Source organism: Ostrinia furnacalis, unplaced genomic scaffold, assembly GCF_004193835.3.
Source record: "Ostrinia furnacalis isolate ACB-3 unplaced genomic scaffold, ASM419383v2 OfSCF0827, whole genome shotgun sequence".
NCBI classification, from domain to species: domain Eukaryota; kingdom Metazoa; phylum Arthropoda; class Insecta; order Lepidoptera; family Crambidae; genus Ostrinia; species Ostrinia furnacalis.
The window spans coordinates 100,266-171,888 of record NW_021131066.1 but is presented as its reverse complement, the minus strand read 5'-3'; the positions used below and the strand labels follow the sequence as shown (position 1 = coordinate 171,888).

The window sequence follows — 71,623 nt, the reverse complement described above, 5'->3', positions numbered from 1 at the left end:
AGGCTGATATAGAGTCGCAGTCGTATCATAGTATACTTGGACACATGGCGCAAAATATGTCAGCGGCTATGACTGCTGCATTACTTCATTGTAGTCGTTATTTCAATAATGGAGCTATTCTCAATGACGTATCTGTACGTCTTAATGATGACTTTAGCGCAGTATCTACTAACTCTGAGCATAGACGCTTGTTACTAGAGGAGTATTTAGCTGGTACTAGAACTTTTGAAGAATATAGAACAGCTTTACGCCGTTACGACACAAGTATAGGTAACGACGACGTAGCTAAGAAAGATATTGAGGCAGAGCTTGACTTTAGAGCTAAAATAGCTACAATGGGCAAATCAGCAGTATCTAGCGCTGATAATAGAACTAAACAATAGACGGAGTAACAAACTATGCTACCATTTAAAGTAACAGCAGAGCAATACGCAAGTTTTTCTGATGAGCTTAAAGGTCATTATACGAAACAAGGTGACGGTTATGCGCTTGATACCATCGGTGATCATCCTCAAGTAGCTAGCTTACAGAATCAGATCGGTCAAATGGGCGTAACCAATGCTAATCTTACCCAACGTAATAATGAGCTTACGGGTCAACTTCAAGTAGCTGAACAAAACGCAGAGACTAAATATAAGGCTGATTTAGACGCTGCTACAGCTAAACTTAATGCTATGCAGACTCAAGCGTCTAATGATAAACGTAATGCTGAGATTGAAGCAATTGCGTCTCGTTTTACTAATTCTGAGCTATTCACAGGTACGCTTGAGGGGCGTATTAAAGCAGAAGTGGCTACAGATGGTACAGTTGCTGTAAAGTATTACAACAAAGATGGCGCAGAAGTTACGCGCCAAGTTTTACACGATGAGTTCTTGAAAAACAATAACTACAGTGCTATGCTTAAGAAAGACGGTGCGCCTACTATTAACGGGAAGACCCCAACAGCACCAACGTCGCCAGCAACGCCGACAGGTGAGCAGTCTCCTATTTGGTCAAAGGCATCGGATGGTAAAGTTACAATTGATATGGGTCGCGCTAGTGACGCGGAAGTGGCAGCAGCCATCGCAGCACAACGAGAATCAGCACAAGCATAAAGGTACTTAGTGTATGGAAGATTTAGACTTATTTTTAGATTCGTTTCACACTGCGATGATTGAACAGCTTTGGTATAAAATCAATCTGTTTAATGGCGCTGTGAACGGGGCTATCGTACTAAGCACGCGTCGGCAGCGTAAAATGGCTGGCGGCGTAGAGCAGTGGTCATACTTTAAACGACCTACAGGTCTAGTAACTCAGCGTGACCCTGTAGGTAATCGAGCGCTTGACTTAAAAGCTATTGTAAACGGTATGGCTAACGCTATTCGTATTGCATGGACTACAGAAGCGCTTGACTTCTCTAAAAACGTATGGAATTGGATTGGGCGCGATGCTAACTTAGCTGGCGTTGTGTTTGGTCGAGCTATGGCTGATGAGATGTTACAAGCGTATTTATTACGTGCGTTTACTATCATTAAAGCTACAGTAGGCGCTAATTCTGACTCGTTAATTGATGTAACTGGCGAGACTGACCCTTTAGCCAATAGCGTAAACTTAACTAACATGCTGTACACAGCTGACCGTTTTGGCGATAACTCAAGCGCTATTCGTGCGTGGATTATGCCGAGCGCAGCTAAAACAGAAATGATTGTTGACAATGTTAAAAACACTGGTCAGCTATTCTCGTTCGGTACAGTAAACATTAGTACAGATGCGGAAAATCGTATCTTTATTACGTCTGATGACCCATCGCTACGTGACTACGTTACAGTAGGTGGCTCACCTAAAATGGCTTATTGGTGCTTTGGCTTAGTACCTAACGCTGTTGTCATTGAAGACCTTGACGACTGGGATGAGATTTACGACGCTAAAGGTGGATATGAGAATATCCTACGCACGTATAACGCTAACTGGTCGTCACGTATTGCTGTACTTGGGTACAAGTTCGACGAGACTCAATTAACAGACGCTAATGACGAGTACGGTAAATTCGCGTCAGCGGCGTTGGCAGCGTTAAACGCTCCTGAAAACTGGACTATGTATACTACGTCGCATAAATTTGCTGCTGGTGTAGCTTTACACGCACTGTCTAAGCGTCCAGCTTACGCTCAACCGACTATGTACAACGTTAATAACTAATAAGGAGCTGTACACATGGCTAAAACAATTGTACCGATTGCTTTATTTTTCTATGTAGGTAGTTTGACTCAAGAGCAAGCTACCAAAGTGGAAGAATACTATGCTCGCGGCGGCTACCGCACATATTTCCGACGTGATGTTGCTGGTCAAAAAGACATTGTAGAAAAACATGTTAAAATCGTAGGTGGAGGTGATTTAATCCCACAACGTTACATTGACGCGTATACAAGCGATAATACGCGTATTTTGGATAGCAATACGTTAGCTGAAATTTTAGCTAACTCTGAGCTAGTTCCTCCGACTGAAACACCGTCTAGCGATTTTTCTAGTATGTCAGCTCCTGACGAGGGTAGCGGCTTCGGTACAGAACCAACGCCACCAGCTCCGCCACCAGCGCCATAATGGAGCTAGTATATGACTCGACCACAATACGTTGAACCATCGGCGTTTGTGCAATATGCCGCTTCGTGCGGCATTGTTGTTACTAGCGATGATGCGTCTGTACTTATAGCTAGAGCGCAGAATTATTTAGACGGTGCTTATGTATTTGCTGGCTATAGAGTACAGTATGACAGTGCATTTCCGCGCAGTGATCTTAAACTATTTACTAGCGTAGAGATACCTCCTCCAATTACTGAGGCTACCAAAATTATAGCTTTACTACTAGCGCAAGATGTTCCTATCGAGGCTGGTAATGCCCCTGAACCAAAGATAAGCAAAGAAGTAATAGCGACTGGTCGAATAGAAACATCATACGCGGCTGATTACCAAGCTCCTCAGACTCAAAACGCAAAGTTAATACCGTCTGTGACTAATTTACTGCGCGAGTATTGTCTGCTTGATGCTGACTTGTTTAATGGCGTTAACTTAACTGCAATACGAGGCTAGTATGTCTAAATTTTACGATAGAGCACGAAGTACAGCGTCACGTCTTCTGACTAAGTATGGCACTACATGTACATTATCGCATGAGACTGTAGTTAATGACCCTGACTCATCGTGGAAAAGTACAATTTCAGTAAATGAATACAACGGCTTAAAATGTGCTGTATTTGACGATGACGGTGTTCTATTCGTAAACCATAACATAACTGGGCATACGAGAGTTTTGATGGTAGAGCCTAGAAGTGACTTAACTGACATTAGTGTCGGCGATAAAGTTACCCTATCAAGCGGCGAGGTAGTCAGCGTAAAGAAATACAAGCAAATAAACCCCGATCTTTCAGGAGTCATAATGTGGGCATTACTGATTGTTTAAGCGATGACGTAGGTGTTGTTGGATATTTGTATGATCGTATAGCTGCGTTGGCTGCTACGCATGTTGACAACACAGTGTCTATTATAACTAAACCGCGTAAACTTAACGGGACTGACATGCCTGACAAGTACGTTTATATTGAAATTATAGAAATGCCTGTAGACAAGCATAGCATGAATCCTTGTTCTTTTTCTCAAGGTATAACAGTAGCCGTAGACGTGCTATTGCCGTATAATCAAGATGAGCTATCACGCCGCTTAGTGCGAGTTATCCAAGCCATATTTTATACTCAGCTAGAATATGCTATGATTGTGAGAGCAGCAAGAACAGATGTACTAAATACACCCATAGGCAACCTAAGCGGCTTAGTTGTTGACTTAGACGTAATTCTTCAAAGAGGTATAATATAATGGCTCAACGCATTAACTCAAATATAACGTTCTCAGCTGTAGCGTGGGAGCAAGTACAAGGACTAGCGCCTACTAGCGGCGAGTATCGAATGCTTGATTTAAATACTTATAGCGATGCTGGTGCTACTTATGAAAACACTACTCGCGCTGTAATGACTGGCGATAGACAGCTATTAAAAGGAGCGCAAACGTCAAAGACGGCAGCTTTTGGATATAACGTAGATAATACTATCTTAAATACGTTACCTCAAGTAGCTGCATTTATGTTCAATGCTCCTAAAGAGCAGCCTAGCACGCGGTCTGTAGTTGCTGGTAGTGTGTTTGTGCCGTCACTAGGCAGCACTATCACTTCGTATGATGGTTCGGCTATTGTACTGTCTGCTGGTGGTGCGGTTTTTGCTGCTAACGACTTAGTCATCGTAGAGGATGGCGCTAATAATCGAACTCCTATGAAAGTTACGACTGCTACTGCAACTAACGTAGCTGTTACTAAATTAAACACAGCAGACACTGTATTTCCGCTGGCTAGTACAGCTGATCGACGCGTCACCAAAGTAGGTTTTATTGCTGGTGGAGCAGTTACACTAGCGTCTACTGCGGCTAATGCTACTTTAACTCTGGCTGCTGGCTCTTGGCTTACTCATGGTATTACTGCTGGTCAGTGGCTATTCATTGGCGGTGATGATGCTGCTAGCCGATTTGCGGCGACAGACGCATTCTATGGTCGTGTTTCAGCTGTAAGTGCTACTGTGTTAACATTAGACAATACTACTCGACCTTTACCGTCTAATGATACATGCGCTGCGTTACAAGTATTTTTAGGTACTATGTGTATTAACGGTAAAACTATGGCTACAACTACGCATAGTCGTTATTTAGGCGTTAATGCTGATGGAAAGCACATGCGCGAGGTGATGACTGGATGTATGCCTAACGAAATGGCTATTAATACTAATGAGAAATCATTTGTAACGCAAGATTTTACTTATATGGCTATGGACGCTACTTATCCTCTACTCACTGACATAGAGGAGACAGCCTTTTTAACTAGAATCTTGCCTCAGTTTAACAGCGATGTTATTAACACATCTACAGACGTTGTTCGTCAAAAATTAACTGTACTTAAATTAGCAGCTATGAATACTGCCGAGATTCATAGCTTTGTACAAGAGCTTAATCTTAACGTTAACAACAATTTAACTGAGGATACGGCTCAAGGCTATATGGGTAGCGTCGGGTCTACTGCTGGTGATTTTACCGCTACAGGTACGGCTACATTGTACTTTAATAATACAGCTGCGTTGGATGCTATTCGCTGTAATTGCACAGTATCACTTGATATGATATACGCGCGCAAAAATAGCGGCGTGGTAATGGATATGCCTGAACTGTCTTTAAGCGGTGATGGTATTCAAGTAGAGAAAGGGTCTAGTATTAAGTTATCACTAGATCAAAGCGCGTTTAAAAACCGTTTTGGCTTTACTATGAGCTACACTGTATTTCATTACTTGCCTAATATGGCAATGCCGTCACAAGGTACTTGCTCTTGCTAATCTAACCGTGTACACTTATAAGCGCCAACTAAGGCGCTTATTTTTTCCTAGAGGATTGAAGTATGAATATTTTTGCTAAGTTTAAACGTAATGACGACGCTATTAATAACGGTAAGCTGATGGTGCTAGGCTATGATGCTGACAGTAAGCCTATCGGCGTACTAGTTGCGCGTATTCACGAATCTAATTTACAGTACGAAGCGTATTTAAACAACATCAAAAAAACGCGTCAGACAGAGCTAGACCGCATTCGTAAAGTTGACGAAGAACAATTTCAAAAAGTTATTATGTCACTAACAGAAGAAGCTATTTCAAGCACTTGTATTGTAGGCTTTGTTGGACTTAAAGACGAGAATGGTAACGATCTTGCTTTTACGCGTGAGAACGTTGACCGCATTAAATGCGAACTGCCTGAGCTGTACGACAAAATTTGTGCGTTTGGTTCTGACCCTACAAACTACGTCGGCGAGTTTAACGAAGCTGAATCAGTAAAAAACTAACGGAAGTCATGTCTTTTGAGCTAGCGCATGGAGATGGTACAACATTGGCTAACTTCAAGCGTCAGCTCATAATGGCAGGGCAATCATACGACCATTTACCCGAAAAGCCCACATTGATGATTGGGCTGGATATATTTCTTAGAGACTTTTATAGGTTATGTACGTGTAGACCGTCAAACGGTTTTGGTGTATCGCCTATATCTTGGCTCGACATACGTCAGTATGCTATCATAAACGAGTATGATACGTTCACTACTTATTTTTTACACAAAGTAATTAGCGAGTTAGACCCGATATTTATGAGGCATGTAACTGATGAGCTTAAAGCGAATAAAAAGAAGTAAGACCCTCTCTGACTTAGCAGCCGCGTGCTTAGATGCGGCTGCTACCTTACACACAGACATAAATAGTATTATAAAAGAGTCTGCACTAGCGCTGTCTTTCAGTTTAATCTATAAAACTCCTGTTGACACGTCAACAGCCGCGTCAAACTGGCAAGTAGGCTTAATGCTTCCTGAACTGAACGCACGTACTGCGTATTTTTACGGGGATGAGGGGTCTACGGCTGCTATGAGTCGTGGTGCTGCTTATGCTGCTGCAAGGGCTGCTATTGCGCCTAGAATAGCTGGTACTCGCATATATATTAGTAATAATGTGGATTATATTGTAGAATTAAATAGAGGAAAATCAGCGCAGCAGCCGTCAGCTAATTGGGTCGAGAAGACCGTAGAGATAGCTAGGCTAGATATTAACATTAAACTACGTAGGTTAGCTAATGGCAATTGATATTTTAATACAAGACAAGATAGCAGACTCTATTAAGTCTAAATTATTGTCTATAGGCACAGCTGCGTCTACGGCTGACCGTAAGGTAAATAAGTTAATAGCTTCGCTAGATAAATTAGGCGGCAGAGGCGGTAACTTATCTAATATAGCTAGCGGTGCGTTTGGCGGAGCATCTACAAGAAATACTACAGCAAATAGAGCGCAGTCGTCAAGCAATAAACGATACGAATCAGCTAACGTAACTGCTGCTAGGAACTTAGAAAAACAGCGCAAAGAAATAGCGGCAGTATTTGAGCGTAGTCTACGCGATAGAGAGAACTACGCTAGACGCTCAGTGGCGCAAATATCAAGAGCTACTGCTAATGTAGGTAAATTAGACTATGACAAGATACTTGGTGTTGGTTCAGCGTCAATGTCATCAGCTACTAGACGCGCTCAACAGTCAATGTATGACAACTTGTTCGGAGCGCATAACTTAACAACGTCATCCTATCCAAAAAATGTAGCTAGCATAATTAATGACACACTGGTGAGAGCTACCAGCAGCGGAGCTACACGTAAAGCACAGCAGTCAATGTACGATAGCTTGTTCTCAGCTCAGCCGCAAGCACCTACTAGAAACTTGGCTAGGGAGATAAATCAACGGTTAGGTATAGGTTCAGCTGGCGCTAACTCACAGCCTAGAAGCGCTCAGCAATCTATGTATAATAGCTTGTTTAACGCTCAACGAGCCAGCAGTTCAGTATCACCAGTAAATGCCGCAGCATCTCGCGCAGTCTCTACGTATACCCAGTCACTAAGCGGCGCAGTTCGCGGCACTAATAACCTATCAGGAGCTATGCAGCACCTACAAACGTCAACATCATTTTTACGCTCAGACGGATTGCGCTGGGCTAAAGTAATGTGGGCATTGGGAGGAGCTACGTTAACTGCTGGCGCTATTGTAGCGGCTGCTGACGCATACACTAGACTGCAAAATAGACTTAGTGTTGTAGCTGACACTCAAGGTCAAGTAAATACACTTACCGACGAGATGCTGCGTATATCAGTAACAGCTAGACAGCCTATTGAGGAAGTAGCTAAGTCGTTTGCTCGTTTTGACTTAGCTGTTAAGCAGTTAGGCAAGTCTCAATCAGATACGTTAATAATAACAGAAAATGTATCAAAAGCATTAAAGCTTGGCGGTGCGTCTGCTGGTGAGTCAGCTAGCGCATTACTTCAATTAAGTCAAGCATTTAACAAAGGCAAGCTAGATGGTGACGAGTTCCGTAGCTTAATGGAAAATTCACCTATTTTAGCTGATGCTTTGGCTAAAAAATTAGGCGTTGCTCGCGGAGAACTACTAAAACTAGCTCCGCAAGGAAAGATAACGCTTCAAGTAATGACTGATGCCATAATGGGGGCTACAGACTCTATTAATGCTGCATTTGCAAAACTCAAGCCTACTATAGCTGAATCGTTTACGGTACTACGCTCAAGCGCTATTGTGTTTTTCGGTGAATTAGATAAGCAGCTAGGCGTAACGTCAGCTCTATCTAATGCAATTATGGCACTAGCTAATAACTTAGATGTACTCACTTTCGCAGCGCTAGCCGTAGCACCAGCAATAGCGCTGTTCGTAGGTACTAAGGTACTTGGCGGCTTAGCTACAGTAACTGCATTCGCTGGCAGAGCAGCTATGGCTATTGGAGCTATTCGCAGCCCTATAGCTATTATTACTGCTGGCATAATGAATATGGGAAGATCAGCAGTTCAGTCAGGCGCGTTAATGGCTGCTGCATTTTCAGGAGCAACAACTAGAGCAGTGGCTCTGCAAATGGCTATAGTAGGCGCAGCTGCTGGTACGCTAGCTTTAGGTAATGCTGCTACTAGAGTAGGCGCTGCTATGATGGCTGCGTTCAGTTTCGGTAATATAGTCCTGTTGATAGGCACATTAGTAGCAGCTGCTATCGCATTTGGAGACAAGCTAGAGGTAAGCGCCGAGAAAAGCTTAACACTGCGCGATGTGACTATAGCTGCATTTAAAGAGATCGGCGGTTTTATTGGCGATGTGTTTAATACAGCGTTTGACTATGTATACTCGTTCTTTACAGGAAGCTCGTCTGAGGGCATGACTTTTGCCGAGAGGATAAAAGTAATATTTTTTACAGTACAGACTACGGTAGCTACTGTAATTGACTATATACTTACAGCGTTTAATATTCTATACAACACTGTGCGCTTAATATTCAATGGTATCGGCGAAGTAATAGTTAACTCTATTAAAACCGCTATAAATGATGCCATTTTTGTAATGAATGGGCTAATCGACGCATTTAACTCTGTGGGCAGAGGTGCGAACGCTGCACTAAGCTGGATGGGCTTTACAACTACGTTTGGTGCTGCTGATAAAATTAATTATCTTGAGATAGATTACAGCGGCACTAAGGCTGCGGCTCAGGATATTGCTAATACAGTAGTTAGTACATCAGCGAGAGAAGCAGCAGCAGAGTTCAATGCGCGCGTTATTGATAGAGCAGCTAAGGACAAACAGGAGCGCGATAAGAATCTTCGAGGTACTGGCGAGAACTTAGTCAAGAATAGCGCTGACGGTAAGAAAAAGAAAACTGATGAAGAAAAACGCGCAGACATTATAGCTAAAGTAGTTAGGGCTGAGACCGCAGCTATACGTACAGCTAAGTTACTTGGAGACGAAAAAGAACGTGTAGCGGCTATTACTGACTTAAATAATAAGTTAGCTGAAAAAGGCTACAAGTTGCTAGATGACGCAGAGACTGCCCACATAAGTTCTTTGGTAAAACAGCGCGTAGAAGCTGAGCGTGTCGGCGAAGCTATGAAAACTATCTACGACAACACGTTAACTAAAATACTTCAAGACTATACTGCGGCTGGTGACGCTGCCAATGAGATGCTTGCTAGAGGGTTAATTACTCAAGATCATGCTATCAACCTACAGAAACAAGCCGCTGCTGTATACAAAGCAGCTACTGACCCGTTAGATGAATATACTAAATCATTAGATAAAGCTACAGCTGTGTACGGTAAATTCGGAGTAGAAGCTGCTATAGCTACCGCTATGTATGATAAAGCACAGCAGCTAATAGCAGATGGTAGACCGCCGATGACTCCTGAGCAGTCTAAGCAGCTAGTGCAGCTAGTAACTGAGACTGAAAACTTAACTAAAGCTCAAGAAGCTCTTACAGCTGCTTGGGACGCGTCTAAGGGGGTTACTGCTGATATTAAGCGTAAGTTTGATGCTCTTGAAGAAAGCTATCGCATGGGTTGGGTATCAGCGGCTGCGTATCAGCGTCAATTTGCTAGCTTGGCTGCGCAGATGGGTACTAACCAAGAATTACAGTTCGGTGTAAATGACCCTGTTGAGCCATTGCGTAGAGGATTCTATCAATTAGTTGCTGAGATGCCTACTATCGGTCAGTCAATGGCTGACGCAATACAAAACTCGCTAGGCTCTGCTATTGATAACGTAGCTAACTCTATGGCTGAGTTTGCTATGGACTCAGGCTCGTACATGCAGAAAATAGCTGATGAGACTGGTAAGCCAGTTAATGCTCTTGACGCTATGCGCTACATGTTAAAGGACATAGCTAAGCAGATAGGCACTGAGCTTATTAGCGCTATTATTAAGATGGGAGTGCAATGGGCTATAACACAAGCTATACAGGCTACTGCGAGTAAAGCTGCTATAGCATCAACCACCGCTGCTCAAGTAGCTTCTAACGCCACTATTGCTACTACAGCAGCACCAGCAGCAATGGCTACATCTGTAGCATCATTTGGCGGAGCTGCCGCTGCTGGTATCGTAGGTATGACTGCTGCTATGGTAGCTGTAGCTGGTATTATGGCTCTTGCTGGCGCTGGTAAATTTGCTGACGGTTCAGGTATTATTAAAGGAGCTGGAAGCGGACGCTCAGACGCTATTTTAGCTAAATTATCTAGTGGTGAGATGGTTATGAATGCTCAAGCTGTTAGTGAGAACTATCCAGCTCTATCAGCAATGAATAACGGTAAATCGTTAGGAGGCGGAGCTGTAGTTAATAATACTTCTATTAATATAACATACGCTGGTAACACAAGTTCTGTTACTTCTAAAACAGATGACTTGAATCTAGCTAATGACGTTAAGAGATTAGTAGATGGACGTATTCAGCAGCTTATGAGAGAATCACGCCAGCAAGGTCATGACAACTACGGAGCTTAACTATGCCTGACAATATATCTATATACGAGACACTACACGCTAGAGCAGACGCTGGCGGTAATCAAACATCAGCACCTAGAGCCAGCTCTATGTCGTTCATGGACACGTATTCTCAGACTACTTATGTCGGTGCTGTTAAAGTAGATAAATCTATTACTTATACGCTAACTGGTAGCTACGATGAGGTAGTAGCTGTAGACACTTTTCTGAATAGAAATATAGACTCTCCGTTTTGGTATAGATTTTTTGACGAAGAACCTGAGCGCCTATGGCGTGTAGACGATCAGTGGAACTTTAAGCATGACGCTGGTTTGCGCTGGCAGTTGACTGCTACATTTAAACAAGCTAGTCTGTACAGAGACTCAATCAGCAGTGACGATTTAAATGCGTTCGCTGATAAACTAAATGAAGTAGTTAACATCATATTACCGAGAATACCTATATGACTGATATGAATATTGAAATACAGCAACCCTTGCCAGTTACGCTGTATTACTTTTTCAAACTAACGCACAGCTACTTAGGCGAGGATATAAACTTGCTTATGCACTGTAACGGCATGGTAGAGACACTTGACGCTGTGCGTAATCGTGTCACAGGCACTGACTTGATGACGTTTAACTCTGAAAACTACAAGTTCGTTGGAATAGACGTTACAGGCATTAAGCTTAGTGATGGCGCTAAAGTAAATAGCCCAACACTGACTATAGGCAATAAAATAAACGATGTAGCTAACTATGTGTCTAAAATGTGTGCTCTTTACGGCTCTTTCAGAGGAGCTAAGCTGCAAATATTCATTATGACTGAAAGAGCTTATAAGGCTAATACAGGTCAATACGTAGAGCAAGTATGGTACATAGAGAGACCAACAGCTGAGAACATTCAAAGCGTACAGTTTGAGCTAAGTAGTCCGCTTGACTTTAGAAAACAACAAGTGCCTACTAGAATTATTTCTCCGTTCTGTGCTTGGGCTATGCGCGGTGACTATCGAGAAGAAGAATGTGGGTATACTGGCACTAATTATTTTGATCGTCAAGGTAATCCAGTGACTGACCCAGCTCAGGACGAGTGCGGAGGTAAATGTAGTGACTGCGAATTAAGATTCGGTCAAGGCAGTAGGCTACCTTTTGGCGGTCAATTAGTAACGTATGCTAATGGGAATAACTAAATGATATTAACAGAAGATTTAAAGTCAATACTGTATAGTCAGGCAAGAAAACATAAGCCGTATGAGATGTGCGGCGTATTAATTAAGCTGCATAATAGCTCAGATAATGACTATAAGTACATACCTGTAACTAATGTGCATGACTTTCCGCGCGAAGCATTTATGTTAGACCCTAAACAGCTGTATGAATTAAAGCAGAAGTATACTATAGCGGCTATAGTTCACTCGCACACTGGAAGCGCGCAGCCGTCAGGAGCAGATATATCGCAGTGCAACACGCACAAACTGCCTTACATTATAATTAGCAGCACAGACGGCAGCATCACTATAACTCAACCGTCAACTACTCCGCTGCTGGGAAGAAGTTATGTTCACGGTACTGATGACTGCTATGGCATTGTGCGTGACTTCTATAAGCGAGAATTAGACATAGACTTACCTGACTACGAAAGACAAGATATGTGGTGGGTTAAAGATAATAGCGCTAGCTTATACGTTGATAATTTTGAATCAGCTGGGTTTATTCAAATACCAAAGACTACTATAGCTGACTTGCAGTACGGTGACTTTTTAATCTGCTACTGGGGCGAGACTCTGTACCCTAATCACGGCTTGATATGGCTAGGAGATAAAACGTCATTTAAAAGCGAAGAAACTACTACTTGTGTCGGTGATAGGCTCTATCTGCACCACATGTATGATTCACTTTCTACGCGCACGGTTATGGGTGAGCAGCGCTTCTCTACTGTGTCTCATGTACTTAGACATAAGGAAATGATTAATGCTAATTAAATTAGACGGTGTGCTAGGTCGTATGTTTGGTACTGATTATAACTTAAGTGCTCAGACTCCACTAGAGGCGCTACACGCGCTTAGTTGCACCATAGACGGGTTTAAAGACTTTTTAACCAATAATAGCGTGTGCGTGTGGATAAATGGAGCACCTATGTCTGATCACGCTGAGCTTGGATGTAAGTGTATAAAAGAGACTGAGCTGGTTGTTGCTTTACCTGTTATGGGAGCTGGCGGAGGAGGTTTTTTAGGCGGTGTGTTTGAAGTATTTAAATTCTCTAATCCAATTATCGGCTTCGGATTAGGGCTAGGCACTGACTTGCTTGTTAAACTATTGACACCAAAAATGCCCACAATTCAACAAGATGAGGACGGCAATAAAGCGTCTTACGGCTTCGGCGGAGCTGTTACTACTATCACGCAAGGTAACGTAGTTCCTGTAGCTTACGGTGAGTGCTTACAAGGCGGCTTTGTGTTAACATGGCAAGTAACATCTGATATAACTAGATACTGAGGCGACTATGCAACTAATACACGGTAGAAAAAAGGGCGCTAGTCCGAAACAGCCTTTCCGCGAAAAAACAACAGCAACTACTAAGCAGACGCTAAGTATCTTATACGGTATTACTGAGGGTGAGGCGTTGATGTTTGGTAGCGACCCATCACCTATTGATATAGCGTCTCGTATTTTCCTAGATGGTACTCCTATTATGAGTAAGACAGGAGAGCAGCTGTTAGATGTTGAATTTGACTACAGAACAGGTACACTAGATCAGAGCGTTATCGAGGGAGTACCGTCAGTTACAGTTACCGATTCAGTCAGCGTAGAAGTACACAAAGACTCACCCATAACACGCACATACAGCTTAGAGGGCGTAACTAGGTACGATATTCTAATGAGCGTACCTCAGCTGTTTACTGGCGATATGGAGGGTAACTCAAGAGCTGGCACTGTTCAATTTGCAATAGATGTGGGCATTGACGACGAACCATTAGCAGAGTATGGCGTATTCACGATAACTGAGAAGATAACCAACGGCTATACGCCTATGTATAGTGTGCAAGTTCCTAAAGCTGATAGCCATACGATACGTATTCGTAAGTTGACTGACGACGCTACAAGCGACTTGTCTGCTAATACGCTACTTATACAATCTATTGGTCAGGTTATTGAAGTAAGGCTTGCTTACCCAGCTACTGCTTTGTTATGGCTTAAATTCGACGCAGAGCAATTTAGCAATATACCTAAACTAGAGCTTAGATTTTTTGGTAAATCGGATATATTAATACCAGCTAATTATAATCCATACACTAGAGTTTATGCTACTACAGGAGCTGGCACTACTGGCGGTATTTGGGACGGTACATTCAAGCGTGCTTACACTGACAATCCAGTTTGGATATGGCTAGACATTTTATTATCTAAGCGATATGGCTTAGGCAGTAGAATATCTATAGACATGGTAGACAAATGGGAGCTTTACACAATATCTAAATATTGTGATGAGACTGTGTCTGACGGTAAAGGCGGTGTAGAGCCTAGATTTACATGTAATAATCTATATCTAAATACAGCGCAAGACGCGTTTAAAGTTATGACCGACATATCCACTATTTTTAGAGCGCAAGTTGTGTACACAGGCACTAAATTAAAGCCTAGAGTAGACTTGCCTAGAGACGCGGTACACTCATTCAATTTGTCGTCTATATCTGACTTAAGTTATTCGTCTGTGTCTGCATCTAGTATCTATAATATCGTACACTGTCATTATTTTGATAAAAGCGGTAGATTTGAGCCTAAAATAGTAACGCGCTCTAATGTAGACGACATACGACGTACTCAGCGCTACAATCCTTTAGAGCTTACAGCTATAGGATGTTGTACTCAAAGTCAAGCTGAAAGAGCAGCTGAGTACGTTTTGCAATCAGGCGCTTTGCAGCTAAATATGGTGACGTTTAATACAGGTCTTGAGGGGTTTGTACCTAGCGTTGGTGACGTGTTTTACCTTAATGATAGTTTTAAAACAACAACACTAACTACAGGAAGATTAAGAAGTGTTAGCGGTACTAAGGTAGTTATTGATAGAGTTCCAGCGGTAGACGTTGTAGGCGCTACTATTGTAGTAAACACTGCTGATGGTATAAATACAGCTACTATCGTATCTGTAGAAGATGATACATTAACTGTAGATTCTGTGCTAAATTCTGAGTCAGGCTTAGCTTACGCCATAACTATAGACGGAGCTAATTCACTAGCTGAGTATACTATAATAGAAACTGGCTTCAATGAGAGCAATAACTCTTGGGATATTAGCGGATTGCAATACAGCAGAGCTAAGTATCCTAATGCTGATGCAGCTGCCACAGGAGACAGCGGAGCACCTACAATACCTGTGCCTGATGAAGTGTTAAAACCAGCTATCGTAACAGCTACTTATGCGGTTACTAGTAGTCAAGACATACAGGTAATTACAATAGATGTGGCATGGGCAGCTTCTGTAGGTGCTGTGGGCTACGAAGTAGAGATGATGGAGCAGAACAACGCAAGCTCATGGACGACATTAGGCGTAACTACTGCTTTATCTTATCAGATACAAAATGCGGCTGAGGGTACATACGTATTTAGAGTAAGAGCTATTAACTCTATTGGTAGCTATTCTCGCTATGCTACAGCTAGTCCTTTAACAGTAGTAGGCAGTGTACTACCGCCAGCTGGCGTGCCCACATTAGGTACTACTGCTGGGTTTTTAGCTGTTACAGTTTCTTGGATATTTCCAGCACTCACATCAAGCATTCGCAGTACACTTTTGCAGTACACAGATACGCCATCAGACCCTGATTCTTGGCAATCTACGTATGTGTCGTACCCTACTAGCACCTACACGCTAACAGGGCTAAATTCAGCAGATACATGGTCATTCAGGGCAGCATTAGTCGATACTTTCGGGCTAGTAGGTGATTGGTCTGATATAGTTGAGGGTCAGGCTGATGATAACGTAGACGCTTGGCTACCATCATTAGACGGTAAAATAGGCAGAGTAAGTCTAACGCCAGCACTAGCCGCTGAGATAGATACGTATAAAGTGTTTAGTGGCGTATCAAACGTAGACGACATGCACGCTGGCGATCAGGTAAGAAAGTCATATCTATACTCAACTTCGTCAACAACAATACTTGGTACTAGTGGTTTTGACGGTATTATAGAATGGATAGGCTTAAGCGGAGATAAAGGAATCCAAGTAGCTATAGACAAGACAAGTAAGATTAGGACTAGAATGTTTGTCGGTGGAGTACCTACAACGTCATGGACAGTTATAAGCTAATTAAAAAGCCCCGATAATGGGGCTTCTTTACGCCTTAAGTTTAGCTTACCTTAAGCATGGACGACGTGTAGCTATTTATAACGTTAATAAGAACACCGCCATCAGCTACAATATCATTCAGTACAGTTAAATTACCGTCACTATCAGCAATACTTACATTCTTGCCTTGCATAAAGTTCGGTAACTTAACTTTAAACGCAGACAAATTAGTATGCGCATCAATAACAACAAAATAGTCTTTATTGTCTTTAAACCAAGTTAACGCCGTAAGCTCAGGAACTACGCGAGTATCGTAAAGTGAGCGATAAGCTACAGCGTTGACTACCGTACCAGCAGGCACAACACTACCAGCGAAAATATCACCAGTCATAGAATGTGGGTACATTTTCTTAGTAGGGAAGTTAAAAAATCCTACTTCGCTTGCAGCTTTTCGCGTAGCTGGTACAGTTATACCGCGTGTTAAGCTATGACCTAAAATATGACCTATTTCTTTATTAGCTCCGTTCTTAACGATACTTACCATTCGATCAGGAGGTAGATTAGCGTCAATCCAGTTACCTTTAGTTAGGTTAAGTGTACCTACAGTCGGCGTAGATACATCAGCTACATTTTTAAGATCGTAAGTAACTGAGCTTACAGTCAATGGATTAATTTTAGGCACGTATAGCAGCAAACTCTTACCAGTAAAGTCAAGCGGCAATGCTTGTAGTAGTCCTATCCATCCCCATTTGATAGCTTGCTTTATATATACCAACGTAGTTACTGTTATAGCCCCATTTAGTGTGTATTCGTATGTTACGCCTGTACGCACGTCTGACGCTATACTATCCACGCTTAATAGCTGTTCAGTAGTAGTGCCTACTCTACCTTGCAAGTAAGTTAAAATAGCTGGTACATTCATAATGTCATAAGCGTCAGTTATTTCAAGTGATTCTACTTCATAAGTGCCAGCTGTAGTAAGCTCTTTATAGCCATTAACTATTACTTTTTTAGTATGGTTATTAAGTGCTTTTGTTAGCTGTGTAAGTGTATCACTTGTTATTGATGAAATAGCACCAGTGTTGGTAGCTCCGCTTACATGAGTCAATGACGAGCCAGCAGACAATGCAGTAGTATAGAATACCCATGCAGATGATGTGCCAGTATTGTCAGAAACAAGCCATAACGTGTTAGCGTCAACTATGCGTACAAGTGTGTAGTTTCTAGTGCCATCAGACCACTTAGACCCAACATCTACGTATGTTTTACCGTGCGAACTTTTTACAATTTGGTGTACTACAAACGCGCCGTGATTAGCGCCTATATAAGTATTATTATAGTTTAGCGGAGTAGCGTCGTCAGTCTGATTAGCAACTAAAGTGCCGCTAGCGAACGCTGTTACAGTATTATCTTTTGTAGTAGCTGCTGGTATAGTTTTAGATACCCACAGATTTACTACGTTATTGCTCCATGCTGTAGTAGAATTGTATTGAACTTGTTGTACTAAGTCTGATGTAGCATTGAACTTAGTTCGTATATACAAATCTGTAGCATCCATAACAACTACAAATGTCTCTTTACTGGTGAGTGCTGTTGTGGCTGTTCCTCCGCTTCCGCTTGGTAGCCTTGAATTTTTTAGCACTAAAATACTGCCCGACGAGCTTGGATTATAAGCTTCAAAAGCTGTCTTTACGCTGCCTAACTCTAGCTGCATTGAGTTAACAAGTGCCGTAAAATCACTGCCAGTATGTGTAGCGTAATTCATTCGCATTTGAATAAACGCAATCGTCGAGCCAGCTGGTATAGTAAATGTAACAGTGTGATTAGCGTCAGAATAAACAATACCAGTAGGAGGAGAGCTGTTAACTATCTCACCTGAGCCGCCTACTGAATGGTCTATGCCTAGATATGACCCATTAGCTGCGTAAGTGTATATAATTGGAAAGAACTGAAATGCAGAGCCAGTAGGTATCCAGTAAGTATATTTATTACCAGCAGTTACGGCTTGTTTACCAAAAGCAACACCGTTAGCAAATGCCACAGCTACACCGTCAGCATAGTTTACTGTCATTCCGTCAGTGCAAAGCGCTGGATTATGTTTGTTTTTATTACTCACACTAACCTCATCGAACGCGTCTAATAGTTTAGCTATGTTATTATTTAGCGGCGTAAGGTCTACAGCCGCAGGTAACGGTGCTATAAAATTAGTGCTAGTGCCGTCAGCAATGAAAGGACTACTTACGTACATCTCACGAACGCCGCCTGACGTAGTTAGCATATTAGCTATCAGTCTTACTTTAGTAGCGCTTGCGTGCAGACTAGCTACAGTCATTTTATACGTTTTAGAAGTAACAGCCTCTGTTATTAGAGTCTGCGCGTATGAGGACGCTACAATAGCGTTACTAGCGTCAAGCTGCTGTATGCCAACATAGCCGTTACTACCAGCAGTTAGCCCCTCAATGTGTAACGAGCCAGCAAATTCTCGCGGAAATGATGCTACAGGGAAATCCCAGTAACATACAATAGCGCCGTTGGCAGCTGCACTGCTTACTTTTAGCTGTTTAATACCATTACGTGTTACTACGGTAGACGTTCCAGTAACACCAGTAGGTGCAGTTACAAAGCGTATTTGATCTGTAGTTAGTTTGTTAACATTATACAGACGATTGGCTTCAAGCTGCTCGTCATTAGCTACAGCCTTATCGTATTCACTTAGACCAGTGTCAGTCCATGTAGTGCCGTTCCAGTACCATAGCTTACCTGTGTCTAAAGCTTTCGCTCCTTTTTTAGCTGCTGTAGGTGTACTGGCTAGTAGTGCGGCTGTAGTAAGAAATGGCTCAAAGCCGCCAGCGTCAGCAATGTCGTTAATTAGTTTAGCTAATGTACTGTAAATAGCACCAGTGCGCGTCTCTACTGTTTCTGTAGTTAAGCCTGTGATAAACTTAGCAAACGCTTCCGCGTCTAGCACCAAGTTATCTATAGTTTCTTGCGGTAATTCATAAGTCATCTAAAGTGTCTCCTGTCGTATCGTGCGTTACCAGCCTAAGTGTACCATAATAGCCAATAAACCGATGAATTTCTGCATAATGTGGGCACAAATAAATAGAATCGCGCGCACAATTATTATATGATAATAGCACATAAATTTACACTGAGGGCAGCATGTACAGAACTGACCGACTAGCTTTCGTTTTAGCGTCATTACTCACTGTTTGTACTATGGTTCACGCAGCTTCACCGTTGACACAAGCAAGTATTTACTACTCTAACGAAATCATAACTACAGCATGTGTAGTCACGGCTATACTTGGTGCGTATTTGGCTGCGTACTGGAAACCGCCTACTGACTTAGCTAACTTGCTGACTATGAACTCTAACTTAGACAAATTTCTTCTAGCTATAGCTGGCGGTATTGTTGCGTTTCTATATGCGCTTCATACAAATAATAGACTGACAGTTCTGCATCCTGTATGGGTTCTTTGCGTTGCTGTTATAACGCCTGTGTCTGTTCAGATTGCTTTTCCATCACTAACTAGTGTAATATCACAGTTACTATCTAAATTTTTCGGGAAAAAGGGAGAGTGATGTTATGGCTATCGCGCTTTCATTACTAAGTATCTTATGCAGCGTTATTGGTATTGCAATGCTCCTACTAAGCAATAAGATACTCAATACGTGCTCTTACGTGTCACAGGGATGTATTGTCGGTGCAGTCATTGCGGCTCTTATTGCATTTGATTCTCAGGGCTGGTTTTTCTTGTTACTGTCTGTTGTTCTTTTTATACAATTTGTACGAACGTACAGGCATTATCCACACTCAACACTTGGGGCTTAAAGCCCCATTTTTATTACTTAGCTTCTGACCAGTTTTTACCATAGTCACACTCAAATTTAAGAGGTACGCGTAAATCTAAGCAAGTCTCAGCTGTATGTATGAAGTCTCTGTATGCTTCCTCTACAATAGGAGTGCGCTCAGCTACTGAGAACACTAATTCGTCATGCACAGTCAATCTAGGCACGCCAGTAATATCAAAGATACCGTCAACATAACCTCTATACATAGCCATCTTCATACCATCAGCTGCGCTACCTTGAATCTTATAATTGATAGCTTTGTACAGCTTAGTTTTTTCAATTTGATAGCCCCATTGCCTTAAAGCCATCTCAAACGGCAGTGGAGCAGCGTAACGATCTCCTATAGGCACATAATCATTAAAGTATCCTTTACGCCCTAATATAGTTCTGATAAATCCATTCTCATCAGCTTCGTTAGCCGCCTCAGCCATAGTCGCAGCCACATAAGGAGCACCAGCATGATACGCCTTAAATATACGCTCAGCGTCATTAACGTCAAGACCTAAGTTTCTTGCTAACCTCTTTTTAGTCATACCATACAATAAACCGAAGTTAATATTTTTGATGTACTTACGTGGTATGTCCATGCCCACAATTGCTTTTACGAGTGCAATGGTCATATCGTGGTAGTCAGTTGTTGGGTCATTAATATACCTTGACCTAACATCATCAGCGCCTCTACCTACAGCAAAGTGAGCTAGCATACGGTACTCAATCTGCGAGTAGTCGCCTACGAACATATCCTCATGCCCAGCATCAGGTATAAATAAACTACGTATCATAGGAGCAAGCGCTCCGCGTGATGGTATGTTCTGTAAGTTAGGTGTAGATGAAGAATAGCGTCCAGTACGAGTACCGCCATCGTCAGAGCGCATAGGGTGAAACGCACAGTGAATTTTGCCATTAACAGAGCTACCAAGTAAGTGCCCGTCAATAAATGTAGATACTATCTTTTCGCGCTCTCGAAGCTCGTTTACAGCTTTAAAGAATGGGTGTTCTTGATTGTTTAGCCAATCTTTAATAAATGATGGTGCATTATCTGCTGTGCGCGGATACTTTAGTCCAAGTCTATCACACACAGAAGCAATATCTTTACCGCTATTAACACTACCAACAAAGCCCCATGTATCACACATGTGCTTTTTCATAGTTATAATTTCTGATTCTATACGGTCACGCAGCTGTAACGTAGAATCAACGTCAATAGTAGCGCCAGCTCTGCGCATTTCTACAAGCAGAGGTATTGTGGCGCACTCAAGCATAAATACGTCAGTTAGTTGATTGTCTACAAGTAACTTCCATTGCTTCTCTAGTATACGCAAAGGTAGGATAGAGTCTTGCTCAGCGTAAAATCCAACTAAAGTTACTGGCGCTTGCCATATATGTTGACGTAGCTTAGACTTAGCTGTTTTAGGGAATGTTTGAGTTATCCAGTCATACAGTAAGTCAGTATCTTTGCCCTCATTAAGATATTTTCTACCTAAATACTCTAAGTTAACAAGACCATCATTAGAGAACAAAGCCTCAGCGAACTGTACGTCTAAGTGTACTCCTTTAGGTGTGATGCCAAGCTCAGTCATCCAACCGTAGTCGAACATTAAGTTAGCGCCTACTTTTGGTATATTAGTCTCTAGCACTTCTTTAAGAAAAGAAACAACGTCATCTTTAGGTAGATTGTATTCACGCTGTACATCATGCGCTATAGGTAAATATACACACTCAATACGTCCATCGTGAAATTTAGCAGCCACAGATACGCCAATAACATAGCCTAGACCTCTACCCCAACCAGCGCCATGTTCAAAGTCAGGCTCTCTAGCTTCAACGTCATAAGCGATCTGAGCTGCACTTTTATAGTGCATAGGGTATGAAGTTATGCGCTGCCAGCCAGTGTCAGGTATAGGAGCAGAGAAACCGCGTCTAACGAAAGCGCGGTCAATTGTGGGCATATCAAATAGCTGCATCAGTGTGCCACCTGTACAAATACAAAAGTAACGTTAGGTCTATACGTATAAAAGCCTACTCTGTTGTTTTTGTTAGCATTAGCTATGATGTATTTAGCTTTTTTAAAGCCACCAAGTTTAACTATCTCAGCTTTAAGCACAATATCCAATGCTATGCCGTCAACGCTTACAGCTGTACCTTTATTAACGTCTTTATCAGTACCTACGTGATTAGCCGATATAAACATCACATCGTCAGCAAATTTAGATACGTACTCAATAGCATCTAAATGTTCTTCTGTAAGCTCATAGCGGTCTGCGTAAACATCAGGATTAAACAGCTTTTTAATAGCGTTAGGGTAGTTAACTGCACTGTCATCAGCCGTAGGTATTTGTATAGCTATGCCGTCTTCATAATAGAAAGTTACAGTAGATAAGCTACCGCCTACAGCTACTATTTTATCCTCTTTACTGCTGATTACTTTCAAATCCTTGACACGTAGTATTCTGTCAGGAAAACCAACTCCTGTAGTTATCATACATCCTATCACACCGTTAGTCCAAAACGCAGCACCGTTAGTCATAAGTACGAAGTCTGACGCAGCGTGTTGACCCTCTTTTAAGTCTTTTAGCCCATCACGTAACACGTCTGAGAAAGTATCAGGAACGTCAATAGCTGCTTTAGGGTCAATGTTGCCCACATAAATTGATACTTTTGGTTTAGTCTTTAGTTCAGCTCTGCGCTTTCCCCAAGATACTATTACACTGTTTTGACTCTCAATTACGTTAAATGGAGCATCGCAGTTATTAAGCGCGTTATACAGCTCATCAGCACGCACAGCTACTTGAATATCGAACATAGCTGGCATATAGATAATTCCTACTGGTGTATTACACACTAAGTTACCGCCGTGAGTAACAACATCAGCGTCTTTAGTCATAGCTAAAGCTAACTTAAGCACTTTACAAAGCGCTGCTGCTTCTTCATTTAGTTGTTTTTTCTTAGCCATAGTATTCCTCATCGTTAAATTCTTCTAGTACACCGCCGCAGCAGCATACGTAGTTACCAAAGTTATCTACAGTTACGCCGTCAGTTTCGTCGTATGGAACGTCGCCGCATTCTACACAGCACACGCCTACGTGTTCACTAGCCATGAATACATATAATGAGTCATGCTTACGCTTAGCTGCGCTTTCAGCGTTCCAGTAATGAGCATCTTTAATTACCTCTCCGCATGTGTGGCAATTAGTAGTACCGAAGTCACTAATAATCAAGTCACGCGCAATAAGCGGAGCGTCACAACTACGGCACATAAAAATCCAGTATATACCTGATGACTTTACGTAGTCTATATGTTTAAGCATTATGTACTCTCCAATCAGGTTCGCTATCTTCTGCTGAGCCTACTAAATCTAGCTGAGCGCGCAGTTTAGTTGCTGTAACTATTCTATGTATCTGCTCAGCGTATCTCCACACAAGGTTAGCGTTAGTAGTTTTACCAGCAGCTATTTTTATGAAAGTTTCAGGTACAATAGCGCCTACTTCATAATACACGTCGCCAGTGTCTGTGATAGTAACTTCTATCGTGACGTGTGTATGTCTGCCGCAATAGTCAAGCTCACGAGAAAACAAAGCATAACTATTAATTGAGTTACTTACGCTGACAGTATACCCATAATGGCGCATATACGCTTTTACTTCTGCTAGCTTAAGAGTATAGTCTTCTTTTGTAGCCATTATCTAGTTCTCCTGTACTCATCAGCTACAGAACATATAGCGTCTATGTTCTCTGCGAAGAATTGATGTATATTGCAATGAAGACCATCAGTTATACTGGGCATAGCGCTACGCAGAATAGCTTTAAGCTTTAATCGCTTTTCGTGCGCTTCCGCTTGCTGCTTAGTTTTGTACTGAGTACCGTCCTCAGCTTCGTACCAAGTTATTTCTTTAACCATAATATTACCTTAAGTATTGCTTAATTGCTGTAGGTATACTGTTGCCATAAGACACTAGCAAATCAAATAGCTGCTGCGTATTGACTGTAGCCTGTTGAAACGAGAAGCAATGCTCCTTGTCATTAAGTACACTTATGTCAATAGTAGTGTTGTCTCCAAGTACAGTTATGTAGAAATACACGTCAGTAGCTTTAACTATGTCAAGATCAATAATAGCTGCGTGTACAGCCCATGCGCTGCCTACTGCGTATACAGGCTCTACAATAAGTAAATCTAACCAACTAGCCGTAGATTGATCTATGTAGTCTTGCATAACGTCACCTAAAATGGTAAATAGTCAAATGCTTGGCAGCCCATAGCTATAGCCCAAGCTGGTGCATCCTGATTAACACGCTCACACACTACATTAGTTTTGTCGGCGCTCCATTTAGAATAATAACACGTAGCGCAGTTACGTACAACAAATAGTCTGTTAATACTTTCCTCAAACGCTTGATCTTTTTCAGCGCCGTCAAGCGGTACAGTCAAAATAGCTCTCGTCCGTAAATCCATAGCGTATCACCTCTGGGCTTGTTCGTTTAGGTTTATTCATGTACACGTCAATAACAGCCACTTGCTTAATGTGGGCTTTACCGCTATCCATAAACTCGTCAATACTCTTAGGTATAGGATTACCATTACCTAATGCTTGCCACCACATCTCTGTTTGCTTAGTCAACTTACCGAAACTAAGTCGTTCTTCAAATTTACCATTAGCTCCGCAGCTATAAATTACATGCAGACTAGCTACTGATATACCGCCGTTGTAATAGTCTTTCTTTCTAAAATTTATAGATGTGACGCGTAGTCTACGAATGTCAGGTACGTGCTCTTTTTCAGCCACAAGCTCTTTAGTTGACGCGTGATTTACAATAGACTGCGACATAGGGAACTCGTAGCCGCATTCGTCGCACACTTTAGCTGTAGCGTACACCATAGTACGGCATTCATCATTACCGCATAGCTTAAGCGGAGCATCTTTACTTGATGCTTTTTTCTTTTTACTAGGGGCTACTGGTTTTACAGGGTCGTTGATTGCACCTAAGCGCCAGCCATTGCCAGCAAAATCCAAAACTAGGCAGTTATGTACTCCTGACGCAAACATTGCCGCCTTGCGCCCCTCAAGCGATTCTAGGTCAAATCCAGCAGCGTAAACAGGGCGAGTTCCACGTCCCAGCATTTGTACCCACAGGGATGTGGATGTTGTGGGTCTAACCACAGCAATTAAATCTACCCCGTTATGGTCAAACCCAGTAGTTAAAATATCATTGTTAACAATGCAGCGAATCTTATACGCCTTATAATCAGCTAGTATGCGCTCACGTTCTTTCTTATCTGTTTTATCAGAGATCATAGCCACGCTAACGCCGCGCCTAGCTATCTCTTTTGTCACAAGGTCAGAGTTAGTATTACCAGCCGCAAAAACTAGCCACGATCTGCGATCAAAGCCATACGCGCATATTTCGTCTACAATAGCAGAAATACGCTTTTCATTATTTACTAATTTTTCTACGTCTTCTTGATTGTAGTCATGCGTAGTAGTGCTTATACGCAACCCGCTAACGTCAATAGAGTTGTTAGGTTCTTTAGGTACTAAACGTTTTAAATACGCTTGTTCAAGATACCAGTTAAACTTATCTACTGTAGTGTGGTCTATGATTATAGTCTCCCAAAAAGGAGCTACATCAGTTTTAGTTTTTCGATCATACCATACGTCAGTTAATAAGCCTTGCCCCTCTCTGTAGTCAGTAGCAGTCAAGCCTAAGAACTTAGCCATAGGATTCATTTCTTTGATAGCAGCGCATACTTTTCTATAGTTAGTATTTAGCTTAGGAGATACCCTATGAGCTTCGTCTATCATAACTATATGCCGCTGACCTAATAAGTGCGGATTATTAGCTACTGTATCAATACCAGCGAACAGAATGTCGCTGTCAGTTTCTTTTTTACGTAAACCAGCGTGCCACAGACCTACTTTATAGTCTTTTATCATTGACTGTGCTTTATCGTGGTTTTGTTCTACTAGCTCCTTTGAGTGAGTAAGCATTAGTATCCGCGCTGGTGGATAGTATAGTTTAGTCTGACGCGAAGTATCAGCGATAACTACAGATTTGCCTACTCCTGTGGGTTCTAACACAAGAGCAGAGTTTTCTTTACCGTAGAATAAGAAATTTAATGACGCTTGCACGGCTTCTGTTTGATACTCACGCAGTTTCATATAATGCTAGTCCAGTAGTCACAAAACTCAGCAACGTCTATTTCAGCGTATTTAGCTACGGTTATATACTTCTTTTGACACAGCCACGTACCATCCTCAATAGGTGAATAAAATTTACAGCTTCTACAATTACGGCTAGGTGCTGGTCTGCTACTGTAGCATAAGTCTTTAAAGTCGCACATTTTGCAGCGCCATTTCTCGTCTGTGCGATGCAGCTGTGACAGTGAGCTTGTGTGTATTACATTTCTGCCACGATTGATGTATATATTAGCTGAGATAGTGTCAACAGCTGGAAAATGAAAATCAATGCTATCGTTGTCTTTATTAAGACCTACGTACATGAAGTGCGTAGCTCCCATAGCTGTAGCGTATATATTACCTTGTGTGTAGTGTTGCGCATAGCTTACATTTAAGTCTTTGCTGAATGTTTTACTAAAACTATTTTTATTATGAGTTTTGCATTCTACAGGCATGTACGCGCCGTATGTGCCAACGTAAGTTGCTGGTGTATATAGAACTCCGTCCATACTACCGCCTATGTGCGCTGGTAATCCTGTAGCACGTATTTGCTCGTTAGTATCAGGGTCTACTGTTTGAATAACCATACCTATACTGCGAAGCATGTCGATAAGCCTGTCTTCTTCCTGATGACCGCGCTCAAATATGCGCAATGTTCTGCTTGAGAAATTAGGAGCTTGCACCCATCTAAACGTAAAGAATAGATAACGCTCGCATGAATGACCTAGAATAGATGCACCTAAATGATGTCGAAATGGAAATTCGTCAGCCTGTTTTTCTTTAGCTTTATATGATATTGCGTTTAGAATATCGTCTTTAAGATTGCCAGTCATTTAGTCACCTTTATAGTTGTGAAAGAAAAAGGCTGCGAACAGCCTATCTCTTGAAGTATAGATTAATTACGGTGCTGGCGGTGGAGCGAAGCTTGGGTTAGTTCCAGCAGCAGGAGGAGCAAATCCGCCTTGCGGTGCTTGCGGTTGAGCTACTGGCTGCGGTTGTTGCTGAGGTGCTACAGGCGCTACAGGAGCTGTAGGCGGTTGCGGTTGTTGTTGCTGCTGTGCATACTGCTGCGGCTGTGCGTACTGGTTAGGGTCGTAGTGAGGCTGAGCTACTGGCTGAGGTGCTACAGGCTGTGCTACAGGTTGAGGAGCTACTGGCATGGCTGGCTGAGCGTAACCTTGCTGCGCCATTGGTTGCGGTGCTTGCGGTTGAGCTACTGGCTGCGGTTGTGCCGTAGGCTGTGGAGCTGGCGCAAATCCGCCTTGCTGTTGTGGCTGTTGTTGACCGCCCCAATTACCGCGAACAAGTTCAGTACCGTCAGCATAAAAGCGATCAGTAATTTCATTTTTCCAGTATTCAACATCGGGATTATCTTTGCTCGGTTCTTTAGCAGCGTTAACGAACACCTGTAGGCGACGACCTACTAAAATAGCCGCATCATTGAACGCTGAGCTGATACCCACAGCTGTGCAATATGATGTAAGCTGCTTGACTGCGTATTCGCGTGCTTTAATTGACTGATTCATAATGTTTACGCGGTCAGTTAACACAATACCGTCGAACTCACCGCCAATAATCTTAAGCTCTAAGCATAAATAGTTGCTTGTAGCTTCTGATGAAGTCTTCATATACGCTTTATGAATTACAACAGGGTATTTTCCTGATTTAGTAATAAAGCTAGCAACCCCTAATAGATCGTGCTCTACTGGGTTAAAAGCCATAGGTAATAGTGAGCTAAATTGTTGTGACATTAGTGTCATCCTCTAGTTAGTTGAGTGTACCTTGCGTATAATAGCGCTTAGGTCTGCTGGTTCATACGCGTCTAGTATGTTATTTCTATCGCGTGCGAATATTCCATTATTTACGTCACGCTCTCGCGTCTGCAAATAATTTAATCTAGTTGGAACTATAGTTCCGTCTGCTTGTTGTACATTAACTGTATGCCAAGCTAAATTTAAAGTCATGTCAAAAAAGTGATTAAGATATGAGCTTACAGCTTTACCAGCGAAGTCAGGCTTTTTGCCTACAACATCGCCAAGTGCATTATGCTCATCACCCTCCCATGCAGTTATTAAAACATTCTTGTTTAAGTTTACAAGACGCTCAAACAAAGGTAAAGCAATATCATTCATATCGCCGTAATATTTCATAGCGTGATTGTATGTTTTAGTTCGCTTAAGCTCAGTTATTAACATATAAGTTAAGAATGAGCCTGAGTCTAACACAACACTATCAAACGGTTTTAAATTAGCTTCAACGTCAAGCCATTTAGTTATTTCTTTAGTGTCAGCTATATTAGTTATGCGCTTCACAGTGAAGTCAAACTGTCTTAACGTACTTACGCCTAACTCAGACGCTAATATTAACGGCTTAGGCAATGTACTGATAAGATGTGTTTTACCGCTATCAGGCTTACCATACACCATAAACTTTACGCCAAACTTATTGACAAAGCCTTTAGTAGAGAAAGTCTGCATTAGCGGTCATCCTTTGGAGGCATATATTTAATAGTAAGCGCTACGTCTTCTGATATGTTGCCTGATAGATAGTCACGCACGTACTCAGGTAAATTGTCATAGCCTGATCGACTAAATGTTACCTCAGTCTTAGTCTTAGTGCGCCGAAAGTCTCGCATCATAGCGTCAGTTAAGCCAATATCAGGGTTGTCAACCCATGACATTACGTGCTGTAATCTATCGCCAGCAGAAGATACTTTCATAGTGCGTTGAACAGTAAGCTGTATTTTACTACCGTCAGCTGCATTTATAGTCTGACCACAGTAGTCGTCTTCTTGTATACACATGAAGTCAGCTAAGTCTGTACGAGCCTCACGTTCAGCTTGTTTATACCAGTCAAGATAATATTTCATCTTATGGTGAGCTTCTATCGCTTCTTGTAGCGAAGCTGGCTTAGGTAATAGCCGCTGCTCTTGTGGTTGTTCGTCAATACTCATAGTTGTTTTACTCAAAAACTCCTAAGCTGAATATATTATCATGGTGTGGGCATGTCAACAGTTCAATGAAAAATAATTACATTAAAATGTTGTTGACTTGCGCTTGTTGTTTACTTAATCTGTCAGACAAGTTTGGAGAATTTTAACATGACTCAGCAGAATTTTGAATCTGTACTAGTCACCGTAACGCGTGAATTATTAATAACGCGTCCACGAAATATTGACTACGCCATGATTGAGCAAGAGACAGCGTTATCACGTAGATGGTTAACTTCTTTTGCAACTAAAAGCAGCGAAGACTTTAGCGTAACTAAAGTAGAGAAGCTTTATACTTATTTAGCTGGTAAACCACTTAAGTTGTGAGATAACAATGATCGACGTATCAAAAATACCTCAAGAACTGACTATCTATAAACAGTGGGTGTGCTGGAAATACGTATACGACGCTGATACTAACGAGCCGACTAAAATACCGTTTAATCCTAAGACTGGTAGAGCCGCTAGTAGTACAGACCGTTTCTCATGGGCTACGTTCTCAGAAGCAGTATCAGCACTAGATAGATATGACGGTTTAGGTTTCATACTAACACGCGATGACCCTTACTGCGTAATGGATTTAGACGCTGTTAGCACTGACGAAGATAGAGCTAGACTTGAGCGCTATTACTTTTCGCTAAGCTCCTATACAGAAATAAGCCCATCAGGTACAGGCTCGCATATATGGATTAAAGGCGAAGTACCGCGCGGACGTAACTCACGCCCCTTTGAAATATATTCATTTCACCGCTTTATGACTGTGACAGGTAATGTGCATTTCAACACAGCTATTGAGTACAGGCAAGAAGAAATACTAGCTATATGGAATGAGCTTGGCGAGGGCAAAGCATCAATTCTATCATCGTATGACGGTAATGACCCTGAGCCATGCTCTGACCAAGACGTACTCAATAGAGCTACTAGCGCGAAAAATGGATATAAATTCTCACAACTATGGTTTGGTAAGTTTCAAGAGTGGTACAGTTCACAGTCAGAGGCTGACTTCGCATTAGTTGATATACTAGCTTATTACACACAAAACGCTGAGCAGATAGCTAGGTTGTTTCGCTGGTCTGAGCTAGGTAAACGTGATAAAGCTCAGCGTGACGACTACATGGAGCTTATGGTAAAGAAGTCATTTGACAGATTACCGCCTAAAGCAAATCTTGATATGATAGCGGAGTCAATAGCAGCTATGAATGATAAATTTCAACAGGAAGCGGCTATTTTAAAAGCTGCTCCAATAGAACAAGCAGCGATGGTAATGCCCACACATGAGATATTGCCAGCACAGGAGCTTGACGTTGTTAATACTCAGCCGCGCAGCACTTGGCTCAATGACGCACTGCCTATATTTGAGCAGCCAGTGTTCTTCCCTAAAGGTCTAGTCGGAGACATAGCTCAGTATATCTATGAATCATCGCCTAGACCCATCAAAGAAGTTGCACTAACGTCAGCTATAGGCTTAATGGCTGGTATATGTGGAGGAAGCTACAACATATCAGCGCAAGGATTAAATCAGTACGTACTTGTACTCGCGTCTACTGGTATGGGTAAGGAGAATATGGGCGGCGGTATTAGCCGTTTAATGTCTCAAGTTAAGCTAATAACACCGTCAGCTATGAAATTTATCGGAGCGTCACAAATTCAGTCACCGCAAGCGCTACTAAAGTTCTTAGACACTAAATCTAAGTCAGCTGTGTTTATGCTTGGTGAGTGCGGCTTGTGGCTTAAAGATTTGTCAGACCCTAGATCACCAACTAATATAACAGGACAAAGACGACTACTGCTTGAGCTATACGGTAAGTCAGGGCGTAATGACCAAGTACACCCAATGATCTACGCTGATTCGGATAAAAATACTAATGTGATTCAGTCACCGTCAGTAACATTAGTCGGTGATTCTACGCATGAGCGCTTTTATGGTAATGTAGATGAGTCTCTTATTGCAGAGGGCTTTATTCCACGTTGGTTGATTATTGAATATAACGGGCAAAGACCGCCATTAAATGAAAATCATCACGCCGTAGTACCGTCAATTCAGTTAGTTCAGAACTTAGCTACATTATGTTATAGCGTGCATTCAATGCTAGATACGCACAGTGTCATAGACGTAGCTTTTGCTAACGAAGAAATTAAGCAAGAGGCTAGAGAGTTCAATACTTATTGTGATACGCAATATAATGCCAGCTCAGACGAAGCGTTACGTAATTTATGGACGCGAGCTTACTTAATGACATTAAAATTAGCCGCACTATGCGCTGTGGGCAGAAACTTCGGCTCTCCGATGATTGACTACGATGACTGGAATTTTGCTAAGTTTATGGTATTACGTAATACACTTAAACTATGCCGTAATTTCTCTACAGGCTCGTTAGTAGCTACGCTAAATAATGAAGCATCGCAGCAGCACGCCGCGCTTAAACGCTTGCTTATAGAGTATGTCGCTGGTACTAATAGATCGTCTGATAGCTCGTATGGCGTTACATCAAAAATGCGCAGCATCTTTGTTGTGCCGTATTCTCTGATCAGCAGAAAGCTTACACGAAATAAAGCATTCGCAAAGAGCCATAGAGGTGCATCTAATGCTATTCAGCAAGCGATTAGAGATTTTACCTTGTCAGGGGTGCTTATTGAGCTTACACCGCAGCAGACGCAAGCTGAGTTCAATACGAGTGGTAAACTTTATACCATTGCTGACCCATCGGCATTACTAGCCAAAATAGCAGACGACTAACGCATAGACAAGAAAAAGCCCCAATTACGGGGCTAGTTCTTATAGAGGATTGCAACTTTTCAACTTTCAAGACACAGTAACAACCTAACAACACCAAGAAGCAATGCGTAGCTATGATGTACAGCAACTATAAAACAATAAAACAGTAAGTGTCAATACTTAAGTCAAAAATAATTTTCTCTCAGCTGTACGGCGATTTAATAATCCTTTTTGCTTCTCTCCGCCAGCATTTATCCAGCGCAACATTTCGTCAGCAGCAGCAGCATACTCTTTATTATTTAGCTTAGTTAGCAGCGTGCTAGACTTAAATGCAGTCTCTCCGTTGTTGTATACGAACGACGCTAGTGCGTCAAACTGATTCTGCGTCACAGGTACTTTTATTGCTGTGTCTAGGCAGCGATCAACCCATAAGCAGTCGTTTTTAAGATAAGCTAACGCTTGATCTAGCGTACAAGTATCGCCTTTTCGCACTCTAACGCCATTAGGGTATTTAATAGTACCAATACCTATAGTCCATATACCAGCTACATCCTGATACGCAGTAAGCTTAACTCCCTCCCATTCTTTTATTAAGTTATATCCTACGCTTGATATATCTCTATCTGTAGGCACTATATTCAAGTCATAGCCAATTAACGCAGCGAATACAGGCAAGCCGTTAGTAGCAATTACAGCATCGCCAGCAATAACCTGAGCTTGAGTTAATTTGCCATTAGGTGACATTTGTCTTAGCCAAGCATACGCTTGCGCTATCTGTGCTGGGTCAAATTGAGCAGTCATTTATTTTCTCCAATAAAAAGCCCCAATAAGTATGACCTATCAGGGCGTTTTATTCAATACATTGCTACAAGTCCCATAACTCGAAGCCGATACCATCAGCATCACAGCATAAATAATTAAGCATACAAAGCTCCGTACATTGAGTTGATATTATCAAACATCAGCTGATGATTCTTACGAGTAAACGTAGGACTACGCGCGCACGTAATAGACATACCGCGCAAGTCTGTTTCAGATGTATAGCCAATGTGCTGACTAGGGTTATCACTTGACTTAATAAATAGCTGAATAGTAGCCATAGAGCGCCAAAAACGATTATTAATATCGCTGCTGTCCAGCATAAAAACAATATCGTAAAGACGACGGGCAGCATAACTAGCGGTACGATAAGTAATTGAATTAGTGCCCACATTGAAGAAATCCATTATTTTTAGCGCTATGATGCTTATAGTGTAGCCAGCTAGTATTAGCTGCTTTAAGTCGTTAATAAAACCTTTGTAGTCAACTACGTATTCTGTAAGAGCAGACTCTTTATGCCAAGATGCTTGGGTAACTCCGCTAATTTTTACAGCTTCATCTCCGCTTATGGTATGAACGCCGCTATCATAGAAGCGTCCAGTGCGCACTCCCGTTAACTCATGTTGCAAATATGCTTTACCAAAAATACGATATTTATAGTCATCCATATTTTTAAAGTCAGCAGTAAAAACAGCAGCCATACGCTCAAGCATAGACGTAGCGTTAAATGAGTTTTTGCTCAATTTGCTATCGTCTATGTGCGCTTCATCAGTAATCTTACCGCCTTTAGCGAGTAATGATTCTAAATGTTTGTTAATATCGTCATTAGTCATAGTTTAATCCTCAAACCAAACAATCTGATCGCCATTTTCATAGTCAGAATCTACTAATGCTTTATCTACTGCCTCATTGTATAAGTCAATAAGCATAATAGTTTTACCGTCTTCTACGTATGCTGGCTCATCCGCAGTAAGTTGTTTCTCATCAATATGTAGCTGATCGTTAAAACCGTCAGTATCGACACCATAGTAGTCAATGCGTATTTGTTTTACAGCATCAGCGCATTTAGCAACGTAAATACCCTCAAAGTCAATACCTGACCATGATGTAATCCATAGCTTAAAGCCGTCACGTAATAAGCCCATCATTTACCCCCAGCGTTGCGTGTGTACACTACAAGGCAGAATATAAGAAACAATCCTATAGAGTTTTGAACTATACTACCTACAATAGTGATGCCTTTGTCATTAAGCTCAAAAAGCTTGTCATTAAGCTTAAACTCAACCATCATGCGTACAGTTAAGCATCCTATGTACGCAAGCACAAATACTAAGAATACTGCTATGCGTTTCATCGTCCTGTGCTCCCAAAGCCACCAGCACCGCGCTCAGTGTCATCTAAGCTGGCTACTTCAACAAGCTCAAAGTCAGGCACTGGCATAATTACTAATTGAACAACACGATCACCATTTTCGTACATACGACCAGCTCTATGATCTGCCCAGTTTTTATACAAGTAATACGCTGATCTGCCATTCATTGTAAAGTTAGCTATGATCTCACCGCGATAGTCAGAGTCAATAACGCCTACAGCATTAGCCAGCATGTGTCGCGTGTTAACAATGCTTGATCGTGGAAATAAAAAACCAGCATAGCCTTTTGGAATAGCCACAGCCAAACCTGTTCGGCATTTCATAACACCTTGCTCAGTGTGGGCACTAATAGCGACAAGATCAAATCCAGCAGCACCGTCAGTAGACTTAACTGGGGTAACTGCATTAGGGTCAAGTTTAGTAAATTTTAATTGCATCACGGTGCTCCTACGCATTGATTTAAAAGAAAACAAGAGCTTAGCAAAAATACGAATGCTAGCGCTAAGGCGCAGTATAGCATAGTGTTCTTTACTGTGTAAGGAGCTGACGGCAAATCACTGAAAATAGGAGTTTTGTCATGTATAGAAGACACAAAACTAGCGTCTACGTTTAAGTTATTAGTTAAACTTCTAGTAGCTACACAGGTAAAATAGCGCTCAGTAAACCACTTAGCGGCTGTTAATTTGCCATTATACTTAGCGTAGGCAATACACATAGCGTTGAACACTTGATCATTTACTATAATCTCCCAATACGACCCGTCAACAAAATTAGCCACACGGCGTTTATTTGAATAATGAATATATTCAATAAAGCCGTGACCCATAGTATCTATGTAGCTGTATCGGTTTGGATATTTATTACCAGTAGCTTTAGAAGTGATACTACTGCCGACCTTTACAAACATGTGTTCGTCGCCGTTTAGCATAACAACTGACTTCTTGCCAGCTAAATTATAAAATATATGTGCGGTGTGAGCGTTAGGCTTGTCGCCGTTTAAGCACGCTATAGCCCAGTTAAATAAGCTAGCTTGAGTTGAAGTTGAAGAAAACTTGTTGAATACGTCTTTAAGCATATTCATAGCAACTAAAACAGACTGAGCTTTAATACCTAAATCAATATGAGCTGTGCTTTTAGAACCGTCGTGAAATGTAATTTCGCCATCATCAGCTAGCGTAGCTGTGCGTACAGTGCCGCAATTAGTAGTCATTACTTTAAGTGTTTTCATATAGTCACCAGTTCTTAGCGTAAACAGTAATATATCTGCCATTAACGTAACGATTAACGGTACGTATTAGCTTCTGTTGCAATAATACGCTTAGTATATCGTCAATGTCAATACCTATTGTACTAATAATTAAGCTATGTATCTGCGCTAATGTATAAGTCTCTGTTACCGCTAGTGAATCAGCTACAATATACGCCATCAGTTGCCAGCTATTTTTACTAAACATACACTCACCAGCCCGTATAATGTAACCAGCTTCGTATATTAACTGCATAGTCATAGCTATAGTATCTTGCGACATTTCAGTGAAATAGTTAGGCACAACGCACACAACGTCAGTGTAACTGTATAAAACTTTTTCGTCAGCTTCAACTAAGAATTTTAACGCCGCCCATTTAGCTTGTTTTTCATTTAGCATAATATCTACCTCAATAAGTTAGGAGTGCATATTACACACTCCTATATGCTATTACAAAGATAAATTAGCCTTTACAATACCTTGCTTAATCAGCGTAAAGACAGCAGCGTAAATCCATTCATCATCGCTGTCAGGCAATATAGTTTTTATCTCGTCTATAGTGCTAGCTTTGTACTCGCTAATAGCAATTAAAACATTGTCATAAGTAGCTACATGATACTTAAAGCTAGTACCAATAATGCTTTTCTTAATGTTAACGTATTTAGCTGATACTAAGAGGCTAAGCATAGCATCTACTAATGAGTTAGCGTAGTTATTACCACCAGCCTTACACGCACCAACTAAGTCACCTACTGTCCAACCGTGACTAGCATCGCGAGACTTCATTGCAGAATAAACATTAAACATCACGTCTGCATGATCTGTTGTATATACGCCAAACTGTAGCTTAGTAGCTTTAATGCCCACACTTTTTGATTTGCAGAATGCTATACCTTTGTCCGTGATGATATAGGTATTATAGCCAACTACTCTAGTAATAAAATCAGATTCTAGTAGCTCATTGACAAGATTCTTACTGTCTACTATTTCTATACACGTTACGCTGCCACGCACAGTCTGACTATAAATACGCTGTAGCATAGACTGAGCGTCTGCACTTAATTCTGTATTAACAGGAACGCTGATATTTCTGCCTATAAGCTGATCTATATTGCGTTGTGATGTAAGCACGTTAAGCACGCTATGAGTACGTTTAGGCAAACGGTATAAACAACCACGATACACATACTCAAGCTGACCTTTTTCAACTAGTTCTCTTAGCGTGTCAGTAACAGCAGCGCGCATACCGTAACTTAAACATAAAAATGACATTACTTGATCTACTTCATAACCGCGTGTTTTTCCGTAGTCAGATTCGCGCATAAAATCTAGTATATCGCCAGTTAACTTATCCTTTAGCTCTTTAGAGATAGTAGGATGCACTGGTGATGGTATAACATCAAAGTCATTATTAGCATTAGGCTTAACTGACCAGCTAGTATTAGCGTTATCTACTACAGTCGGTGTCTTAGATGGAATATAGTATTCTAGGCATCCAGTATCTACATTTGATCTAGCTATCACTTCTCCTTTAAGCTCATCTAAGCACTTAGCAACTACGCTAGGAAATATACCTACTCTGCCAGCTATACCAGCAAGAGTCCAGTATTCTCCGCAGTGTTTAAATAGTAAGTCACGAACTAACGTAATATCGCGTGCAAATTCAACAGCACTATACTCAGGCGCTACATAGCTTGTATATTTACGTGTAGTAATATTATAAGTCACGTAGCAATCATTGACAAGCCAAGACAGAGCATGACGAGTAACAGCACCGTAACTACGTTTATCTAACTTTAGGTTACGCAATAAGGCATCAACGCTAAATTCTGCGCCTTTATTATTGTTAAAATAGTCAATAAGTTTTAAATAAATATCAAGTGCTACACCACTGAGTTTATGATGACCTGAATCTTTATTAGCGTATGCAGTATCAGTCATACCTCCTTGCACATCAGAAGTGTCTAACATACTTGGATGCTCTGATATAGCTTGATCATCAATATACTGCTTAGAGTCATACATATCTATGTATTCCCAAGCAATAGCGCTATTATCACTAGGCATAGTTTCGTCTTCATACTGTGCTTTTAACCAACCAGCATGAGTAAGCTCTTTAAGCGCGTGTTCTATATGATCTACATTAGCCATATCACGCGAAACAGTGCGTATATACTCATATACAGTGTCAAAGCTAACATAACCGCCTTTGCTTTTGATATACGCTAAAACATCAGAAGCGTATCGAGCATTGGGCATAGGTCGCTTATCTGTATATGGCACAGGTAAAGATTCGGCTTGCTGTACTGGAACGTCAGGCAAGTCACCGCGTAAGTCATGTATGTATTGGTACACTAGAGCTGAGCTTTTATTAACGCCATCCGCATAGTCACTTTTAGTAATCCACCCTAAGTCGATAAGTTCGTCTAAGTGTTCTTCTACAGCAGACTTAGCATACGGCGGAACTGCTGGCGTATATTTATAGCCAAGAGCATTTAAATGCTCAATAATAGAATCATAAGAAACTATATCGTTAGACTTGATAAACGACAACATATCAAGCATCGCGCCGCCTGTAGGCTCAACACGCGGATATGGGATACCAGCATACTTCCATTTATGAGGCTCTGGCGCGCTAGGTACTACAACTTTTATCCACTTTTGCGCGTATAAAGTGTCAAGCGCTGCTGATACATACTCAGGCTTAACTTGTGGGTCAGTTACCGCCATAGCTAACTTAATTTCTTTGAGAGACAGAGGTTTACCACAATCGCGCAATAACTCTTTGACTTTAGCAACTACAAACGATTGGCTTATACCTTGTACACTCTGCCCACATTGTTCCATTGCGGTTTTAATTTGTTCCGCTAACGCATTAGCTGTAACGCCTAATTCTTTTAACTGTTCTAAGTTCATCTTTAGCTCCTTGAAGCTGATATATGTAATCTGTATATCAGATACTATATTAATGACTATATAACTGTCAACTATTTTGACTATTTTACCCTAAGTAATTGAATCCGCCCTGTAATATAACTTTACATTAATATAATAACAAATAAATCAATAAGTTATATTTAGCTATTTATTTAGCTACGACTATGACTACGCTATAAGCTAAACTATTAATATAACTAATCTATGACTACAGCCAATGCAGACTATGACTAAACTATATAATATGACTATTTTGAACAAAAGTGCTAAGTTGTTGAATAGTATAATAATAATAACAATAATAATTGAAGTGATGACTATGATATTTAGCTATTTTGTAGGTGAAAATGCTGTAAGTGCTTGAATCCTCCCTGAAAATAAGTATCCACAGGTTTATCCATAGGATAACTGTTTGATTGTAATAACAATAATAAAAATAATAAATCAATAATAACTAATAATCATGTGGATAACTCATTAAGTGATTGATTCTAATAATAATAATAAAATAATCAATTTTTTCTAGTATAATATAATTTGCGATACTTTTATGCCTATATAAATAAAGGAGATATTATTATTATTATTATTATTATTTTATTATTTATATTATATTCAATTACTTACATTAACTTTTAGTTTCATTTCCGCTGTGCAAGTCAAAATACCGCTGAGAAAAGGCGGTTTATTTTTATTATTATTATACTATTCAATGATTTACGTAACTTTGACTGGAATAGTCATGTAGTCACAGGTAGAAATAGCTAAAAATTAAAATTAATTAAATCAATTAGTTATAAATATGTATCAAGATATTTCTCGAAAGAATCAAAGACTTACGTAATTTCGCCAATTGGTATAGTCAAGGGGGTAGTAGGTCTCGCCGCTAAGTAGTCACCGCTATAGGTAATGCGCCAAAGTTGATTTTCAGGCGCAAAATCAAGCATAATGTGGGCATTAACGGCGAAAGAGATGTGTTATGGCTATTGATTCAGCTAAATTGGCTGCTTCGGGCAGTGAGATGGGAATACAGCGCGCTATTTTGAATGAGATAACGTTGATGATACGTCCTCATTTTCGTATGGTTGACTTGATTTATCATGTACCTAACGGCGGTTATCGTGGCGATGCTAAATCAGCTGCTATTGCTGGTAATAACTTGAAATTGATGGGAGCTAAGGCTGGTGTGCCTGACTTATGCTTTCCTTATCCTAACTTTGGTTTTGGCGCATTGTACGTAGAGATAAAGCGACCTAAAGACGGCGGACTTGACCCTGATCAAGTTGACTTTATACCTATGTTAGTATTGGCTAACAACTTCATTGCCATAGTCGATGACTGGGCTGTTGGCTATCAGCTATTTTACGATTGGATTTATATGTCTAGTGCGGCTGAGTTTTTAGCTAAATACGGTACTGGTGACAATAAATATATTTATGACCCACAACAGTACATGCGAAAAGCAGTGAAAAAACGCAAGAATTAGCAATTTTTATGTATTTAGGTAGGGTATCACCAGCTTGGTCGCTAAAAACAAAAATAGAGGGCATTTTGGAGCAAATAGAGGATAATTTTAGGGTAACTTAGTAGTTAAAGGGTAATTTTGAAATTAAAGGTAACTTTACCCCTAAAGGGCGCTATTTTCGGATAGTGCCTTTATTTTTGGCTTATTATCTGACTAGTATGTTAATGCAAATAGTATGCCAATTGACTATTATGACATGCGTATACGCACGCGCACACACGTATAAAGTAGTGATAGCGGTATTTTCAGCGTATAAAAATAATTTAAATATTTTTGTTTTGGCGGTTGACGTGACTATACTGACAGCGTATATTTGAGGAATACCGCAACGGCGGATTTATTTAAAAGGAAAACGACATGACTAAATTTGATTTAAATTCAGCTACCCAATTACAAGCACGCGTCGCACACGATGTTAAAGAACTAGAGCTAGTTATTGAGCATTTAAAAACTATTCATCGCGATCATAGAGATGCTTTACTTGGCGGCGCTCACTATAATTTTCTAATAATGGATAACGGCACACTACCGCATGCAGCGGCGCGTATAAATGCACGTGCTTGGCAAGATTGGCTATATTTAAATGGCTTTAATAATCGCTATCATTACGGCGATCATAAGGCGCACACTGCAACAAACTATCTTGTTTACGCTGACTTACATAAAGACCGCCGCCACGATGGTGTAAAGCTTGCAGACATGAAGCCATTTAGTGTGGAATTGGCGCAAACGTTCTTTACTGAATGGCTAGCTGACACGCCTGAGCTATTGCAACGTATGTTACAACATATGAAGCATAATATCGGTAAAAAAGCGACGTTTGCGAAAAAGTTCACGTTTAGCACTGGTTATTACGATAGCGATTGGGATTATAAAGTGGCTAATTTGCATTACGTTATAGCGTTTTTATGCGGTATTGATTTTACGTATAGCGGCTTTTATACAGTGTGGCGTAATACAAATAGAGCTTGTGACNCAATTTTCTATTAAGGATATTTGATTTAAATCCATGGACGATGTTAACAAAAACATGGCCATACCATCGTTTTTGTCCCATTGGCTTGTGTCACCCACCCTGGGTTTCTCCTCATCAATATTCAAGCCTTTAGCCTTCAAGGCACATTTAATTTGGAATTTCCACTGTCTAAAGTCTTTCCCGTTGAATTTTTCGATCCGCATGGAATTTGTGACTTCCATTTTTTTTCGAACGACACTTTTTCTGCTCTTTACTCAATTCGTAGGTATTAACGTACCTGGGCCCATAACCTGTTAAGGTGTGGTTAAAATAAACTCTTGAGTAAGATTTCTCACGTATATTTCAAGTAAAATAAAACGTATTACAAATCAAACAGTCATGGCGAGAACAACCGAACAACGAACCAAAAACAAACCCCTGGCGGTATTCAAACGAACTATTTACCTTTTTAAGAATACCACGCAAAGATATTAAGTATTATAAAATTTACATCTTAACAGTATCTAAGTTATTCATTCATCCACATAGTTATAGATGACCCACGCTGAACTGTCCCACCAAACTCAATGACAGAGGGGCGCTACCATCGTTTAACTATATGGTTTCCAACATGGCAAAAATCGGAACCAGCGGTCCGGTATTGACGGTGGCGCCCCACTGTCAATGTCATGGTATTTTGGAACTATACAAGTTTCTGTGCTTGTCACTCACGCTAGACATGTCTCCCCGCCAGACACGTCTCCCCGCCAGACATGTCTCCCCGCCAGACAAGTCTACCCGCCAGACATGTCTCCACGCCAGACACGTCTCCCCGCCAGACACGTCTCCCCGCCAGACATGTCTCCCCGCCAGACACGTCTCCCCGCCAGACATGTCTCCCCGCCAGACACGTCTCCCCGGCAGACATGTCTCCACGCCAGACACGTCTCCACGCTAGACACGTCTTTTTTTTTTATGTGATAGGAGGCAAACGAGCACATGGATCACCTGATGGTAAGTGATTACCGTCGCCCATACCATCGTCGTGCGTTGCCGGCCTTTAAGATAAAGATACGCTCTCCTCTTGAAAGCTTGCAGGTCGTATCCGTCCGGAAACACCGCAGACAACAGTCCATTCCACAGTTTGGTTATACGGGGCAGGAAGTTTCTAGAGAAACGTACTGTTGTGGATTGCCAACCATCTCCACGCTAGACACGTCTCCACGCCAGACACGTCTCTCCGCCAGACATGTCTCTCCGCCAGACATGTCTCCCCGACACTCACCCGCTCGGCGACGGACACGGCAGAAATGCGTCGCGGCTGCGTGCAGTAGATTCTCGCAGGTTGTTTGTGCTCCTGGCAGTGCTCTAACACCAGTTGCGGCAGCTGCGTCGTTTTGCCGCAGCCGGTGGCACCCGCTACTATTATAACCTAGGAGAAAAAATCAAGGATAAATAAAGAAACTTTCATCATAAAACATCTTAAGGTCTGGTTCAGAAACAATGGTTGCTGGGCAGTTCTCGCATATTTGCATCAACCCGATAACGCTTGGTTACCGCCTCGGCAATGAGAACCACCTAGAAACTGCGCGGTTGTCGCGCGTGTGTTAACCAGGCCTAAGCTTCACCACTGCATCAGGACAATAATTTGGGCCAGTACTAAAAAGAAATAATGCTGAATGAGTATGACTGACATTAAATACATTATTATGGAAGTTGCACCATAATATACAAGCCCTCATTTCCTCTGGTGTAGTGAATGTTGGTGACTGGTGTTGATAGTTCACCATTAGATGACATAAAAGCCTATAAGCCCCAAAATTACATTTAACTAATTTACTCAATGAGGACCAATTTTGCGGCATGATATTCAATTACTTTATATTAATTCAGCATTTCAAGGAACCTGTTTATAATAATGAAGGTAGAAAGTACCAGGAACTATTGAGTACTTACCTGGTTGTGTGTGATGGCATGGAGTAGTTCTTGCCTCTGTTCAAACACGGGCAGTTTCTCCCTGAACTTTATCAGGTCTGGATTGTATGTAGTATTTGGCACCTACAAAAAATATTTTTGTTTCTGTATAGTCAGCAAAAATGCTTAGCTTATGAATAAAAGGAATACATGAATATCAATTACTACTTGAATTGGAAAAAGGGTGAATTGCAGTTGATAGTATTTCTTATATCAGTAGACAAAAACTAGTAAAATGTATTGAAAAAATACTCCACATACATAGATCTTATTCAGCATGCAAGACAACTCCTAAAACTTGTTTCACAAAGACTTTTTGTTATGATGGTTACAAGAAATTAATGTTTTTATGTAAAAAATATATTTTATCAATGTCTTAAAACAATGGAGTAAATTGTCTGGAGGTAACTATACTTCTTTTGATGTAGAATTAAATTTTTCAGTGAAATAATACCATTTGCAACTTAGCTAATTATGAAAGACAATAAAATGTAACACTAAGTCTTTGTTACAAGGTACAAATTAAGTTTTGAGCCCTGCCACCTGTAACAATGTTTAATACAATGACAATAATATTGAATTATGCCTTCCCATACCTGAGCTACTCCATTGTTCAACTGCCCAAGAGTCTTATGAGCTAGCTGTGGGCTACGTTCCTTCTCCGGACAACAGCTCAGGTCATCCTTCTCCTTGCTGGTGATCGGGAAGGCATTGAACAGCTCCGCTATGGTACACCGCATGTTGGAATCCAAGATGAGTTTGGCATCATTCTGGATTATGGTTGAGCCAAGACGCTTGTATATCGTCAGGTAACGGTTGACACCTTAAAATAAAAAGTAATGTTAGAAAGTTAGTATTACTTTTAATTGCACAACTATTTTGCCTACTCTGGATTATGAAGATTGCACAATGCCAAGAAATTTGGTTTGAACTACAAAGATAACGAGATAATTAAAGCATAAAACAAACTTCTGTGCGCAACAGTTATTTAACTGTACATAATGTCAGCAAACGCTCGAGTTATTGTTTGTAAACTAAAAGTCAAAGCCAAGAGATTTACCTTTCCCGCGCGATTTTGACTTCAACCCCAACTTCGCCACTGTCTCATGGATGAAGCCTCTCTCTTGAGCCGACAGAAACGTCGGAAACTTAAGTTCAGTCTCATTTTCATCACTCAAGAACTTATCCAGTTGGATCTTCAGAGCTATACTCACTGACTCGGCTATTGGAAAATGTTTATTGCCTAATTGGCGCCTTCCTTTCTTCGAACTCATGTTGAAGCGTGGTCTAATTTTAGTCTTTTCTAACCAGGAATATTGGTAATCACCATACTCCTTAGATAATTTTATTTACACTAAAATTATCGCCAATCGCCTAAATTCGTTCATCAAAAGGCCAACAAAAAATCACCTCTTCTGCCTCTATCTGTCAAAATCTGACAGTCAGCGTCAAACTGACAGCCCGGATCCGGAAGTAAAACCAATACAGGTAAACAGATTTTTTTTTTAAAACTAAGGCAAACTTAACTCTAAACAAAATAAAAATATAAACTTATATTACTCAAAAATAAAAGTGTGTCCGTGAGGCAAAGAGGCGAGAATGCTGGCTGCATTTCCTCGCTGAATGGCAATACTAAGCCTTCATAAGCCTTTGTGCAAGGAAAGAGCCAGCATTTAGATTTTCCGAAATTTTAATTAATTTAGGGAAAATGGTCCGAAACAGTAATTTAGCATTCGGTCCCCAAGGTCCGAAGGTCTCGACACCAAAAGGCGCAAATATGTAGTCATTAGAAAGTGACTCATATTTGCGCCGTTTGGCTAACTCAGCCGACTCTGCTGCAGCCCCAGCTTTAGCAACTGATTCCCTGAGGTGGGAAGGGGCTAAAGTATCGACACATGTAGCGTCCCAAACTAAAGCCCGTCCCCGTTCCCAGGGAACCAGAGTGAGACCATCAGGTCTCTTGCCATCATCACGGACCAATCCACGTGGTTCTAACGTGGAAGGAACGTTGATGCTGGCAAGGGCTCTCCTGATGGCGTCGTTGAGAGCAGCGTGTCGGGCGAGACGGCCAGCACTTTGCTGGCAACATAGACCGTGGTGACCGAATTGGTCCACCTCTTTGCCACAGGGACACGTGTGGGGTACACAGATTGGTGCACCGAGGCGTAAGCCCACACACACCCGGAAAGACTCGTTGTCAAAAAATGTTCCGAGATTTTTGGAGGGAAGTGCATTTAGCCAGTGACCGGATTCCCTACAAGAAACCGCTAAGAGCCTAGCTTTGTTAGTATCACTGATAGAATTTTGAACAAGGTGGTTAAAAGTCTCTTTCGCTAGTGGAGCGTCCCAGAGTTTTTGATGATGACGTTCCTTTGGGACGTCCTCACTAGGACAGAGACTTTTCCAAGATTCTTCCGCCTCACTAATTTCATCTAAAAATGTGCTGTTAAAAAAAATTTTTTTGACGAGGGGAAGAGTACTGTAAGCGGACGAAAGAAAGGCGGGTAAAGCAACACTAGAAATTTTGCGTATGCCGATACCACCAAGCCGAATAGGGAGTGTGGCTTGTAGCCAGGAATTATCATTGAGTTGCAAATTTAGAATTTTTTCAAGGGAAGATCTAAGGGTCGAATCTATCACGTCCAAATAGTTGTTTTTTTTTCAAACTGGACTTGCACGGAGAAATAGTAAACAACAGAGTATATGTAAATTTAGGGACAAATAGGCAATATTTCAAAATAGTGAAAGCAATATGAGAATTTAGATGTTCCAGCCTGGACGCCATATTTGAAAAATGGTTAATTTTTTTGTCCAAACAAGGTTTAATGCTGTCATCGAGAAGAGGAGCACCAAGAAGGCAAAGTGAGTCAGAATTTAGAATTTTGATGTTGGGGGCCAGACAGTTGAATTTATCCAAAATGTTTTGTCGAATATTTGAAGGAATATTATTGTTAATAAAAATTTCGCATTTGGAAAGGTTAAGGTCTAGTCCAATCTTTTTAAAGTTGGTCATTATCCTAACAAGATCATTATAAACAGAATCTGCTTTGCCTCCTAGGGTACCGTCGTCAAGATACCAAACATTTAATTTCGAATTTAGATTGGAGATGATTGGGTGGATACCTAAACTAAAAAGTGCTGGACCTAAAGGATCGCCTTGCTGAACACCAACGGCTGACTCAATACAATGATCGGTATAAAGTAATTTAGATGGGGAGTTGTAACACTGGTAAACGAAAGGATAAATCTGAGGAATGTGGAAACGAACCTCGTTCAGCAAGGCGGATCTGTCCAGCGAGTTGAAAGCATTCTTCACGTCTAAATCTGTTTATTGTAAATACAGGTAAAAAAAACGGCGAGTGAAAAAAAAAAGTTTAAGGTCGACGCATACCTTTGAATTCGGATATCAACTCGCATTATTCGTTCAGTATTCTCCCTCTTTCAACGCAAAGGGTAGTCAACGTTAAGCCGGGTCTTTAGCGCGTGTTTTACTCTACACGAGTGTAGAGCAAAACTTAACAAGCGCTGGAGACCCGGTATGAGCTTTACGCCTAATAGTTGGCGGGGCGAAAAGCGATACGGTTCCCTTTCCGAATTGATTAGTGTGCTATTACCTTAATCATTCCGTTTGGTTTTCTGTGATATAAAAAAAAAGATTGTCAGAATTTGACAGTTGTCAGATGTGAACAACGTCAAAAACACGCAGATACACGTGCGTGAGATTTATTTTTTCTTGTATTTTCAATGCAAATTAAGTAAAATTATATCCATAAAATGTCGAAGAAAATTAAGCATTTAGTTGTTGATACAACGGCCTTTATTAAAGCAGCCAATTTACAAGATCTAGCTGAGAACGTTTACACAATTCAGGAAGTGATTGATGAAATTACAAATGATCGTCAAAGAAGAAAACTTGTTGTCTTGCCGTACGACTTGAAAGTGAAGAATGTGTTTTCTGAAAATATCAAATTTGTCACAGATTTCTCCAAGAAAACCGGAGACTACACAAGCCTGTCGGCAACAGATATAAAGGTTATGGCACTGACTTACCAACTTGAGAAGGAAATGATTGGCACAGAACACTTAAAAACTGAGCCTACAATGCAACGGACTATAAAGGTTACAGGTCTAGGGGGCTACAATGGTAACCAGACTAGTGAAAGTACATCAAACACTGCTGAAGTTCAAAGCAGTGAAAAAAATGCAGGCAATGAATCTGAGCCTGTCACTGAAAGCGATACAAATACACCAGATGATCTTGGCAATGATCAGTCCAAAACTGAAGAAGAAACTGATGAATTAGCACAAAAAATTGCAGAGCAAATGCAAAATATCGACTTGAAAGACGAAGAAGTAGATAACCTCATAGTTAAGGTAGATACAGATGAAGAAGAGAATGAATCAAGTGAAGAAGAAGACTCTGACAGTGATGGAGGAGACTGGATAACCCCGGGCAACCTGGCTGAAAAGAAGAAGGAAATGGACATGGGAGAATTTGAAGATAAAGCTGTAGAAGTTGCCTGCATCACCTCGGACTTCGCCATGCAGAATGTCCTCAAACAAATAGGTTTAAATGTTACAGCTATAGATGGAAGGATAATCAAACAGCTTCGTACCTTTATTTTTCGTTGCACAACCTGTTTCAAGACAACCAGTGTGATGACTAAGCTGTTTTGCCCCAAATGTGGCCATGCCACACTGAAGAAAGTGGGGGTCAGCATAGATGATGATGGCAACCAGCATATCCACATCAATGGCCGTAAGCCCTTGTCTGCAAGAGGGAAAAGATTCAGCTTGCCCACACCCAAAGGTGGACAGCACTTCCAGTACCCAATCCTCACTGAGGACCAGCATATTCATAAAAGGTTTGCAACCAAAATGGCCAGGAGCAAAACTAATGCCTTAGACCCCGACTACATCGCTGGCTTCTCACCTTTTGTCATGAAAGATGTCAACTCAAAGTCAGCAGTGCTGGGAGTCCGAGCCAACAAACAAGATGTCAAATACTGGATGAAAAACTACTCCAAGGGAAAGAAGAAATAACACTATTTATTATTGTAAAATAGAATCTATTGTCTTATTATTAAAAACAACTATACATTCAGTGATTCGTATCATTCAACCTACAGTAAATAACAGTGTACATTGTGCTTGTAAATAACTACTTATTTGTAAGTTTCTCTTCAACAAATTTAAAGGCGGATTCGATGCATGAGCATGAGGACATCTCATGTCTTGGGTGACCTGTAACATAATAATTTTACACTTCATTAGACAATATATTTTAGGGTTTCTCATACTATACCCATTTATTATTACACAGTGTATCTGTCACAATTACAAGTTAAACTTACCAGCTGACACCCTAGGGCAATCAAATTCAGGAGTTTTCATAGGTGTGTCCAGTGGTGCAGATGAGGAAATCCAGTTTCTTGTTATCTAAAATAAAATAAAAACATTGTTAAGCTCCTTTGAAAAATAACATTGAGTAATTTTCTATAAAAATCTGTAGTATGTAAGTACCTCCTTCATAAATGTGGGCATTTTTATTGGAGAAAATGCATGAACAGAATCTGTAAATGCTATGGCTTTGACTCTCTTCTCAAATTCACTTTTCAACTGGTCTGCTAGACTGACTGTCACCACTCCCCCATAGCTGTGTGCTACAATGACTACAGAAGTTGCTTTGGCTTTAGATATGTATGTCTCCCACACATAGTAAGCATGCTCTTCAGCACTGCTGCTATGTGGTATCTTCTTCCCATCTGCTTGGTAATTATCATTGGTATTCAGAATCATAACTCCATAGCCTTTGGCAATAGCTCTTTCAATGTAAGGGATCTGAGTTCCTTGTTCTAGGTTTTCATTGATGATTAGGCTGCAAAATATTGTGTAAAGTAAACAAAACTCAAATTCCAGTTGATGACATTAAATTCAGTAAAACTATTGTACTAGTTATTTAACCAGTAAATTTTAAACAAGTATTGATCTAGAACACTTACGATCTAGCCCATTGCCCAGCTCTGACTGCTCCTGATCCATTAATTAGAACAAGGAGCACATCCTTATGGTTGTAGTCTTTGGATGCAAATATAAAGGTGCCCGTCGCCGGCGTGGAGCCCACGGGCACAGGCAATCTAACTAGATTATATTTGGTTTCAAGGAGGCTGTATATGTGCTCAGTGATGGCACTACCCAACTCCTCATAGTGAGCCTGACACTCTTGATGCTGATCACTGATGTTAAACTGAAACGGCTCCTCACTAGGTTTGCCATCGGGACCTATTTTTCTTAATTGCCCATCTAAAATTTAAGTAAAGCATGAAAACATCAGCCCATTCTTAGCTAGTATTATTATAAGTGAAAATCCTTACCACTGTTGAATGCATAACCCAAATCCTTCATGCTTTTTACAGCTTCCATATTCTTTAATGTCGTTGTAGCACTTGCAGTGTAATTTATTTGAGGTACAATCGGTTTTATAGGATAATCGGAGCGGCAACACAATCCCAACTTACTAATATGTTTGCGAAGCATTAACACAATATTACTGCTAAAAACTGTGCTGATATAAATTTATATATCATGAGAAATCAGTTTAATTATCAGAGAATAGAATTAATGGGATTAAAACCAGGAAAATTTAAAGAAATACGCAAATCAATTAATTTGTTGTTGTGCGGGTTGTCATGTTGCATGACAGCTGATAAAAAAAAAATGTCACATTGACAGCCTTTGTACTTTTTTATACAATATTTTGGCAATGGAACGATGTGATTTAAGCCTCGTTTCATTAGCAAAGTGGAGATCTTTCTGAAATCATCTAAAGAAGCATACTTTGAAGCCCTTTTATTTAAAATCAGATAGAAACTTTTATTTTTTTCAATTTACAATGGATAATCTACCCGTTTTCAAAAGTATCTCCTCTTGTGCTTACTTATGATAGACCACTGTTCCACTAAAATACTGCAGGAATCTACTCAATAAAGCGCTATATCAAAGTTTCTAATGAATGAACAATTCCTACATAACAAAATCATGGTTAGTTTTGGATTTTTATTGGATTTCATTCACCAAACTACAAAAGTACCTCAATACAAGTCAATTACATTATCTTTATCGCTTAATATACATACATCATGTTAGTAATAATAAAAGTAATTTCACTGATATAGGTTTAATCATTGTACCAATCAAGGAACAAAAGTGTGAAAGACATAACCAGTAAAACAAACAGGATGTAGACCCGCAAACCAGCGTTCCTCTGAATGGCTTGCTTAATTTGTTCATTAGCATCTTTGACGTTTTCTGTGGCTCCTACTACTGTTGTGGATATCCTATCTATGTCTTGCTCTTGCTGAAGAATCTGTAAAATAAAATAATCCAGCTTAAAGTATTTTTAAACTTTTATCTTTTTATTTAAACCTTGGGGGAAGCCTTTGTCCAGCAGTGGACATCATTTGGCTGAAATAAACGAAATATTTTTATTTAAATTCATTACTTAATTTATCATTAATTTTGGATACAAAACCCATTTTATTAGATTTCCCTAACTAAACTTGGTTTTTATAAAAATATGTAAAGATTAAAATCAAGATAGTGTTTCATTACCTTTTCAGTGAAAACTTCTTGCAATTCAGCTATATGCAAGACTTTGCTCTCAATCTGCCGCACTTCTTCAGTCATGTTGTTCAGTTCATTCAGAAGCTGCACATTCTCTGCCTCAAACATCTGCATCTCTTCTGCACTCAGCTGCTCCTCATCTGCCAACACTGCAGTTTCATTCTCTGACAAATCCAGACTTCTCTTAGCATTGTCAGTTTCTTCCATTTCCGCTGATTCTTCTTCTTCTTTGACTATAATATCTTTCTCTGTTACAAAAGGGTTTGGAATGTTTGACTTTGTTTGCGGCAGTTCCAGTCGCGATAACTTGCGTACATCCAACGCTCGTTGCACCCGCAGGGCCTTCAGCTCGCTGTGTATCTTACACACAGCTTTTAAGTACATATCTATGAGATCCATCACGCCGTCCATGTAGTCCCGCATCTGCTGGGACACGGCCACCTTGCGGTTATCGTTCCGGAACTCTTTCAGCAAGTGAGAACAGGTGTTTATAATGCGCTGTGCCCCCGCGTCTATTTGGTCCCTATCCGAATCTGACATCTCGTCCCCAGTAACATTATCGAAGAAACTTAAATATTTATCTCTGTACTCCAACAGAAAGTCGCGCAGTCTTGTTATTTGCGAATTTATGTCCCTCGCTGTAGTCATAAAAGCACTCTTGGGTTTCGTCCGAAGTATTCGCTGTTTGTCTTCGCTTATGGGGCTATGGATGCCAAAAGCTTTGTTTCGTGTTTTCACGGTTTTTATGCACGCTTTAAATAATGGAGTGATATCCATTTTTTCGGAATTAATCGAAATATTTCGGATTGATTCGCTGTGTTGGAAGTTTTTCAAAGGTTTACAAAATGACAGCTATGACAAGTTTATTTTAACGTTTCAAGAAGTAGAGAAATAGTGTTGCAACAATTAATTCACGCATTCACCCTACTCCCCCCGACTGATTATTTTCTAGTACATACATTCATCATTCGTTCAATTTCGTCCCGTTCGTTCGTGAATTTGACATTTTCTTGACGTTTCTAGAGTAAAAAAGTTGACCATTTGTCGGTAAATAAATTTATTCTAATTAGTTTTTTAGTCCGTAATCATTAAAATTAATACCATGGGATCAACTGGGCCTAGTTCAAATCATCCCAAACAAAAGCATTCTATACCAACTGATATTTTAGATGATTTGTGCAGGTAAGATTGCTGCAAGAATTTGGAGCATGAATGTGCTTTGTTTTCAAAACATTTTAATCTTTATTATTTTGTTTTCTTCAGCCGGTTCATCATAAATCTCCCTCCTGAAGACAGAGGGAACCTCGTGCGAATATGTTTTCAAATCGAGCTCGCCCATTGGTTTTATTTGGACTACTACTGCACCGACGAGACGACAAAGTTAAACCCGTGTGGTATCAGGGAGTTTGCTGCACATATTTTTCAAGTAAGCATAGTGTTTTATGTTATAAATTATTAATTGCAGCTACCAGCGTTGCATTGCGATTTTATTTCGATTTGTGAAATTTTTGTTTGTAAAATATCTTCCATAATACAACTAGATAAGGACCCACGGTGTTTAGCTTGTCCACCTGTCGTCTGTACATAACTGAATTAGTGTCTACCTGCATTTTTAAATAAAAAAAAAATTTAGTTACCTACATCTTTTTAAGAAGAAACTTATTTGTTTATTTCCAGCACGTCCCACAACTCCGAGAGCACGTAAGCAGCCTAGACGCGGTGCTGGACAACTGGAGGGAGTACAAGTTGAAGGTGCCCACGTACGGGGCCATCCTGCTGGACACCGACCTGACACACGTGCTGCTCGTGCAGTCCTACTGGACCAAGGCCTCCTGGGGCTTCCCCAAGGGCAAGGTCAACGAAGACGAAGAGCCGTGGAAGTGTGCCGCAAGAGAGGTAGATTTCATAATAAATGAGTTGTTTACAATTGGGGGTTTATTTAGCTATCATCATTGTACAGTTGACAGCACGAAGCTAAACATGCTTAAGTATCTCATAATACAGACTATATTGCAACAAAAATGCTATAGCCTGACATGCTATTGACTGTACAATGGAGTAGTTATGAAGGTATCTATTAAATTAAGAGTAAGGCTCTAGATTGTAAGGGTCTAAATCATCCTACTTATATGATTTTCCTTCGTAACATATCAAACTAATTTGGTATAATTTGTCTTGCAGGTATTGGAAGAAACTGGCTTTGACATAAGTAAACTAATCAACAAAAATGACTACATTGAGGCTATTATTCACGATCAAATAGTCCGGTTGTATCTCATTGGCTACATCCCGCGCGAAACTAAGTTCCAGCCTCGAACAAGGAATGAAATTAAAGCTTGCGAGTGGTTTCCACTGGCGGATCTCCCATCGAACAAGAAGGATATGACTCCAAAAGTCAAAATGGGGGTCAGCCCGAATGCATTCTTTATGGTGCTACCGTTTGTGAAACGCATGAGACGTTGGGTCTCAGAACGTAATTCGAAAGTGTTCAATAATAGTACACGAAGAACAAGGCACAAATCTATGGGCGACATCGAGTCTACATCAAGCAAGACTAAAACGAAATCCATTTCTCAGGGGCTTCAAAATGAGATACAAGAGTATCAGCAGCAGAATACCCCTCAGAAGACTTATCCGAAGAATAATAACCATGTTAACAGTAATAATGCTTATGTTAACAACAATGGCCATCTCAACAATAGTAATAGCAGCAATAATGTGCATGCCAACAATCATTCTCATAGCAGTGGCCCAAGTACTCAAAGTGGCTCTCAAAGCCACGGCCACAGTCAGCCCAACCATGGCAGTGCCTCTAAAAATGGCAACAACCAAGGAAGTGGTAATAAAAAGGATAAGAAAAACTCGAAGCGTCAGCTGTTTACGCCGCAGAATACTCATAGCAATAACTTTTCGCCCGTGCAAAAAGATTCTAGTCCTAATGCGGAGGTTCCGGACGATTATAACGCGTTCTTTAACTTCGTGGCGCCGTCGTGGGCCAACTTCAAGTTCGACCGACGCGCGATCCTGGACTGCCTCACCTGAAATAGGCCAGAGTGCCGCGCGGTTACCTCAAATGCTAAAGCAATTGATGTTTGTGAACTCAACAATTGGCTTTAATAATTTTGTTATTCAAAATTACTGTTATAAGTATTGATATTTTTCGATACTAATAAACTACTTAGATATCAACTATTCTTTTATTCATCTCAATCAGGTACAGTCCCTATAATAAAGGAAAGTACCCTCATTAAAGTTAGGAAGCAGTTCATTCCAGTTTCTTTATCATGTTCAAAACGGAATTTGAACCCAAGAACTGCGCCCGATAGTAAAGTAACTGACACAAATTGCATGTGCGTTTTGATTTATGCACTTCGCGTGCCAGGCTATCGTACGTTAATTAATAACTGCGTAGTAAACTTGTAATTAGTGTCTGGAGTGTTACAGTAAGGAATGATGCAAGTCCTTGTCTCTCACTAGTCAGTCACATGTATTAAGGTTAAGTACTGTGAATTTGTTTACATGGCGTTGTTGAATCGAATCTGAAACAAGTTTCCATATTTTCAAGCTGTTTGTCACATATGACATCTACATGATGGCCCAGACCAGATGGATTTTGCGGATTACTAGACCGAAAGAAACAAAATAGATAATATTAGTATGATTTTATTTGTGTAATCCATACAAACAATCTCATAATGAAATTAATATCACATCAAAAATATAGCGCTAATAAAATTAAAACTTAAAATAACTTACAAAATATACAAATTGTTCTAAAAATAAAACTCTTGGTCTTGGCGTCGCATTATAACTAAGATCTTACCATCAGGATTATTTCGTTTAAATATCTTTCCAACTATGGCTAATGAAGGCTTTGATCAATGCCAACAATATTGAGGAACCAAATTTACCTACTTATAAAAAATAAAATTTATCTAGAAACATTTGTATTTACAAAAGAAAACAATGAATTAATTATAATGCAGCATCGAAGGACGTGTATTTGCATACACGTAATTTAGCATAAAATACTGAAACGCGTCGCTTTTTCTAATACTCGACCAATAAAGCAATGATTACATAAACCCAATATCAAAAATAGCCTTTTAGCTCGACAGGTACAGGTTGTCGATCAAACCACCCTGTATTCACACTTAAACGCGCTAATGTTAAATGAGATCAAGAAAGAAACACTACAACGCGATGGAGCTAACTGCGCATTCGCTGCCTCGCACTCACCTGCGCACATCCCCAATTTCGCCCCGTCCATACCAGAGCGTCGATGTGACGTCACGGCTACCAGGTACGCAGTTATCTCAACCGGGTTGTAAATCCGATCCGCACGCATAGCCAAGGGTTAGTTTGTATGCTGTAGTAGACGCTGTAGTACCGTCGGGCTCATGGTTAAAAAAGGCTAACATTATTTAACTATAACATACAACAATCAATTAACATTCAATATGCATAAGGTACACAATTAACTCATGTAAATGTTGTTTTCGAAATATTTTATACATATAAAGACTTTATTTTTGCTTTTTTACGCACACTGTGCAGGCACTTTAAGAGGTTTTAAACATTAAATTAACTCTTTAGTAACGCATTGAGTTACAAATGTTTTGAAGGCATTTATTGGAATGCTGTTATATGAATGCTTGTATTTACTAATTAGTCATAGGATTTAAAATGATTATTGATTACATATTAAGCCGCAGCTATTTTAGTACTTTAAACGTCATAATACAAAAGTTTGGTTAGCACTTAAAAATACATAGTATTAGTACATACACATAAATTAGTATAATTATGTATAGGGTGATAGATGGAACGCTAGAAAAACTACAGGAGGTTATTCTATTTCATTTAAAAAAAACTGATCCGAAACAAAATTGAAAATTACTCGAGCAGAATGTATAAAATAGCAGGATTTTTTAAAAATAAATTTTACCATTGGTTCCATAGTACCTTTGGAAGTTACTTCTACGTTTAATCTATCACCCTGTATATTCATATTTAAATTACACAGATCATTGAATTACAGTCTAAATTAATTTAAATTTTACTAAAACGAATATCTAATCAAACGTAAACTGTCTCTGGTTTGTTTATGGTCAATTAAAATTAAAATCGTGCTCTCTAAGACGCTGTTATGTAAAAGGTTCTTGTTGTTATTGAGAACACTGGTTAAGTGCTAAAGTATTTTAGGATGCAGTTTAAGTTGCTAAAAATGAATAATACCATCCAACTCAAACTCAATTAAAATATTATTTACACCGTAATAATATAATAATTTGGTGCCATGCGTCTATTTTGCATTTTCATTGGTTCCTAAGTTCTTTCCCAATATATTATGTAATTTGGTAGGGGTCCTTTTAGACCAATACGCAGTCCATCTTTGAGCCTATCATGTCACCTGTATTCTGTGAACAACTAAGCTAAAAAGTTTATTTTTCTAAGGGCGCGGGCGGGACGATTTCAATTGAATCCATGATGTAAAATGTTGGGAAAATTGTAAGAAGGCATCGGTTTCCTACATGTTATTGGTTGACTTTGCGATGGTGGCTCTGAAAACCTGTAAGCGAAAATGAAGGCTTGTTTACTATTTTTCTTTACTGAAGTGTCTTCTAAATGGTTGGATTTTGGGCTCTGTTTAGTCTAATTTTTAAATTTCCGCTATGTTAAAATATTGAATGTCGCAAGGGTGCGGCACATTATTATTGACATATTGTTAAAACTCGGTCAGTCGGTTCAATCATTCTAAAAATGTTCTAGGGTTTTTATAAAGACTCATTTAATTGTCTTTGTAGCACGCTGAAGCTGCCAAACATCATGTTTCAAAAACTTTCTTCACCGTTAGGCTAAGGGTGTCGGATTGGCAGACTCGAAATCCAAGGAACGCTAGTTCAAAACTTCAAACCCAGTCGCCCCTGGACTATTATGGTGAACCCACTCGTAACATAAGCAAGCATATTATATATCAGTGATGGCCAAGAGGTCGACCGCGGTCTACCGGTCGACCGCGAAGACGATTTTGGTAGCCCGCGAGAGTTAAATAAATTGAACTTATTTTAAAATGTACTATTCGCGCCAAGAACACTGACTATCTATCTATCTATCTACCTATAAATATAGGTACTCACACGCTTCGGTCGGTCGTCGTAACGTCGTAGTATTGTTGCTGCTAAAATGTTTTATTTCACTCTTATAAACTTTACCTTGCATTCGACCGCAAGAAATATTTTCGAGCATAAGTAGACCTCACAGTTCAAAAGTTTGGCCACCCCTGTTGTACATACACTCAACATCAAATAAACCGCACCTTCCGCGACGCGAACTTTAAAGATTTTCTTTTGACACAATCATGGTGCCTCAACAATATTGGTGTTATTTGAAAGCCCAATAAATAAACTTAAAGAAAAACACATTTAATTTTTTTATAAACAATTAACAGATAAGTACCATAAATGTGACTTGAAAAAAGGCCTCACTTGGGGCTCACCTATGGGACCAAGTAGACCAATTTTTGTGGTTATAAAACCAAATAATGATCTTACGTGTCCTTTTTAACAGATGGATAGCAATTAATCCCAACTTAACAGTTTTATAGCCATAAAATTTGGCTCAAGCGTAACTACCTATTTTTTGAAGAAGTGACTCTGGATCCTTCTAAAAACACATTTTTGGGGTAAAAACCTTTCCTTTAATGAAATGAAGCTTAGAACTAAGCTTTCAAATGGAACCAATGTTGGTGGGAAGTGGGGATGCATACGTTTGAGAAGTGCTTGTTGCGGGAGGTGCGATTTATTTGATGCCGAGTGTATTTGGCTTAACACGGGGGGTTAGCGGGAAAAAAATCAAAACAGTTTCTATTCTACTCACATCAGTCATGCTCCCTCAGCGCGCTGAAGCTATAAGGTCATTCGTCGTCCAGCAACCGGCGCGGCGGGTCGTGGCGTCGGCGCACCAGCGCATAAACCGCGCCCGACGCCGCCAGGGCTATCGGCAGCCCGAGGCCCACGCAGATGATGCCGATCACGAAGGCCGAGAAGCCTTCTAGGGGAGGCGCGCCGTAGCCCACCGTGAACGACCTAGATAGATTGAAAATTGTAAAAATACCAACTCGAAACGATAATGTAGTTCAATTTGCGCGCCGTAGCCCACCGTGAACGACCTGATAGATAGAAATTTATTGTACACCAATAGACTAAGAGCTAGTGAAAGCCAGACCTAAGTCATTTTATAAAAGCTGAAAGTTTGTCAGCATATGCTCCCAATACATGATAAAATGTTGGTGAATCATGAAGTTCGGGTCAACGTGGCTTTGACAGCTTTTGTAAAATTATGTAAGTCTGGCGTTCACCAGCTCTTGGTCTACAAGAAATACCAACTCGAAACGATATTATGTAGTTCAATTTTCAGTGTTATCGATAGCAAGTGATATATTTAAGCAACCCTGAGTGAGGAAGATCTACGCAGACATTTAGCCATCTTAGACTTGCTGGACAAGCTGATTTTTTTATCACAGTGCGGGCGTATACCGTTTACTTAAAATAACTAAAACGAGCATAAGTGATGTAACTACGGGTATAATGCATAACTGAGGATAGTCCTATGGTTAAATCAATGAGACTTCAGATGTGCTCAATAAGACATGGCCATGATATGACACATACCATGACCACAGGAACCTATTCAGTTATATCCCTTTTTTTATGTGACAGGAGGCAAACGATATGTATCGTAAGTAGAATTTGTGTAGGTATCGAATGACAAGATAAACAAAAAGAAAGGAATAAATAATTTTTTTTTGCATGGCAGTTATTTTATGCATGAACTTATTATTATTATTATAAAACTTCTTTGCACAATAAAATAGTACAAAAGGTGGACTTAATGCTATTTGAGCATTCTCAGCCAGTCAACCCCTGGGTTAAGCAGAAAGCTGTGAGTGCGAAGGTAGAGGTAGAAGGGTAGACGTTAAAATTGAACTTACCAAGAAGTGTAGTTGTGCTTCTCGTAGAACCCGTCGCCGGCCTCGCCGAAGGACACCAGCAAGTCCTGCAGCAGCAGGCGGCTGGCATCGGCGTGACGGAAGAACGTCTCCAACGTGCTGCTCTTGGGGATTGACGTCCTGCACAAATAAGATGATAATTAGTGTTGGTATTAGGCAGTTGGACCCGATTCGAATTTTATGAAGAATCGGCCCATATCAAATCGGTGTAGTCTTTCATACTGATTAACAGTCCGACCCGACTATCAGCCGATAAAAAGTCGGTCAGTCTGCGCCTAGGCTTATTAGACTAACGATAATAATAATAATAATAAATATCCTTGGACATTTTACACTGCGCTTCTAGTCCCAAACTAAGCAAAGCTTGTACTATGGGTACTAGACAACGGATATAAACATATTAATAAACGGACAAATGAAATCAATTTATTTGTAAAATTCGAGAGTCGCTAGTTCGTTCTAGAAACTAAACAACAGTCTGAATAAATAAATGGAACCTTGTCCCAATCTTAACAAATCTCGTCAATGGGAACCGACATGACCGGTGATAAAAACATGCTTGAAAGTTTTGACACGCCTTTTTGTTTTTGCAAGTTGGTCTCCTTTTAAGTAGATTACAAATGATCGCGCTAAAATCAATAAATTAATAATCAAAGTTGTCTCGTAAAAGAACCGAACCTGTTGAAAGCGGAGACGTGCACTATCGTAGAGGTGGTGACGCCGCGCTCTTGCGTGGTGTAAGCCACGGGCCGGAACTGCAGGAAGCCGCCGTCGCCGCTCCGGGCCGACTCGGGAGATTTGATCTCTATTATCTAGGGGGAAAAGATAAAATTAAAACCAGCTTTAACTCCTAGGGCTTTAGAACACACAACAAGATGTATTCAGTTACATGGAGGCATCGGCATAGTCGAGTAACCAATTTATTGCAGGCAATCGAATGTTGCTATTTGTCACGAGGCGACCACGGGGCACAGAGGCGCCACCACGGTGTCCTAATGAGATGGCCTTATCCAAAACACACACCGCGATAGGCTGTAGTGGCTGAGTCATAGGTTTCATGACCCATTTTCTTTAGAGACAAAAAAGACTACTCAATAATAGGCATTGGAAAACCTAATACCCTTAAGAGCGTTTACGTCTAGCGTGGCATGTCAAGTATAGGTAATTTCGATGCTAGTTTTATTCACACTAAAATAATTATGACTGTGTGCGTGTTCTCACGCTCTATAGTCAAACCAAAATACTTTGATCCACCATCGTAAAAGTGTGCCAGGCTGTCAAGTGACAGCTCAAGGAAACTATAAAATCCTAATCAATAATAAATACGTAAATTCTTTATCAAATAGTAAATTATCAATTAAAGGTTTTTTACTATTTTGAGAATATTTTATACAGCCTATGTTCAGCAGAAAAATTTTTGAATTTTAATGGTGAGAGATTTTTTCAAATCGGTTCTATTCAAAACAAACTTTTCCTGTTTACTATTCTTTTTTTATCCGGAAAATGCATAACATTTCATACCCACCAGCTGCGGGGGCAGCTAGTGGGTTATGTGGGGTTCTTCCTACCAGAAGGTGGGTACTGGGTCAGGTTTTTAGTGGGTGTAGGGGCCTACACCCACTAAAAACCTGACCCGGTTAACCAGTCTCGGCTGAGGCCTCTCGCTCCCCTTTTCCACTGCTTCTTTCTGTGAAAGAACGCTTTCAAAGAAAGTAAGCACACTATACCATAAGATTATTTGTCTCATCATATANACCTCGTTCAGCAAGGCGGATCTGTCCAGCGAGTTGAAAGCATTCTTCACGTCTACTTTCAAGAGAATTTCGCAATCAGTGCTGGCCAAAAAGTTCCTAGTAGCATGAACGGCGGCTTCGCAACCTCCTTTGCTCCCAAAACCAACTTGAGTTGGTTGGAAAAGCTCTTTCAGGGGGCAGAAGATATCCCTACAAGCAAGTTTCGCTGCAAGANCTGCAAGATGAGTTCACTTCGGAACACGGATCGGCAAGCTATCGCAAAGTTGTCACGTTAACTGCTATTTAATGTTTTTATAGTAAAATTTTAAATTTTGTATTTCCACTCGCTTTCTGACAGATACGACGTGAAGTGGCTCATTTAATAAACGTGTAACTACCTATATAGAATTTACTCTCGCAAATGCAAAATTAGAAAAGGATGCAGAAGGTTTTTAATTAAAATTCCAGCGTGTATAATGTCTGCTGGCGATAATTATTTTTTATTTTAATTAGGTTTAAGTTTTCGTAAGCAACAAAAAGTAGATTTAGATTTGGCTTATTATGATTCTATTTAAAACTTCAGAGCAGATAGAGATTTTTGACTAAAAGCTTGCTCTTTTAGAAAATTTTCAGTGTCAAAAAAGCTCAGCTATTTTGGTAACGATTATTCAGTAGAAGATGGCGTAGAGCTTGATAAAGGAAATATAAATAACAGAGTAATATCCAAAATTGGCTGAAAGAAAAAAGAACAGAAAAAATATAGCCTACTTCTAAAGGTAGGGTAAAGATTTTTGCGACGGTGTTTGGTTTAAACTGATGTCATTATCTTTGAGTCTGAATTGTCTTTTCGTTGAACAAATTAATTATCATAGCTATTAAATATTCTAAGTACGCATTTTTCTAAATAAGCTTAATTTACACGAGTGTGTACTTAGTTTCTTTATTTTCAATTTAAAACAATTGCTCCACCTGCTCCACTGTTAGCTGAGTTAAGTTACCTAAACTTCCATCCATCTATCCACTAATTAAACTACAACTATGCATAACCATATCGTTCCAGCCATGCCGACGCGGGACTACAAGCGACGGAAATAAGTAGCACCATGAATCCCGCCCATGCGCGGTAAACATGCGCGACCGAGGGAGGCGGGGCCATGGAGTACGTGCCCAACAACCCGCAGTTCGGGCTGGCGGAGTTCTGCCAGGGCCACGGATGCTGCGACCCTCTGCAGCCTTGCTCTTGCGTGCTCAGGGACTTCCAGGACGACTGCTGTCAGGTGCGTTAGGATATAGCGTTAAAACGATTACATTCGCGATCTGACCGCGTAGAAAGATGAACGATTGACTTTTCTTTAATTATTGCATTAGTGAAAAGTGTATGGACTAAGTGAACGGTGCTCTTGAGTAAACAATTGGAGTGTATACCTACCAAGATAATCTGCAAGGTGAGTTAATAGACTTTGCTTTCTGAAAATTTTAGCTAACCTAACTTGCCAAGGAGCGCCTTATGATTACGGCAGCTGAAGGTTGTCAACTAATGAATCTAGGATAGTCTAGCTAGCTAAATTATTTGTGACCAAAGCCTCTGCACTAGAGAGAATACTGCTCTATGGTAAGTTATGTTACATCTGCATCCGTAAGCGCTCATCAAGGGAGAAAAATCTAGTCTTAGATATGAATGTTGGCTAGGTGAGTTCTGCCCAGCCTATCTATCTATAGATGTTAGCTGCTAAATGTATTGCACCCATGGAGTACGTGCGCAACAACCCGCAGTTCGGGCTGGCGGAGTTCTGCCAGGGCCACGGATGCTGCGACCCTCTGCAGCCTTGCTCTTGCGTGCTCAGGGACTTCCAGGACGACTGCTGTCAGGTGCGTTAGGATATAGCGTTAAAACGATTACATTCGCGATCTGACGTTGAGATGAACGATTGACTTTTGTCTCAGTGAAGTGTTCGGATTAAACAAATCAAACACTGATCAGTGAATTGTGCTCTTAAGTGAACAGTTGGAGTGTATATCGATCATCTTTCCAAGATAATCTGTAAGGTGAGTTCTACTTTGTTTTCCGATAATTTTACTAGACTTATCATGAGATATTCACTCAGGGATTAGGGGTGCAAGGAACGCCTTATGATTATGGAAGCTGAAGGTGTCAACTCATGAATCTAGAGGATAGTCTAGCTACATGCTGTATTGCTGAGAGGGAAACCACTACACAACAGAGAAAATGCTGCTCTCTGGTAAGTTTGTCATTTCCATGGAGGCTCAACGAGGGAGATATCAAACATATTGCTCCCATGGAGTACGTGCCCAACAACCCGCAGTTCGGGCTGGCGGAGTTCTGTCTGGGCCACGGATGCTGCGACAGCCTTGCTCTTGCGTGCTCAGGGACTTCCAGGACGACTGCTGTCAGGTGCGTTAGGATATAGCGTTAAAACAATCACATTCGCGATCTGACGTTGAGATGAACGATTGACTTTTGTCTCAGTGAAAAGTGTTTGGATTAAACAAATCAAACGCTGTGATCAGTGAATTGTGCTCTGGAGTGAACAGTTGAGAGTGTATATCGATCAACTTTCCAAGATAATCTGCAAGGTGAGTTAGACTTTGTTTTCCGAGAATTTTACTAGAAAATATGATGAGATTTACAACTAAGTATGTATGTAGTCGTCATTAGCTTTGAATGCAAGGAGCGCTTAAATGTCATTAAGGCTGCTGAAGATGATCAATAATGAGCCTAGCTACATGCTGCATTGGTGTGAGGAAACCCTCTACACAAGGGAGAATGCTGCTCTCTGGTAAGTTTGTCATTTCCATGAAGGCTCAACGAGGGAGATATCAAACATATTGCTCCCATGGAGTACGTGCCTAACAACAACCCGCAGTTCGGGCTGGCGGAGTTCTGCCAGGGCCACGGATGCTGCGACCCTCTGCAGCCTTGCTCTTGCGTGCTCAGGGACTTCCAGGACGACTGCTGTCAGGTGCGTTAGGATATAGCGTTAAAACAATCACATTCGCGATCTGACGTTGAGATGAACGATTGACTTTTTGTCTCAGTGAAAAGTGTTCGGATTAAACAAATCAAACACTGATCAGTGAATTGTGCTCTTAAGTGAACAGTTGGGGTGTACGGTATATCGATCATCTTTCCAAGATAATCTGTAAGGTGAGTTAGATTTTGCTTTCTGAAAATTTTAGCTGACCTATCTTAACTTTAGTTTGACTTTGGGATCCAAGGAGCGCTTATATGATTATGGCTGCTGAAGGTCAAATAAAGAGTCTAGGATAGTCTAGCTAACTATATTTTGCATTGTTGTGAGCAAAGCCTCTGCACTAGAGAGAAGACTGCTCTATGGTAAGTATGTCACATCCGTAAGCGCTCATCAAGGGAAATAAATCTAGTCTTAGATATGAACGTAGGCTAGGTGAGTTCTACCCAGCGATCGACTGCCTATAGATGCAAGCTGCTAAATGTATTGCACCTATGGAGTACGTGCCCAACAACCCGCAGTTCGGGCTGGCGGAGTTCTGCCAGGGCCACGGATGCTGCGACCCTCTACAGCCCTGCTCTTGCGTGCTCAGGGACTTCCACTTTCCAGGGCGACTGCTGTCAGGTGCGTTAGGATATAGCGTTAAAACGATTACATTCGCGATCTGACGTTGAGATGAACGATTGACTTTTTGTCTCAGTGAAAAGTGTTCGGATTTAAACAAATCAAACACTGATCAGTGGATTGTGCTCTTAAGTGAACAGTTGGAGTGTATATCAATCATCTTTCTAAGATAATCTGCAAGGTGAGTTAGATTTTGCTTGCTAAAAATTTTACTACACCTATCAAAACAAAAGACTACGATCCAAGGATCAGCTAATGAATCTAGGATAGTCTAGCGGCATGCTGCATTGAGTAACCAAAGCCTCTACACAAGAGATAATACTAAGAAGCAGTCTCTTAGGTAAGTTAGTATTTCTTATTATTTGTAAGAACTATTTATTAGTCTAAACAAATAAAGAAATTTTGACTTTGACTTTGACATTCCGTAAGCGCTCATCAAGGGAGATAAATCTTAGATATGAATGTAGGCTAGGTGAGTTCTGCCCAGCGGTCGAATGCCTATAGATGCAAGCTGCTGGCAAATTGCACCCATGGAGTATATCCAACAAACCGCAGTTTGAACTGGACGAGTTCTTTTTCGGTTCATCCGTTTGGGCGTTAACTACGACACACTTACAACACTTATTACGTATCTAGTTCTAACAGAAATATACTCGTACAGCCAAAATTAACATATTATAGAACTTGTGTCAAATAGAATTGTTAGAAAGTTGTTAATCTATCCATGTTAGTAACGCGCATGTTACTTGCGAACAGAACATAGACACAAGTGCGCTTAATTTGGATGGCATCAATCCGTTAATACTTCACCATTAAATTACCAAGCCGCGATGCCCCGTCCGTGTGAACTTAGGTAGGTATGACACAGAAGCCGTAATTATTATACAATAATCATGTCTGCCGATCAAAAACGTTTTGATTTTATGAAAAGGAGTTACATTAAACTCTTTACAACTTATTTTGGCGACAAAAGAAAATTCTTTAAAAACGTAACAGACAAACATAACAAAGACTTCTAAGGCCCGGTTTTTTGATTCCTAGTTAAAATAACCAATAGTCAAATTTGACAGATGTCAAATGACAAGTGGTTAAATATCAGAAAAAAATGTTTTTCGAACAATGTAGGCCAGTAGAATTAAACACAAAAATTGATTAAATCGGAAATAATTCCTACAAAAGATTTTTTTGCTTTAATGGCTTCATTGGTTGCCCATTAAGACTCTCCTAAGTTTTCGACTTCGACAGAGTTGTGCCTAAGTGGTGAGGGCCCCCGAAAGGGGCGTTTTTTCGGTTTTCCGGTCATACCGCGTAAAGGACTTACCCTATCGAAAAGTGGTCTTCATGACGGTTAAAGGGCACTTAATCCTGCATTGAATAAGACCAAATTCATATGTTTTGGACAAACCGTCTCGCGCTAAAGTTCGGCAAAGTAGAAAATATACGTGTAATTAATGACCCTCTCCACGTCCAATGGCTTTACCCACATGCTTCCAAGCCTTGTTAAGGGTCGCCTTAACCAGTGTAACCCTAACAAGGCTCACGAGTTTGATTCGCTTATCCTTGTTCATCCCAGCCGTTCCTTAACTGCGGTTGCTGCACCTCTTCCTGGCACTCTCCTGAACGACTCTGTGTTACCTAATGTGGCTGCCTCTCTTCCTTGTACCCTCCTGTACGATACAAGGAAGAGGGGCAGCCACAGTAGGTAACACAGAGTCGTTCAGGTGAGTGCCAGGAAGAAGTGCAGCAACCGCAGTTAAGGAACGGCTGGGACGAACAAGGATAGGCGCATCAAGCTCGTAAGCCTTGATAGGGTTACACTGGTTGAGGTGGCCCTTTTCAAGACTTGGAAGCCTGTGGGTAACAAACCATTGGACATGGAGAGGGTCATTAATTATACGTATATTTTCTACTTTGCCGAACTTTAGCGCGAGAACGGTTTGTCCAAAACATATGAATTTGGTCTTATTCAATGCAGGATTAAGTGCCCTTTAACCGTCATGAAGACCACTTTTTGATAGGGTAAGTCCTTTACGCGGTATAACCGGAAAACCGAAAAAATGCCCCTTTCGGGGGCCCCCACCACTTAAGCACAACTCCGTCGAAGTCGAAAACTTAGGGGAGTCTTAATAGGCAACCAATGAAGCCATTAAAACAATAAAATCTTTTGTAGGAATTATTTCCGATTTAAAAGTTAATTCTACTGGACTGACTTTTAGTATATTTTTTAACTATTAGTTAACATTTTGTTAATATTTAACTATTAGTAACAAAATTTAACAATTTGTTATTTTAACTATGAATCAAAAAACTGGGCCTAAGTGTTCAAAGTTAGAGATTTGAGTTCTTTGAGCGGTACACCTGCCTTGTTCGCTCAGAATTACGTATTTAAGTGGTTGATAATATCACGAACGATTAGAAGAAGAGTCTATCAGCATCTCAGTGAGCAGATTACAGATTAGCACAATCTGTCTTGCCAACCTGGATATAGAGGCATCCTAGGCTAGCAGAAGTCTATTTAGACAGATACAGTTATTTTCGCATATAAATTGAGGGTTAAAAAGTCCTTGGCATCCCTTTAATCCCTCTACTATTAACATAGCATAGTGCATTCCCTAAATATGAGACGCGTGAGTCTTATTTTAAAAGAATGCCACTGATTTAAATTTCAGTCTGTATATGAGAGCTGTCTTGCTGGCCCAATTTTAATCGTTACTTAATACAAGTAATGTTATGAAGGGTGGTAATAAGAATGCATGGCCGCCACGTGGCAGCCACAAGCCGGACAAGTGCGCACGATTACCGATTGCTGTTAATGAAAACGTGTAAGATGAAACTTGTAAGTGGTTGTGAGCCGCAAAACGGTAGTTATATTAATCTTCGAGATGATTAATTTGGGTCTTTTTATGATAAGAGCGCGATGCGCTTGTCAAAGCGTGCAATAGTAAAGCGGGCTCTCTGTTTTCTTTATTCACGTGATTGGTATTTTATTATTTTTTTAAAATTGTTTGTCTTTAATAAGGGTCCAGGCCGTGGTCCAGGTTAGGATTGTTGCGTGAGGTTTGACTCGCGAAATCGCTTTGTTATCGGGGATAGAGCTGAATGTGAGTTGATGAAACTTGAACATGATTTGATTACCTAACTATTAAAATAAATCAGGAAACCACAGATTACAGAAACTAAAGGCAGGAAACAAATATACAATGTAGCGGGAAGAATCCCACCTCTTACGGATTCACCTTAATCTAAGGGAATTAATTCTATTCTCTACCATGTTTTAATATTAAACTGTCTTTGCAGCAAGAAAACGAAAACTGCTGCCCAGAAAATGGCGAAGAACTAAACGCACTGAGCGAGTCGATCGCCGCGTGCGACACCATCGCGGCGGGCGATGTGAGCGAGCCGTGGGCCGGCGAAGACATGGGCTCCTTCTCGCTGCCGCCGCTGGAACTGGACCCGCTGCCTTCCCTGTTCCCGTTCTCGCCTTGTTCTGGGTACAAGTGAGTATTTCATCCTATTTCAAACCTTATTACGTCTACACAAAGGCCTTATGCACAATGATCTTGAAGTAAACGTACGGGCGATGTGAGCGAGCCGTGGGCCGGCGAAGACATGGGCTCCTTCTCGCTGCCGCCGCTGGAACTGGACCCGCTGCCTTCCCTGTTCCCGTTCTCACCTTGTTCTGGGTACAAGTGAGTATTTCCTCCCATTTTATGCCTTATTACGTCTAGATAAAGGCCTTATTCACAATGATCCTGAACTAAACGTACGGCCGATGTGAGCGAGCCGTGGGCCGGCGAAGACATGGGCTCCTTCTCGCTGGCGCCGCTGGAACTGGACCCGCTGCCTTGCCTGTTCCCGTTCTCGCCTTGTTCTGGGTACAAGTGAGTACCTATTTGCTCCCATTTTAAACCTTATTACGTCTAGACAAAGGCTTTATTCACAATGATCCTGAAGAAAACGTACGGGCGATGTGAACGAGCCGTTGGCCGGCGAAGACATGGGTTCCTTCTCGCTGCCGCCGCTGGAATTGGATCCGCTGCCTTCCCTGTTCCCGTTCTCGCCTTATTCCGGGTACAAGTGAGTATTTCCTCCCATTTTATGCCTTATTACGTCTAGACGAAGGCCTTATTCACAATGATCCTGAACTAAACGTACGGCCGATGTGAGCGAGCCGTGGGCCGGCGAAGACATGGGCTCGTTCTCGCTGCCGCCGCTGGAATTGGACCCGCTACCTTCCTTGTTCCCGTTCTCCCCTTGTTCCGGGTACAAGTGAGTATTTCCTCCCATTTTAAACCTTATTACGTCTGGATAAAGGCCTTATTCACAATGATCCTGAAGTAAACGTACGGGCGATGTGAGCGAGCCGTGGGCCGGCGAAGACATGGGCTTCTTCTCGCTGCCGCCGCTGGAACTAGACCCGCTGCCTTCCCTGTTCCCGTTCTCGCCTTGTTCCGGGTACAAGTGAGTATTTCCTATCATTTCAAACCTTGTTACGTCTAGACGAAGGCCTTAAATGAAATGATCCTGAACTAAACGCACTGAGCGAGTCGATCGCCGCGTGCGACACCATCGCGGCGGGCGATGTGAGCGAGCCGTGGGCTGGCGAAGACATGGGCTCCTTCTCGCTGCCGCCGCTGGAATTGGACCCGCTGCCTTCCCTGTTCCCGTTCTCACCTTGTTCCGGGTACAAGTGAGTATTTCCTCCCATTTTAAACCTTATTACGTCTGGATAAAGGCCTTATTCACAATGATCCTGAAGTAAACGTACGGGCGATGTGAGCGAGCCGTGGGCCGGCGAAGACATGGGCTCCTTCTCACTGCCGCCGCTGGAATTGGACCCGCTGCCTTCCCTGTTCCCGTTCTCGCCTTGTTCTGGGTACAAGTAAGTGGTTCTATCTCTTTTTAACTTAAATATGACTGGACAAAGGCAAGGATTTCCACAAAATTCCTGAATTAAACTCACTGAGCGAGTCTATCGCTGCGTGCGATATCCCTCGCTGTTCTCACCTTGCTCCTGGTAAAAGTGAATATTTGCTCTCATTTTGAACCTTAATACGTCTAGCTAAAGGCCTCTCCCAAGGATTTCAACAATGGCTAAACGCACTTTAATAGTACCTACGTCTCTAGGTAGAGGCGTCTCTCAAGGAAGTTCACAAAGATCTTAAACTAAACGCACTGAGCGAGTCCATCGTCGCGTGTTCCCCTTCTCGCCTTGTTTTGGGTACACGTGAGTAGATTCTTGTCCTTTTGAACCTATTAAACGTCTGAATAAAGGCCTGCCCTAAGGATCTCCACAATCATCCTGAACTAAACGCACTGAGCGAATCCATCGCCGCATATTTCCTTTCTCGCCTGGCCAGATACAAGTGTAATTGTTCCTGTTTTGAACCTTACTTAATACGTCTGAATAAAGGCCTTGCCCAAGGATATCCACCCACAATGATCTAATTAAAAGCACTGGGCGAGTCCATTGCCGCGTCTTTCTTTTCTCGCCTTGCTCTGTGTAAAAGTGAGAATTTTTTCCTACATATTTTGAACCTTAATACGACTGGAAAGAGGCCTTTTATTTACGGGTCTTCTTTTAACTTGAAGCTTCATCGTGATTATTTTAAAATAATCAATTATCGTAATTCAACAACGCTAGCTCGCGTGATTTTATTGAAAGAACTAGCGAATCTAACCAGGTAAGTTAAATAAAGACACAATGACCTTAAAAAAATACCCAAACACCATTTTTTCTGCATATTTTTTACTATTACATGTAAACCAGGTATTTCTATTTTTAGCGCACTTAATATCCGGTGAGTTTAAAATTATTTAATAAGTTGTTTTCTTCTTATCTTTCCTCAAAGTTGTTACTTTATAATATTTTTTATATGGGATTATCTAATGATAAATCCCTAATAATATTAAAAATTCGGCATTAATTTAACCAGTATCAGTTTTTTTCAGTTTTTCAGTAGATCTGACTCGATCAAACCATTTGTGTAAAATGAGCTTTTAAACAATATTGTTTGTACCCGTTAATTACAGTTGAAAACAATTATCAATACATTTTTGAGTAAAGTTAAAATGCTTATAATAATAAATAAATACTTTCTTTCTTTCTTTCTTATAATCCTTTGTTTAAAAACAGAGTTTGTTTTGTGTATTAAGGCCTTAAAATATTTTTTGGGCCATCCAAAGATAATTATGTACACATTTTTTTTAGGTTGACTGTTCTATTGTTTATTAAACGATATTAAATTAATCTATGGAACATTTTCATTTTATCCAGCAGGAACTCTACGGGGGAGTGCCGCGAGAGGGGTGGGGGGGAGGCGGCAGACGTCCTGCTCTCTCTCAAGCATGCCGTCGTGCACGGAGACTGCGCCTCCGAGGCGGTCCACCCACAGGTACGTTCAGCTCTTTCTCTCCTATACAAATCCCCCTAAGTAAACAGAGACAGATTGATCACGGTTGGAAAATATTCGACGGTTACTGTTCACAGCGCATTTTCAACTTTATACAGTTTGGAATAGAATTGGGTTTAGGGCACGTTGTTCAAAAAGGGTGTACACGAGGGGAGTTTAATAAAAATATCAGAAATCTGAAGGGTAGAGAAATTATTGTAATTAATATGGCATCGCGGTAAGGCTTCGCTATTGTGGAGGCTTGTTTGAGCTATATCGGTAAGGGCACGGCTTTGCGAAATTAGAAATCTTTTGTTGGCGGTCTTCAAAAAGGAGGCATTGTTGATTAATGTTGGGTATTTAGACGGCGTTTTTATTCGTGGTCGAACTGCGGACTCACGAAGCCGCTGTTTACTTAGTGCTATTGTTTTGTATGGAGACGCGACGCACCGTGACGGATATATTAGAATCTTGTTCTACATGTGGCTACAACACTGCCCAGTAAATGTCAATTGCCAATAAGTAAGGTTTCACAATTTGAAAATACATACTTATAATACTGCAAAATAAAAATTAAGTGAAAAAGTTATCCATCACGTAGTTTTGCTACGAAGTGTTTCGTAGCAGCAGCTACGTCAGAATAGGTATTACAATCTACGACTCGAATACAATAATACATTAGGACTCATAGTCCAGTCATTTCGTCCGAAAAAAAAGGCAAATAAAAGAAAATGAATTTGCGCTTCTAATTTTTTAATATGTTGTATGGGATACCTAGAAAAGCTTAACTTGAGATTGTCGACCAAGCTTTCCTAGGAGCTTTCGCCGCCATCTTGGAAAACGCTTAAAATTTGTTTTTCGGCAATAACTCGGCTATCCGATGAGATTCGAAAATTTTTGTAGGACACTTTTTGTAGCTTTCTTTGTGCTCTACAATAACGCCCGAACCATTTTTAGCGTATCATGCATCGTTATCGAGATATCGATTTAACACCTTTGCTGCGGCAGTAACTTTCTAATACTTTCCATTCCTTCGGTACAAGGTCAGTAAACCTGGTATTAAAACTTACATTGTGGCGGCACAAGGCTTAAAGACCTTGTAATATTTAAGATATATTAATTTTATTTTTGGCTTCATGTTAATAGATATTGTGTTTTTTTTCTTTGAATATTAATAATAATGCATTTATTGACATACACCTGAAGGCGTTCGTGAATAACTTGTTTAGTATAAAAATTATAGCTATATTCAAAATACAAGGCTTATGCACCCTGTGCCGCACTGAAGTAGGGAAGTCTGGTGGGTATTCTAGGGATGTGAAATACAAATATCGATAGTTTTAATTAAGTTTTAATAAAAATTTAAAAAAGTAACAAACAAAGATGTTTTAATAATTTAGTCTAAATATTTTACATATAAGACAAACGTGCATAAATACTTAAATAAGCTATATTTAAAGAAAACATATTATTTAATAACATTTAGTTACAATTTCAAATGTTTGTCACGAAAAACTGTTTAAA

General features: G+C 40.6%; 6 protein-coding genes across 6 annotated transcripts; 2 read left to right on the top strand and 4 right to left on the bottom strand.

Annotated features, from left to right (window-relative positions):
- Positions 1-27,091: 27,091 nt before the first annotated feature.
- LOC114350221 (3'-5' RNA helicase YTHDC2) lies at positions 27,092-44,162 on the bottom strand. Its single transcript, XM_028300925.1, has 5 exons — positions 43,787-44,162; positions 43,323-43,549; positions 42,709-42,810; positions 42,038-42,184; positions 27,092-27,598 (listed from the first exon to the last, which is right to left on the bottom strand). Exons 1-5 carry the CDS (start codon positions 43,998-44,000, stop codon positions 27,092-27,094), a joined length of 1,197 nt encoding a protein of 398 aa, XP_028156726.1. The 5' UTR covers positions 44,001-44,162.
- Positions 44,163-46,398: 2,236 nt separating this feature from the next.
- LOC114350229 (RNA-binding protein NOB1) lies at positions 46,399-47,830 on the top strand. The gene has a single exon (XM_028300934.1). The coding sequence runs from the start codon at positions 46,501-46,503 to the stop codon at positions 47,767-47,769; it is 1,269 nt and encodes a 422-aa protein (XP_028156735.1). The 5' UTR covers positions 46,399-46,500; the 3' UTR covers positions 47,770-47,830.
- LOC114350231 (FAM172 family protein homolog CG10038) lies at positions 47,673-49,439 on the bottom strand. The gene is made up of 5 exons (XM_028300936.1): positions 49,101-49,439; positions 48,729-49,029; positions 48,250-48,604; positions 48,081-48,165; positions 47,673-47,970 (listed from the first exon to the last, which is right to left on the bottom strand). The coding sequence occupies exons 1-5, from the start codon at positions 49,261-49,263 to the stop codon at positions 47,888-47,890; spliced, it is 987 nt and encodes a 328-aa protein (XP_028156737.1). The 5' UTR covers positions 49,264-49,439; the 3' UTR covers positions 47,673-47,887.
- A 323-nt stretch (positions 49,440-49,762) lies between these two features.
- Positions 49,763-51,211, bottom strand: Syx18 (syntaxin 18). The gene is made up of 2 exons (XM_028300935.1): positions 50,338-51,211; positions 49,763-50,092 (listed from the first exon to the last, which is right to left on the bottom strand). The coding sequence occupies exons 1-2, from the start codon at positions 51,124-51,126 to the stop codon at positions 49,904-49,906; spliced, it is 978 nt and encodes a 325-aa protein (XP_028156736.1). The 5' UTR covers positions 51,127-51,211; the 3' UTR covers positions 49,763-49,903.
- Positions 51,212-51,350: 139 nt separating this feature from the next.
- Positions 51,351-53,472, top strand: DCP2 (decapping mRNA 2). Its single transcript, XM_028300933.1, has 4 exons — positions 51,351-51,531; positions 51,613-51,775; positions 52,027-52,245; positions 52,531-53,472. Exons 1-4 carry the CDS (start codon positions 51,452-51,454, stop codon positions 53,389-53,391), a joined length of 1,323 nt encoding a protein of 440 aa, XP_028156734.1. The 5' UTR covers positions 51,351-51,451; the 3' UTR covers positions 53,392-53,472.
- A 707-nt stretch (positions 53,473-54,179) lies between these two features.
- LOC114350220 (glycosylated lysosomal membrane protein-like) lies at positions 54,180-59,419 on the bottom strand. Its single transcript, XM_028300924.1, has 5 exons — positions 59,384-59,419; positions 59,039-59,172; positions 58,343-58,480; positions 57,229-57,437; positions 54,180-55,921 (listed from the first exon to the last, which is right to left on the bottom strand). Exons 1-4 carry the CDS (start codon positions 59,417-59,419, stop codon positions 57,266-57,268), a joined length of 480 nt encoding a protein of 159 aa, XP_028156725.1. The 3' UTR covers positions 54,180-55,921; positions 57,229-57,265.
- Between the last annotated feature and the right edge of the window lie 12,204 nt (positions 59,420-71,623).

Bases quoted from the DNA above. Each gene is read 5' to 3' on its own strand.
- LOC114350231 (XM_028300936.1), bottom strand. From the start codon at position 49,263: ATGCTTCGCAAACATATTAGTAAGTTGGGATTGTGTTGCCGCTCCGAT. The intron at 48,605-48,728 runs GTAAGTGTTCTA...AATATTTTGCAG, and splicing joins GCTGGGCAATGGGCTAGATC to CCTAATCATCAATGAAAACC. The intron at 48,166-48,249 runs GTACTTACATAC...ATTTTATTTTAG, and splicing joins TGCCCACATTTATGAAGGAG to ATAACAAGAAACTGGATTTC.
- LOC114350229 (XM_028300934.1), top strand. From the start codon at position 46,501: ATGTCGAAGAAAATTAAGCATTTAGTTGTTGATACAACGGCCTTTATT.
- DCP2 (XM_028300933.1), top strand. From the start codon at position 51,452: ATGGGATCAACTGGGCCTAGTTCAAATCATCCCAAACAAAAGCATTCT. The intron at 51,532-51,612 runs GTAAGATTGCTG...TGTTTTCTTCAG, and splicing joins ATTTTAGATGATTTGTGCAG to CCGGTTCATCATAAATCTCC. The intron at 52,246-52,530 runs GTAGATTTCATA...TTTGTCTTGCAG, and splicing joins GGAAGTGTGCCGCAAGAGAG to GTATTGGAAGAAACTGGCTT.
- LOC114350221 (XM_028300925.1), bottom strand. From the start codon at position 44,000: ATGAGTTCGAAGAAAGGAAGGCGCCAATTAGGCAATAAACATTTTCCA. The intron at 43,550-43,786 runs GTAAATCTCTTG...TTTTATTTTAAG, and splicing joins GTCAAAATCGCGCGGGAAAG to GTGTCAACCGTTACCTGACG. The intron at 27,599-42,037 runs GTGAGTGTCGGG...CGTCGCCTACAG, and splicing joins CCGTGTCCGTCGCCGAGCGG to GTGTTCGTTAACGCTGCTAA.
- Syx18 (XM_028300935.1), bottom strand. From the start codon at position 51,126: ATGGATATCACTCCATTATTTAAAGCGTGCATAAAAACCGTGAAAACA. The intron at 50,093-50,337 runs GTAATGAAACAC...TTTATTTTACAG, and splicing joins AAGAAGTTTTCACTGAAAAG to ATTCTTCAGCAAGAGCAAGA.
- LOC114350220 (XM_028300924.1), bottom strand. From the start codon at position 59,419: ATGAAACCTATGACTCAGCCACTACAGCCTATCGCG. The intron at 59,173-59,383 runs GTGTGTGTTTTG...TTTTCCCCCTAG, and splicing joins AGCCACTACAGCCTATCGCG to ATAATAGAGATCAAATCTCC. The intron at 57,438-58,342 runs GTAAGTTCAATT...CAATCTATCTAG, and splicing joins AAGCACAACTACACTTCTTG to GTCGTTCACGGTGGGCTACG.